Genomic DNA, 72,089 nt, shown 5'->3' with positions numbered 1-72,089 from the left:
CTTGATACATGGCTTAGTAGTTCACCATCAACATAGAAAAAATCAAGCGTATTCCGCATAAACGGACAGTAATACACATTATAGTAAAATTTCGCTATTGCAGAGCAATCACAGGATGCAGTCACATCCGTTTAATTTGTGGGATTATGCATACAGAGCATTGTGAAGTCTAACGGCCTCATAAAAGTAATCACAGGTGAGGTAGATATCAGACCGAGGTCCACTGGAAAGGACGCTCAGCAGGTGCTGTCCACCGACAAAGAACTAGCTTATAAAACCCTCTGTCGACCAATATTTGAATATAATGGTATAAATAGGTACAGAAGAAATCATGGGACTATAGATAGAGAGATGCTGAATGAAACGCGATTGGAGTCAAGAGAGCAATGCCTGAAGTCTTCAGTGACTAGCGTAGTAGATTAGTGTAGAAAAGTCTTGAACAAAATCCAAATAAAACCCAAAGAAATTCTGATCGTATGGAAAGACTGGTAATGGAGCCGTAGTTATTATCCAGTCACACATGGATAAGACAAGAACTGGAATCGAGAGCATTACAGCAAAAGCAGAAATGTTGAACTCCGATTTAAAATTTTTCCTTAGAATGAAAGACCCTGGAATATTGCTCTAATGTAATTCTCTCGTTACTGAAAGGTGAGAGGAATAGATAATAGTGTCAGTGGCGTTGAGACACAGTTGAAATCGTTAAAGCTCAACAAATCCCCTTGGTTCGACGGAATCCATATAAAATTCTAAAAATTCTATACCCAGTTTGCAGCTGAATTAGCCCCTCTCTTCAGTGCAATCAATCGTAGATCCCTCGGAGAAAAGAAAAAGAAAGAAAGAGGAGTAGCAGAAGTGACCCTCGAAATTATCGTCCAATATTTTTGATTTCCATTTCTTGTAGAATCTTAGAGCACATTCCGAGCTCAAACATAATGAGATATCTCGAACAGAACGACCTACTTCATGCCAATCAACACGGATTACAAAATCATAGCTCACGTGAAACCCAAAGCGCACTTTTCCCACAAGACATCTTAAAAGCCATGTATGAAGGCAGTTTCTGGATTTCCGGAAAGTATCTGAATCAGTACCACGCCCAAGCATATTATAAAAAAGTACGATCCTATGGAACATCATCAGACGAAATTTGTGACTGGATGAAGGAATGAGGATTTCGTGGCAGGTAGGACGCACTATGTGGTTTTGGATGAGGAGTCGTCGCCGGATGTAGAATTAACTTCGGGTGCACCCCAGGGAAATGTGTTGGATCCCTCGCTGTTCATATTGTATATTTATGACTTTGTTGATATAGTAACTCCAAACTTTTCGCAGGTGAGGCAGTTATCTACATGAAGATCAGACTGAACGAGACTGCACAAACTTTCAGTCAGATCTTGATAGGATTTCAAAGCGGTGCAAAGATTAGCAACTTGCTTTAAATGTTCCTAAATGTAAAATCGTGCACTGCGCGACACTAATTAACGTACTATAATATGAACATAATATCAGTGAGGGACATTTGGAAATGGTAAATTCGTACAAATACGAGAGTGGAACATTTAGCAGGAACACGAAGTGCAACGATCAATAGGATCAGTCGAGGCCAAAGCAGGTAGCAGAATTCGGGTTAATGGTAGAGCACTATGGAAATCGAATCTGTCTACACCGGAAACTGTTAACAAATGACACGTGCGGCCTATGCTAGAATACTGTTCATGTGTTTGGGACCCGTACCAAATAGGACTAGCTGAGGTACTGAACGTATACAGAGAAGGTCAAAGGTTTTCTTGACCAGCGGGAGGATGTCACAGGGATGTTGAAAGAACTGATCTGGCAGACTCTTGAAGATAGACGGAAACTATCCCGAGAATGTCTGCTAATAAAGTTTCAAGACACGGCTTTAACTGATAACTCTATGGATGTACTACAACCCCGTACACTCTGCTCTTATAGGGATCGTGAGGACAAGATTAGATTAATTACAGCACCAACAGTGGCTGTTAAACAATCATCCTTCCCGTGCTCTATACGTGAATGGAACGGGAAAAGGTCCTAACAACTCGCACTGTGAGACGCACCCTCTGCCATGCACTTCACAGTGGTTCGCAGAATATGAATTAGGTGTAGCTGTAAATCCCTTGTCATTCTGGGATTGGTACTAGAAAGGATTGATACAGGAAATACTGAAGATCCATAGAAGAGTCCCACGTTTCGCAACAAACTCGTTTACCAAGCGCGGAAGTGTCACGCAGACGTTCAGCCAAATCCACAGACAGACGCTACAAGAGAGGCAAAATCAGAGACATTCGGGCTCACACGGAGGCTTACTAACAATCGATCTTTCCATGGACCGTTCGTAACTGGAAGAAGGCATTAGAGATAAAGTTACTGAACTGCTTATAGATGTTGACTCTGAAATTATTGGTATATCTGAACACTTCTTAAATAAGGAGATAATTCAGAGGCCTCCTTTACCAGGATACAGGTTGGCTGGCAGCTTTTCTAGGAGCTCTTTGCGGTGTGGGGGAGTAGCCATGTATGTGAAAAACGGTACCCCATTTGAGTCAATTGATGTTTCAAAATACTGCACTGAAAAGGTGTTTGAATGTTGTGCAGGTGTGGTTAGATTTAGTGGAGCTAAACTTCTTACTGTTGTTATTTATAGATCCCCAGACTCCGATTTCACAACATTTTTGCTAAAGCTAGAGGAGCTTCTTGGTTCACTTTATAGGAAATACAAAAAGTTTGTTATATGTGGTGACTTCAATATAAATTGTATAAGTGATTGTGCAAGGAAAAGAATGCTGGTAGACCTCCTTAATTCATATAATCTTATGCAAACGGTATTCTTTCCAACGAGAGTGCAAGGGAACAGTAGAACAACCATAGACAATATTTTTGTTCATTCGTCATTACTAGAAGGGCATTCTGTTAGCAAAATGGTGAATGGCCTCTCAGATCATGATGCACAAATTTTAAGTCTAAAAGATTTTTGTGCTGCAACACACGTTAAATATAGTTACCAACGTTTTAGGAAAGCTGATCCAGTTGCCGTAGAGACTTTTGTAAACCTTATCAAGGAACAAGAGTGGCAAGATGTTTATAGTGCTGATACAGTAGACGATAAATATAATGCTTTCCTCATGACTTTTCTCGTGCTCTTTGAAAGTTGCTTTCCCTTAGAACGTTCAAAACAGGGTACTAGCACAAACAGGCAGCCTGGGTGGCTGACTAAAGGTATAAGAATATCTTGTAGAACAAAGTGGCAATTATATCAAAACGTCAGAAACAGTCACAATCTAAATGCAGTAGCCCATTACAAACAGTATTGTAAGGTGCTTAAAAAAGTTATTAGGAAGGCAAAAAGTATGTGGTATGCAGATAGAATAGCTAAGTCTCAGGATAAAATCAAAATCACATGGTCAGTCGTAAAGGAAGTGGTCTGCAGAGACAGGTCGAGAATATAGAATCAGTGCGTAGTGGGAATGTCCGTGTTACTGATAAGTCGCATATATGTACAGTACTTAATAAACACTTTCTGAATATAGCACGTGAACTAAATAGAAACCTAGTCCCAACAGGGAATCATATAGCGCTCGTAGAAAAAAGTGTTCCGAGACTGTTACCTGAAATGCTCCTCCATGATACTGACAAGAGGGAGATTGAGTTAATAATTAAATCACTAAAGACCAAGAACTCTCATGGATATGACGGGGTATCTACCAGAATACTGAAGTATTGTTCCATGTATGTTAGCCCAGTACTTAGCCATATCTGTAACTTTTCCTTTAGGAGTGGTCGGTTTCCTGACCGATTAAAGTACTCGGTAGTGAAGCCACTTTATAAAAAGGGAGACAGGGATAATGTTGATAATTATAGACCTATTTCTATGCCATCGGTGTTTGCTAAAGTTATCGAGAGGGTTGTATATACAAGGTTACTGCAGCATTTAAATTCACATAATTTGCTGTCAAATGTACAGTTTGGTTTTAGAAATGGCTTAACAACTGATAATGCTATAGTCTCTTTTCTCTGTGAGGTTTTGGACGGATTAAATAAAAGGTTGCGAACGTTAGGTAATTTCTTTGATTTAACGAAGGCTTTTGACTGTGTTGACCACAAAATATTACTGCAGAAGTTGGAACATTATGGAGTAAGGGGAGTAGCTTACAATTGGTTCGCCTCTTACTTTAAGAACAGAAAGCAGAAGGTAATTCTCCGCAATATTGAGAGTGGCAATGATGTTCAGTTCCAATGGGGCACTGTTAAATGGGGCGTTCCCCATGGATCGGTGCTGGGGCCACTGCTGTTTCTTATTTATATAAATGATATGCCTTGTAGTATTACAGGTGATTCAAAAATATTTCTGTTTGCTGATGACACCAGCTTGGTAGTGAAGGATCTTGTGTGTAATATTAAAACATTATCAAATAATGTAGTTCATGAAATAAGTTCGTAGCTTGTGGAAAATAATTTGATGCTAAATCACAGTAAGACTCAGTTTCTACAGTTTCTAACTCTCAATTCAACAAGAACTGATATTTTAATCAGACAGAATGGGCATATTATAAGCGAGACGGAATAGTTCAAGTTCCTAGGCGTACGGATAGATAGTAAGCTGTTGTGGAAAGCCCATGTTCAGGATCTTGTTCAGAAACTAAATGCCGCTTTATTTATCATTAGAACAGTATCTGAAATAAGTGACGTTTCAACACGGAAAGTAGTCTACTTCGCATATTTTCATACGCTTATGTCATATGGTATTATTTTTTGGGGTAATTCTTCTGATTCAAAAAGGGTATTTTTGGCTCAAAAACGGGCTGTTCGAGCTATGTGTGGTGTAAGTTCGAAAACCTCTTGTCGATCCCTATTCAATAGTCTGGGAATTTTGACATTGCCCTCACAGTATATATTTTCTTTAATGTCGTTTGTTGTTGGCAATATTAGCTTATTCCCAAGAGTTAGCAGCTTTCACTCAGTTAATACTAGGCAGAAATCAAATCTGCATGTAGAACGCACTTCCTTGACTCTTGTGCAGAAAGGAGTGCAGTATTCTGCTGCATCCATTTTCAGTAAGCTACCACAAGAACTCAAAAATCTTAGCAGTAGCCCAAACTCTTTTAAGTCTAAACTGAAGAGTTTCCTCGTGGCTCACTCCTTCTATTCTGTCGAGGAGCTCATGGAAGAGCTAAAAAATTAAGCAAATTCCAGTGTTACATTCTTGATTTTCTTTATTTAAACTAACGACGTGTCGCCTGAATATGTTTCTTGTATTTCATTTTATCTGTTTCTACAATCTACAACTGAATATGTTTCTTATATTTCATTTTATCTGTTTCTACAATCGTATTATAATTTCATGTATTGACTCGTTCCATGACCATGGAGACTTCTCCTTAATGTGGTCCCACGGAACAATAAATAAATAAATCAATAAATAAATAAATAAGAAGAGAGGTGGGAACTGACAGTGGTACACCATGTGCCCTCAGTTACAAGACATAAGATAGCTTTCCGGGTATAGATGTAGGTATCGATGCCCATGTAACATTCTGATAAGGATTTCACATTACTTGAGAGGCGCCCTTCTCTACCATTCCAGTTCGTTTATTATGCATCGAAATTAACCGTTAGGAAACCCCAGACATTTGTATTGGTTGAATTCGCTGAGAAAGACGACGAAGTCATTCAGCTAAGTTCAACAACATAGGGACGTAGGCATCGAAGAGATGTTTAATTTTAATAATCATAAATGTGTAAGGGTCTTTGTTTGTGTTCAATACTTTTCCTCTTATCCGTTTGTCACATTTCTGTGTAATCTTTAGTTATTGTTGAGCTCAATGAATAGACGATAGGGTAACCACGAAAACTGTTGAAACTGATCGAATGCGGATTGTTGCGACTAATTTATATGCATGTGATTGTGAGCTATCATGAACTGTGTAACATCTCTGTTAGAATTAGAATAATAGTTGAGGACAAGCTAATTACGAATGGGAAAGCACGAGGAAAGTACCTTGCATTGTGTTAAACTTTATGTACGAATTAACAACTGATGTTTAATTCGTTCGTGCTTTCAGAATGAGATTTTCACTCTGCAGTGGATTGTGCGCTGATATGAAACTTTCTGGCAGATTAAAACTGTGTGCCGGACAGAGATTCGAACTCGGGACCTTTGCAGCTCGTCCTCACAACTATAAGGACGGGGCGTGAGTCGTGCTTGGCAGAGCACTTGCCCGCGAAAGGCAAAGGTCCCCAGTTCGCGTCTCGGTCCAGCACACAGTTTTAATCTCTCAGGAAGTTTCGGTTCGTGCTTTTCTTATAAAGTATAGTGTTTCGGGAACTGTCGGACAGATATCCATTTTAGTGATTTCTGTCAGTATTTAAACAGTAAAAGTGATTCCCTGTCCGACACTTGACATATATTTCCGGAGAAGAGTGGCAGATGTAAATGCGTCCTTAGTAAACTGGAAATATTTAACAATTCTATCTCATTCTAAAAATCCACCATTTAAGCCGGCCGGAGTGGCCGTGCGGTTCTGGGCGCTGCAGTCTGGAGCCGAGCGCCCGCTACGGTCGCAGGTTCGAATCCTGCCTCGGGCATGGATGTGTGTGCTGTCCTTAGGTTAGTTAGGTTTAATCAGTTCTAAGTTCTAGGCGACTGATGACCTCAGAAGTTAAGTCGCATAGTGCTCAGAGCCATTTGAAGCATTTGAACCACCATTTAACATCGAAAGTTTAATGTTAAAACTTCTAAACTCGTGTTTGTATGTATCTGGTTCATATCCGAAGCAGATGTAAGTTTAATGTTAAAACTTCTAAAGTCGTGTTCGTATGTGTCTAGTTGGTATCTGAGAAATGTATAAAACTTAGTTTGATGTCGAAAAACGCAGATCTCAGTGCAGGGCCGCAGAACAGCGTTAAAATTAAATTTGAAACGGATGAATGTGAAGCTCACACTACATAATGCGAAATCCAGACTATAACCTGTTCATCATAAGAATAAACTTGATGTAAACAAACACAAACGCCATGATTAATCGGAAGCCGTAGCACACGTAATGTGGACTATGTCCATAGTTTTATACCACAGAGGTAGATAAGTATCGTAGAAATATGAAAGACAATCGTTTCCACAGCATCGAGCACATCATAAAAATGCTGTATTTTTACATTTGCTGCTGTACCATTGCAATGTGAACCCAACAGAGCTGATTTGGAGGCAAGCAGCGGGATTTGGCTCGAGAAGTAACATGACTGTTAAGCTGCCAGACATACTGAAACCAACGCACGCAGCTTTTTACAGGTCACTGCCGAACGCTAGTGGGATATAGAATGGCTCGTTATGAAAGAACGGAAAACTGCTCCAGGTTGGCTTCGTAGATTCTGTTGTTGATACGCTCGTTATCAACGTAGCAGGGGACGCTTCCAGAACTGAAATGTATTTCTCGGACTCGGATAAGGAAGGAGCTAAGAGATTACCGGACGACTGGCTGTAAGTTATACCTTCAGTGGCTTGAATATTTAACTAGAAGTGAAATCCTTCAGTACTCTCTTACGCCACACACAGCTTATGCAGAAAAATTACCCAGTGGTTAAGTCAGGAATTGTCATCATTCTTGTTTTTAATCACTATAGTACGTTAGCTAAAAACGATAACGTGTTTGCCGTTTTCGTCTAGTCGTCAAAGGAGCGTATTGTGGGAGATTTGCAGAATATTATTTCATTCTGCTTAAAAATTAAATCACATTCTAAACTGTATTGCTCCTCTACTCGCCTCTTTTCATGTGTGAACTGCAGCTGATCAAGTCACTGCAGGCTAGCTAGCTGTACCAGCTGACCGGCCAGTGCTGCCCATAGAGTAAACATATCTGGAGTGGGCATTCACATGCGCAGAACAGATTTTCTGTTGTCAACATACATTGCCGGCCTGGTCACGTGTTCTCGGGACGTCGTGTGTTTGTACGTATAGCGCCCTGTATATTTCGAATGTCACTACATCCCTAGTACAGACAGATTCTTTTCGTACGTGTCGTGGATTATTTATATATTTTGCGCAGACATTTTAACAGTATCCATTTGATACCGGGAATAAACCAGCTACGTAACTTTTAAGGGCAAGTGATATAGCATTCTGCTTCTTTGCGATAGGTGTCGCAGTTCAGATGCACTCGATTTTTGGTAGTTTTCGGTATGATACGGCATTTTATAGTATTACAGAGCCTGAGGTACATTTTTGCAGTGATAGTCTGGGAAAATGACTTGACAGTACGCTAGTACTTTTGCAAGTGTCCGAAAAACACCGAATTTGCCACACATTAACGATTATATCCCTGCTAATTCGTCCTTTTTTTTTGCTATTTCTGCGTATTTATTTTCTCGTTTTTGCGACCTAAAGCACAATTTTTCTTACTGGTGACACTTTGAAGTGTTTATTTAACGCATTTTACGTACTTGCTCCCAGTTTATTAAATAAATAGTAGACTGAGTAAGAAGGGGGAAAAAGGCGATCGAAGAATAAATGTACAGCAAACCAAATACAGTTGGTCATGTAACAGTCAACCCATATCACCATTAAGGGAAGTGGAAAGTGACACAAATGAAAGAGTTTTGGGACATGTTTACTAATATTTTACGCTTCTTAATCAAATGGTGAAGAAAATAAGTTGAAGGGAAAATACACCAAGAAAATTAATGTGTACTTTGATTAGCTACACTATTGTGTTTTTTATTTGATTTGTGCAGAAAATGTATTTAAGCTGAATGCAGAAATTGGTAGTAGGTGCTGTGGAAAATTAAAAATAGTTGGTATAGTATCTACCTTCAGCCACACACGTCCAAATTGTTCTCTGTCTAAACGTTCCTCTTCAAAGTGTTTTGAACATACTTTGGAATATTTTGTGGGGACAAAATTACTCCTCCTTATTTTCTGGAGCCACATCTTTTCTCGTTGTTCGTCCATCGGGAAACTAAAATATAAATCACACATAATCATTCTCCATGTCCTAGGAACACTTAACATGGTCTCCTACTGTAACTTTTTAGTAAACAAAAAGGTTTCGACACACATATTATACGAAGACAATTACAGACTCCCACTCTATTGAATTTATCTGTCTCCCGTCTTTCAAATCTATAAACATAATCGACAAGTCACTGATAAATGCATGGAGGATAGTATTTGCTGAAACAACTAACCATTCCCTTTCCCGTTCCACTAGCAAATTTACGAGAGGAAGCGATTGTTTGTAAGCTTTTGTACGAGCCATAATATCTATTATATAGCCATAAAATTGTGGGAAAAAAGTTCTACAGAATCAAGCTTTAATTATATGCGTCTCGAAATTTTTAAACATGGTACCCGTGAAAAGTTACAATCCCTCCTTCAACAAATTTGTGTTTGCATCCGTAGCAAGAACAGTAATTCACCATCGCTATTACACTATCAACAAACGGTGAAAACACAACAAAAACTCTTGATATTATAAACTTCAAACTCTGCGGAAAGCACACACGCACAGCGGTCCCGGAAACACGTGACTATCCTGGTTTAATGTTGACAACATGCGCAGAACGCAATGCTCACTCCAGAGATATTTACTCTACGTTGCTGCTCAAGTTAAATGCACCGGTAAGGCTGTTGTCCCGTATTATCGCTAAGTAGATGTGCGCGTAACACACAGCTCAAACCGTACCCTCATTATTGTACTTGACAGTTCTCGAAACAGACTGACTGTAATCCCACATAAATCGAAAATCCAATGCAATGTCAGCAAGCGCGGAAGTATACTTACGATGAACGGATTATATCCAGTACATCAAACAATTCGCGAGAAAGCAATCCGTTTTCAATGAAATTTACGTAAGCTGTATGATTGCAAACCAAGTGATACAGATTAAAATGTTGGCCCTGAATACCGTTAACCTTTATCTTAGTCTTGTATTGTTAGCCTTTATCTTAGTCTGTCTCCGCGTCAGAACTGTTATCCTAATTACACAGCAAACGAACGTACATTTTAATGCATCTGCCTTTCTCATTAAACTGCTTGAGAATTCACAAGGTAACACTTTACTGAGATCTTCTACTGCTGTTAAGCCCCTGAACTGATATTTTCACAAATACATTCCAACAACAACTGCGCCCTTACAGTGGACATGAACTTTGATGATAATTAAATTTGTCGGCCTACCTGTGCGCACGGAACGCTCATATGTTCTGTAACCTGTTACTATTAGGAATATCGATCGGACTGTCCAAAACCAAATTTTATTTGCCATACTTGTGACGTGCAATACAAGACGATATCATACCAATTTTCATAAAAATGCTGCTCATTACGTAATTCGCCATGTGAAATGCGAGTATATAAACACATTCAGAAAGGTAAAGAATAAAAGAGGAAGATCTAAACTTAACGACCTAGAAATGAGAACAAAGACTCAAAGTATAATTACGCTTCGTTAAGCCGTGACGATAATACACCTTTACATAAAGTTCTCACACCTAGTCAAATTAGCAAAATACTTCTTAATATTTTTTTGGGTGCAATTAATTGCCTTACTTGACACTTGATTCATCTACAGGACAAAGCCATACAATGCATTATAAAATCCCTACAGCATACGTCAATTATATGCAATGTCCTAACAACAAGAAATTAAACAATTACAAATATAAAAAACTGGATTACATGATTACAAAATCCCTTTTAAATAATGCTGTCTCCACTATACGGCAGGCCAGCTTCCTTCCTTTTCAAATCACATACATTGCCACACTGTCCAGCACACACTGACTCCTGTTCAGACAAAGTAAAACCAACCTCTCCGAGCGGACGGAATCTCTAGTCGTGAGTATAGTTCCAAAGTGTGTAATTACAGAGGCAATGTTAAAGTGATTTTGCAAGACTTGAGAACATTTATCAGATTTGCAAATTAACTCATATTTGTGACCCATTACATAGTCAGAATTATCATAGCAAATAAGACAGCCATCTTTCAATACGACGAGTATCCAGTCGAAGAAGGCTTTTGCCAGACACTAATCCCCGATCTTCAGGAAAAATAACTGATAGTCTTCGCAGTAATTGGAAATCAGGTTACAGCGTCGGAGAGGAGTAACGATTAAAACTAAGGATAGGATGGGAGTTAAGTTATGCGCGCCACTACAAAACAGTTGTGTCCACTCCAACGAAACAAATGTTTTACGATTCGGCCCGTAGCTGGTATTGCTTCTTAAATTTTTAACCTACGAGGATACTGAAACACTAGAGCATCACTGAAAAATTTAACAATTTTGCTATCGCTTTTTCGACAGTTTAAAGAGAGATAAGAACACTTGTCAATGATTGAACTGAAAAAGCAGCTGAAAAATGTAAGTAAGTGGCCGAAACCTGTCGACACAGCGCGACTTCGGACCCATTATGGTACGTTTCCTTGGACACTGAAGTGCTCTGTGAGTAACACTGGGCTGAAAATGGTTGATTATGAGTATTATTGTGCTTGCTAAATCCAGATTAGTTAATAATTCAGAGGCTAAAAAAATATTTACTAAGACTTTCTTAACCAAAAGACGGTACTTCACTGCCTTCCTTCTTCAGCCGATAGCCTAGAAATATACTTAACTATTGCCCAATCGATATGTTATCGGGGGACATGGTCAATATTAAGTGAAGATACCAACTTATGGAGGTGATTTCTGACACAAAAAGGGAAAGTTCACACCAACGAATATCCACAATTGGATGGTGAGTCAGAAACAAGGTCGATAATACTGATACATTCATCTCTTCTGTGTCACAAAAGATGTTCATTGTAAACCTAATGAGATACAATGCAATCCTTCTCACGCCGCGTAATGGACTCCCTAAATTTTTGGTTCTAGACTGTAGCCGAATAAGGTAACGGACTGCATAGATATGATGTTCAAGTTTCTCCACATCAGTGACCGGTTCTGCCTACACAATTTTCAGATGACTCCACGTATAAAAACAAAGGGATTCGTCCTCGAGTACAATCTGTTGTTCGAGAGCTGGTGTGAGAGAACCCCCGTGGATCCACGTTGTCTATCTTTCTGAAAGGACCCATCGTCACAAAAACGTTGAAAACTGAATGGGAAGGGCTTGTGAGTTGGATAGCGATGTCAGAGGAAATGACTCGTTAAATGTGGACAGTCTGGCTACCGTTTGCATGGGGCTGACTGTAGGGTAAATCGTCTCAGCTTGCTCCTGGCGTGAATAACGGACCACCGTGCGTCCATATGGCTGAAATTAAGCCTCCAACAAGAAAGAATATATCTATAGATTAATTGAACAATAAATTACCATTGTGTAATGTACCACTACTAATTGCCTTATTACAGGCTCACTGTCCATTTCCGGGTCTATTTTGATACGAATTCCTTTGTTCCTCTATGTGTCAGGAATAACATTCTGAGGTTTATCCTCTTAGTCAATCTTCTCCCTGTTTACAATTGGTTTCGTTGTTTTTGATTTCATTAATTTAATTAAGATGGCCATCACTTGGTGTAACGATATCTTCTCATGGTACCATCTCACTCGGGGAAATGGATAATCGTTTTACAGTCATTTTTGACGTCATGAAAAGACAAGAAATGATAAATTTCAATTTATTTTCGCTTTATTCTCTTAGATCGTTAGCGTTTCTCTTACGACACGAAGGTTTATAAGGTACTGGGACCGTCTCCGCTTACTCGTTCATGTTCATCATCCAATGTAATAACCACGACGCCATGTATATGTTATTACGAGCCAGCCGGGGCGGCCGAGCGGTTCTACGCGCAACAGTCTACAACCACGCTACCGCTACGGTCGCAGTTTCGAATCCTGCTTCGGGCACGGATGTGTGTGATGTCCTTAGGTTAGTTAGGGGACTGATGACCTCAGATGACCTCAGATGTTAAGTCCCATAGTACTCAGAGCAATTTTTTTGTTATTACAATTCAAGATTCCAAGACCTAAGGAAGAAAAAGTTTTGCGTTATTCGCGCAAATAATTAATCTCACAAAAAAGGAACGTACGGCCAGTTCACCGCAGATCTGCTAGCAGTACACACTGCATGATCAGGTAAGACGCAATGTGCTAAGAGTAGAAGCAGCCAAGTGTCCTATTTCCCGTTATAAGAACGGGTCTATCTTTATCTGAGTCAGTAGACAGTATGGGACGTCCCCCAGCTATAATGGAAAGCTCACCACACCCGGGAAACTGGAGTTGGAAAACGATGCTTATGATGATGATGATAATCGAAAGACTTTGATGAATTATAACCCAACTTCAAAGGTAAATATCTAACAAACTTAGTTGACAGAAAAGGTATAAATCATACAAAACCAGCAAATGTAATAAAATGTAATATATTTAAAGAAAATAATTTAAGAGAAAAATCAAACTTAGAAGTAAGATAACCCAAATAAGAGCTTAAAACAAGAGTAATTGTCGAAAACTTTAAATAACAGGGTAAAGGAGTTATATAAAGAAAGGGAAAAATTAATCAAGGGAACAGACTACATTCAGTGTTCTTCTCCTTTGTTACTAGATGATGGGGCAATATACAATTTTTTGATTACACGTGTTCACCGGCTCGTTTTGATGTATGTTTTATCCTTGCTTCTGTTAATGAAATCAAACGTGTCGAACAACAGTTTTGATTAGTTTGATAATTAAGTGACACTATTCTGCGCTTTCGGTGTAGCTTCACACAGCCAACATTCAGTCCTTTTTTTCTGAAACCTTGTTTTGACTGCGTACCTTGGCATCCTTGCTTACTAGTGTTGTTCCTTCCGATAATACGTTGTTTAGCTAACCGAGAATTAAGCCCATTGGTACGCAAGGAATTTGGGTGCTAGGAACTATCCATTGACTCGCAAACTGGTCGCTTTTCACATCTAACCTGTCAATAGTTCTAATCGTTTATGGAATATTAACGGCTGTCATTTTACTTCGGATACAGTACTTTAATATACACTTTCAACTTAGTCAAATACGAACTCCAGATATAATACCTGATGTGTAACGACGATTTCCAGGACTTTGAAAACAATTCTAGCCTGCTAGGATATTAGCATACCAGATAAACTAGTTACACAAGAGGATTTACAAAGTCAGCCGTTACGTGTGATTTCGGGAGATACGAAGCACAATACTACTTACAGTAGTTCGTGCTGGACATTAAGTTTTTTTATTTTTTATTTGTGTTGTGCACCCACACGCATTTCGCCTTAGTTACAAGGCCTCTTCAAGTGTGTGTCACATCAACATATCTTTCATTTTTTATTCTGCGTGGCACACAGAAAGTGGCAATTAACGCGGTTTATGTCGAAACCATTGAGCAAAAGGAGAACTGAAAATTTGCAATGAGTTTGCCACAGGAGAAAAAACTGTCTGGGTTAAAAATAATGAATAATGAATAATGAAATAATGACGCCTATTGAAGATGCCTTGTAACTAAGGCGAAGCGCGTCTTCGGGCACAAGATAAATTAAAGAAGACAGGAACTTAATGTGCAACATGCAAAAGGCGTTTTTCTTTCGAACTAGTTTACATACAGCTGCTGGGAAAATGGCCAGCACAAGAAACTTGTTATAAAAGCAGAACATTTTGGTTAATAATGTAGAGAAACATTAAACTGAGTTAATAAATATGTCTTTGGCTTTAAACTGCTTGGATGTAAACCTCAGACGATGAAGGTTCTTGAGTTGTCACGCAACAATCTTGAAGAGACCAGCACGAACGAGCTAAACGAACGAGCTAAACGTGAATCAATGTAGACAAGAGGCAACATCCCCAGTCGTCAATAACAGACAAGTTATTCGTACACAGTAATGTTCACCATCCAGACAGAGCTCTGCAATAAACACGGCGTTTCTACGAGTGGCTGTGGTTTTATTGGACGACTCTTGAAGTTCTGTACTTCTGACTCGCTTCTGAAGTCCGCCAGAGTAGTTCGCCGTTGTGCCTACTGTTAGGCGATTTCATCACGACAATAGCAAACGGTTCCTGTTACTCGAAGGCTGGCTGTAAGAGATCAGTAAGGTCAAATCGATTCGTGGCCGCAGCGGCGCGGTAAGGACAAAGCGAAATGGGACGTTGGTTCGGCACAAAAGCTGCCTCGCCAGGCCTTGTAATTACGAACACAGCTCAGACAACAACGGTCTGGCCAAATATAGGTTTCTTGCGGGAATCAATTCGAGTAATTTCGGTCAGCTGCCTTTGATCACGAGGCGGCAAGGTTACCGCAAACACTTCCACTGCAGTGCTCAGCGCATGTGCCCAATCGACATTATAGGAAACAAATTGGCCTACCTGATGATTTTGTAAAACTACGTCTCATTTCGACATTTCGTTCGCAGCACCTACCAAGTTTGTAGAAGGTCACAACAATACGAACACGCGAAAACAGTCAGCGCAAATTCTTTCGGTGAAATTAAAATGCTAGGTAGTGGGAAATGATAGAGAAACCTAAAAATTGATCATCTGCATAAAACGACAGTAGACTAATTGGATTTTCGCAGAAATTGATAAATAAAATTGTTAAAGAGAAGAAAAAGGAGTGTGATTATCACACTGCTTTATTAAAAAATGTCCTATTCGAGCTGGTATGACGTTGCCTACCGCCGACCTTCGATATGGCCTACCAAGCCAGTTGTAGGAAGCCCTATAGATTAAATTTGTTTCCAAGTCACCATGCAGCTCGGAGTTCTTGAGCTATACAAGTAACCACCGGAGGTGAATGAAGCGATAAGCGACAGAAAGCATCGTTGGACCAACTGACTGATATTGAAACATTTGCGTTACTAGTCTGACACCTACGGGACATCTTCAGCATTATAAAAACATTTTCAAAATTAATACATTCAATCGTATCACCTACGATTTACGAATGTTCGACGTGACAACTATTTCTATACTTTGTACAATCATGAGAGCGATTTCAAATCTTCTTATTCTTAATTGTAATTATGAATCTCATTTCATTTCGTGTCATTACATACACCTTATACTTCAAGTATGCCTGTAAAGCAAAATTCACCATTTCCTGGATATTCGCGTCGGAAAGTAGTCACCGAAGATAAGGTCACCGCTTCGTTTTATATCGATAGTAGCACTTACTGGATGCAAGATCCGCTTTGCTGCTCCATCTGAAATGAATACTGTACGGAAGAGCGCTTGTCTCATGCGCAGAGAGCTAATAATACTGACGCGCAACAAAAATGGCAGAAACATTTTTTAAATCGTAAGACACTTTTTTGTATCACTAGTTTTCGTAGTTCTCGCTCTGTTCCTGCTTAAAGGAAAATTGAATGTTTAAGACGTTGCTCGTAGAAAATTTAATGCACTTTCATGTAGTATAGCAGTTTCTGTTGATAACGTGTATGTTTTTCGAATTTTAGGAGTTGGCATTGAGGGGTTTGCGCGCTCTAGTTTCGATACCGCTTGTCAGAAAACCGAACGTGACAAGTTCGTTTTGTAGTAAGTTTCGTATACCTTAATTTTGTATGCAACGGTTACATTAAAAAAAGACTTAGTTTCGAAGATAAGAGCGAAAAATAGAAAATCTGCTAAAATTTTAAAGCTCTGTGCGTTTTTAGTTGTCAAGCTGATCTACAAGGCATTAAACATGAAACTCGGATTTAGCACCCCAAAAAACGTATAGAACTGCTGGGAAAAGTAAAACGTTTTTTTTTTTTTTTTTTTTTTTTTTTTTTTTTTTTTTTTTTTTACAGGAACACCACTATTATACTGGGCTAACAGGAAAAGATAGATAATATAAAATATGTACAAGAACCAAGAGGAAGCAATAAAATGGGAAGATAATAAACGGAATGCACGGATTAGAAAGAGTGTAAGGCATTTTGCCTCTACTGTTCAGTCTATGCACCGAAGAAGCAATGACGGAAATAAATGAAATGGCCAAAAGTGGGATTAAAATTCAGGCTGAAAGGATATAAATGATAAGATTTGCTGATGACATTGCCTTGGTGAAAGTGAAGAAGATTTACATTATCTGTTGCATGCAATGAACATTCCAATGAGTACAGATTGTGGTTTGAGAGTACTTCGGATACAGCCAAAAGTAATGAGCAGCAGCAGAAATGAAAACAGCGAGAAGCTTGATATCAGATTCGGTGACCAGAAGGAGAGGAACTTACGTAATCTGCTGCCTTGGAAGCAAAATTACCCATGGCGAACGAACCATGGAGGACATAAAAAGCAGACTCGCAGCACGCTAAGAGGGCAGTCTTAGCCAAGAGAAGTCTACCAACATGGGCCTTAATCTGAGGAAGAAATTTCTGACAGTGTACATTCGAAGACAGCATTTTATGGTACTGATTTACTGACCGTGAGAAAAGAGAAAAAGAAGAGTATCGAAACGTTAAAGATGTGGCGCTACAGAAGAATGTTGAATATTACCTATACTAATAAGGTAAGGAATGAGGAGGTTTTCCGAGAAACGACTTAGAAAGGAACGTAGAGAAAACGCTGACACGAAGAACCGATAGGACTGCATGATATGTGTTATCAGTGAATAATTTCCGCGGTACTAGAATCAGCTGTAGAGGGTAAAAACTGTAGAGCAAAACAGAGATTGCAACACACACACACACACACACAGCAGATAATTGAAGTCCTAAGATGCAAGTGCTAGCCGCAAGTGAAGAGAATGGCACAGGAAAGGAGCTAGTGGTGGACCGCATTAAACCAGTCAGAAGAGTAATGGATGAAAAAATAGAGAGGTAAGTAAATAAAAAGAAATGGTTTCGTCATATTTTATATCGCATTAGTGTATCTATTTCATTAATCGGTGCCTCTAAGTACCAATTTCAATGTAAGGAAGAGCAGTAACGAATAGTGAATAACTGTAATGTACACGAAAACAAATAGCAATTTGTATATGAAACGATGCCAAGATTGTGATGATAATTAAATCAAAGATACATCTAATTTTGCACGATAGCACCAGCTTCTTGTCTGAGGCTGAAAGCCTGTTTGCCTTTCATTCCATTCATATTTTCTGGGCCAGTTAATACATACTAGCACGGCTTGGTCTGTCTTTTATTTCTTTCGCCACCATTCATTCCGTTCTCAGTAAGTGGTTTCCACTTCTGTGAACCCCCATGTATTCTCCTTTGTATATAATTCTAATTCGGCTTTATTATTTTGTATTCGCTATTTGAAGGTACAACATACCGCTCTTTTGAGTTTCTTAACAAATATCTTAAGCAGGTAAAATCGAACATGTGTTCTATGAGTCGTTAGTAGACTACTATTATCGATTAAATTTCGATGGAAAATGTATATTAAAGGTAGCTAGAAACGGAACATTAGATAAATACTAAATAATTCCAGCAAGCAAGTTTCGGGAGAAAAACAGAAGACAATGTACGTGAAACACAACTTAAGTGACTAATTTGTTCAGAATTTCCAGTATGAAGCGACCAGAATTGGAAAAAACCGTAGAAACAAGAAATAAGAGAAAAGAGAAACAAAAATCTATGGAAATGAATTATTTCAAGTGACAATGTGGTGGGAACAGCAATTGGTATTTCAGTGTCTCTCGTAACGCTGAGAGGACAACAACACAAATTATCCGATAATTACATAGTTGACGATATCAAATAACGATCAATAATAGAACCGTTTGTCTATGACTCGGCCGGCTATGAAGCCTACAATTCTCGCCGAAGTCTAATAACTAGGTAGGAGATAATTCAGTCTCATGACGGGACGTGACCTATACGCGATCACGTTTCCAGCACTAATCGATAGCTTATCCAGTGGACAATTTCTCGTCGTTTATGTGAGTTATAATTGTAGAGGGAGGTACGTCACCGAAGTCGCACTATTGTCGATGCTGACGTCAGACGCGGGAGCTGCATAGCGGCAGTCGCAATACCGCTGTTATTCTACACACGCACAGCGTTTGAGTCAAAGATACCGCAATATTGTCTAAATTCCTCGCTACCTGTGTGGTATTAATGGAGTAGAAGTTTGGTACACTCTACTGCAAGTGAATAGAACAGATAATGTTCATGAGTTCTACTACTGGTGGTGTCCGTGTAGGCAGGTCGCCTGCTGCTTGTATGGACAGGGGGTATCGGTTCAGATTTAACTGAAGTACTCGTGTACCGTCTGAAGGTAGGTATCAGATGAAACACACACATGGAAAAAGTCTGAAAGCATGTAGATTCTCTACTAGAAAACGCAGGTTTGTTGTGATTATAAATGATACACGGATCAACTGCAGCGGAAGATAAGATAAAATTATTAGAAAAATGCACCAGAATACCTGCTTATAATAATTGGTCTTTAGTAACAACTTATTGTTTCGGCATTTCTCGTCATTGTCAAGTACCTGCGAATACAATTTTGGTGAGACTGTGTATAAATGTTAACCGGTCGGAGTGGCCGAGCGGTTCTAGGCGCTACAGCCTGGAACCGCGCGACCGGTACGGTCGCAGGTTCAAATCCTGCCTCGGACATGGATGTGTGTGATGTCCTTAGGTTAGTTAGGTTTAAGTAGTTCTAAGTTCTAGGGGACTGATGACCTCAGAAGTTATGTCCCATAGTGCTCAGAGCCATTTCAACCATTTTTTTAACAAATGTTAATGTGAATGTCATTTATATTAAAGTGACTGTATTGTACTCACGTCTAGAATGATGTGATGTCCACATTACGTCGTTAAGGAAAGGTGTTATAACTGTCAACGTTTTGACAAGATGGTAATAACGTAAACATATCGAAAACGATAGGTTAATTATGGTTTGACACTAGTTTGACAGTTTTGCTCTTACGATATTATACGTTTACAAAGAATATATACAGGATGTTACAAAAAGGTACGGCCAAACTTTCAGGAAACATTCCTCACACACAAATAAAGAAAAGATGTTATGTGAACATGTGTCCGGAAACGCTTACTATCCATGTTAGAGCTCATTTTAGTTTCGTCAGTATGTACTGTACTTCCTCGATTCACCGCCAGTTGGCCCAATTGAAGGAAGGTAATGTTGACTTCTGTGCTTGTGTTGACATGGGACTCATTGCTCTACAGTACTAGCATCAAGCACATCAGTACGTAGCATCAACAGGTTAGTGTTCATCCCGAACGTGGTTTTGCAGTCAGTGCAATGTTTACAAATGCGGAGTTGGCAGATCCCCATTTGATGTATGGATTAGCACGGGGCAATAGCCGTGGCGCGGTACGTTTGTATCGAGACAGATTTCCAGAACGAAGGTGTCCCGACAGGAAGACGTTCGAAGCAATTGATCGGCGTCTTAGGGAGCACGGAACATTCCATCCTATGACTCGCGACTGGGGAAGACCTAGAACGACGAGGACACCTGCAATGAACGAGGCAATTCTTCGTGCAGTTGACGATAACCCTAATGTCAGCGTCAGAGAAGTTGCTGCTGTACAAGGTAACGTTGACCACGTCACTGTATGGAGAGAGCTACGGGAGAACCAGTTGTTTCCGCACCATGTACAGCGCGTGCAGGCACTATCAGCAGCTGATTGGCCTCCACTGGTACACTTCTGCGAATGGTTCATCCAACAATGTGTCAATCCTCATTTCAGTGCAAATGTTCTCTTTACAGTTGAGGCTTCATTCCAACGTGATCAAATTGTAAATTTTCACAGTCAAGATGTGTTGGCTGACGAGAATAGGCACGCAATTGTGCAATCACGTCATCAACACAGATTTTCTGTGAACTTTAGGGCAGGCATTGTTGGTGATGTCTTGATTGGGCCCCATGTTCTTCCACCTACGCTCAATGGAGCACGTTATCATGATTTCATACGGTATACTCTACCTGTGCTGCTTGAACATGTGCCTTTACAAGTACGACACAACATGTGGTTCATGCACGATGGAGCTCCTGCACAATTCAGTCGAAGTGTTCGTACTCTTCTCAACAACAGATTCGGTGACCGATGGATTGGTAGAGGCGGACCAATTCCATGGCCTCCACGCTCTCCTGACCTCAACCCTCTTGACTTACATTTATGGGGGCATTTGAAAGCTCTTGTCTACGCAACCCCAGTACCAAACGTAGAGACTCTTCGTGCTCGTATTGTGGACGGCTGTGATACAATACGCCATTCTCCAGGGCTGCATCAGCGCATCAGGGATTCCATGTGACGGAGGGTGGATGCATGTATCCTCGCTAACGGAGGACATTTTGAACATTTCCTGTAACAAAGTGTTTGAAGTCACGCTGGTACGTTCTGTTGCTGTGTGTTTCCATTCCATGATTAATATGATTTGAAGAGAAGTAATAAAATGAGCTCTAACATGGAAAGTAAGCGTTTCCGGACACATGTCCACATAACATATTTTCTTTCTTTGTGTGTGAGGAATGTTTCCTGAAAGTTTGGCCGTACCTTTTTGTAACACCCTGTGTAGGAACAGCGATATTATTTTACTAACTAAATTTTATCACTGTTATCTTTGTTTCTTGATTATGTCATTTCCTATTTAGGCTAGTTGATGCATGTCCCCTGGCCATCACTGTAAACTGATCTCAATATTATTGAGCGTTTGTGGTCTAGTTTGGAGAGGAAGGGGCGTGATTGGTGTCCACCTACATCGCCGTTGCCTGAACGTGTCACTATTTTACACGGATAATGGTATAAGACTCCTTTGAAACCACACAGGACCTGTTATTATGCATGTCGACACGACTGGACTCTGGTTTCATTGTCAACGAGTTTCCTACACCGTATTAGTCTTGGTAATGTGTGGTAGTTTTTGGTGTTTTCATATTTTTGTCTAACCTCCAGTAGTTCCGCTTTCGGCGGCGCGACGCTAGGGGTTCTAGATAACATGGAGGATGGTCGTTGGATGTTGGCCCTCTGCAAGAAATAAATAGTCCAGCGGCTGAGACAGGTTCACATCTCGCTGATGAAGCTTTCGTTACACTTGAGTCTCAATAGCAATTGTTACTTTGCTTTTCTGCAACTCTGAATGTGTGATTTAGTTTCAGTCAATCCTCTCTTTGTTCAGTGACAATGATTTTGAGCGCAAGCAGATATAGTCTTAACGTTCACTCTCCTTTTAGCCGACGGCAGTCGTCTTATCGTCGATCCCTTTTACCTCTAGCTACGTAGTTAATGGCAGTGACCTGTCTACTAACATGTTTCTTGCCTGCAAGCTCCCCCACTGTCCCAGTATACTCACACAACAAGTCTCGGCAGAAACACCTGCAGTAACATAGAAAGTTCAACACTGCCACAATCATGGTGACTAGAGAATTTCCCTATATATAAGAAATACGTAACGTCGGAAAGGGAAAGAAGCGGCAGCTGTGGAAAGACTACAGCCTAGATTTACGAACGGACTTCTTCAGGGGAGGTTGTACGGAGTGACTGATCTCTCGCCACGCTGGCAGAGCATTTGCCGAGTTTGCTACCGAGAGCAATGGCAAGTTGCGAAATGTAGTCAAACACCTCTAGCTCACTCACTTTTAACGGTGCCCTGCTATCAATAAATGTATTCTGAAATGGCAGTTAATTTCAGTTTTGCTGTACCGTGGCTACGAATCCTTATTTTACGGTGTTTAATACTGTTCACGTCGGTAAAGTAATTTTCCGTATTTATGAATTTCGTTTATCGTCATTGTCAAGTACCGGCGAATACAATCTTGGTGACACCGCACATAAATGCGAATGTCATTTATATTAAAGTGACTATATTGCCCTCATGTTTAGAAAGATATGACGTCCGTATTACGTCCTTAGTGAATGTATTATAAGCGTCGATGTTTTGATTAGATGGTAACGACGTAAACACATCGAAAGTAATACGTTAATTATGGTTTGGCAGTAGTGTGGCAGCTCTACTCTTACGACATTATATATTTACAAAAATTATGTAGATGAACAGCGATATTACTTTACTAACTAAATTTTGCAACGATTAACTTTGGTTGTTGCATATGTTATTTCCTACTTTCCCTTTTCCGTGTTCTAAAAGTAAAGTACTTCAGGTAGAATCTGCGTCTAAATTTTGTATGTTCATTTAATATTTCTTGTGGGTATTTTCTCGTGTGTATACAGATTTCCAAATCCTGTCCCAAAAGTCTTGCAATGAACCATCTGGAAAAACTGGAAATCTTTACACATTTCTTTAAGAATTGGAAGTCTATATAAATACGAGAAATACTGAATGGAAAGCCGGCCGCTGTGGCTGAGCAGTTCTAGGCGCTTCAGTCTGGAACCGTGCTGCTGCTACGGTTCAAATGGCTCTGAGCACTATGGGACTTAACATCTGTGGCCATCAGTGCCCTAGAACTTAGAACTACTTAAACCTAACTAACCTAAGGACATCACAAACATTCATGCCCGAGGCAGGATTCGAACCTGCGACCGTAAAGGTCACGCGTTTACAGACTGGAGTGCTGCTACGGTCGCAGGATCGAGTCCTGCCTCGGGCATGGATGTGTGTGATGTCGTTAGGTTAGTTAGGTTTAAGTAGTTCTAAGTCTAGGGGACTGATGACGTCATATGTTAAGTCCCTTGCTGCTTAGACACATTTAAACTCAATGGAAATATTAGATGAGCATGCAGAATTTAGACACAAATGCTACGTCAAATACGTTATAGAACTTTTAGGACACGAAAAGGATAAATCAGAAACACAGACATACATTACTATACTGGCAGTATCAAATACAATATCACAGGTGTGACTGAAGGCAGCACATTAGGATCATAATATGGCGGCGAACCCAAAGACGTTTAAACAGCTGTTTATTTACTGATAAAACAATCGTTAGAAATGGTTATATCTAATATATAACTACGTTACATTTAGCATTTTGATATAATGCTCAGTACACGCGTCGTCTTCGGCTGTAATTTTTCGTACAGCAGACAGAAGATCAGGAAAACGAACATGTCTCAATTCAAGTATCATACTACATATTCTTGCTTTTGTACTGTATGTAAGCCTAAATATTTACATTACAGTTTCTCTTATCTGAAATACAGGACTTTGTTTCAATAGTTTACGTATATTTAAAGGAGTCTGGGAAATATAGTGTTAACATAGCTTAAAGATGTGATTTAACCAGTTTGGCTTAGCTTCAGCTTTTCTTCGAAGTATGCTCGTTATGAATGTGCTTATATATGTAGAATGTTCTTTTTATCATTATAAATAAGTGTCTTTAGTCGTTTGAGTGTTTCTACGAAAGCTACAGTCTGTTTTAAACACTTATATACCGGGTGATCAAAAAGTCAGTATAAATTTCAAAACTTAATAAAACACGGAATAATGTAGATAGAGAGGTAAAAAATTGACACACATGCTTGGAATGATATGGGGTTTTATTAGAGCCAGGCGCTCCACCCCATATTGCTAGACGTGTGAAAGATCTCTTGCGCGCGTCGTTTTGGTGATGATCGTGTGCACAGCCGCTACTTTCGTCATGCTTGGCCTCCCATATCCCCAGACCTCAGTCCGTGCGATTACTGGCTTTGGGGTTACCTGAAGTCGCAAGTGTATCGTGATCGACCGACATCTCTAGGGATGCTGAAAGACAACATCCGACGCCAATGCCTCACCATAACTCCGGACATGCTTTACAGTGCTGTTCACAACATTATTCCTTGACTGCAGCTATTGTTGAGGAACGATTGTGGACATATTCAGCATTTCCTGTAAAGAACATCATGTTTGCTTTGTCTTACTTTGTTATGCTAATTATTGCTATTCTGATCAATTGAAGCGCCATCAGTCGGACATTTTTTGAAGTTTTGTATTTTTTTGGTTCTAATAAAACCCTATCACATTTCAGCCTGTGTGTCAATTTGTACCTCTCTATCTGCATCATTCCGTGATTTATTCAGTTTTCAAATTTATGCTGACTTTTTGATGACCCGGTATGTAACTTGATGTTTTTCCCACAACACGAGTCTACGATGTACATGATAAACTCAATTAGTACACAAATATTTGCTCAACTACAGAACTCGTTTAGACCACATCGTACAGGTCACAATGTCATTTCGTTTCAAAAAATGGTTCAAATGGCTCTGAGCACTTTGGGACTTAAGAGATGAGGTCATCAGTCCCCTAGAACTTAGAACTACTTAAACCTAACTAACCTAAGGACATCACACACATCCATGCCCGAGGCACACCAACATTCTGACACTGCCACCACACGTCAGGCCTCAGTAAAAGCTTCACTTTTGGCAGTATGGTAATGTATGTCTGTGATCGGAAATACCATACGCAATACCCAAAATCTAGTCCTGAACGATGCGAGCCGCGTCAACAAGGGCTCTTTCGTCATGGAACACAGTTTCACCACTGGAGAACAAACATCGTACCATGTGATGGAACTGATCAGTCAAAATGGTCACATAATCCTTCACTATAACGCTACCTCACAGAGGATACATGAGACGCACGAAATATCAGGTATGCCAGTTAAAATCCTCAACTACTTCCTGCCGTGTTTCACTCTTATCACGTAAACCCGGTCAGAGTTGAAACAGTACGCAACAAGATTCATCCGACCAAACGATTTTCTTCCATTTACCCATAGTTCAAGCATTATGACTCCGACAATATGTTTTCATGTTATGGTATATGCATCACTATTGAGTGGTTCTGGAATTCTAGGTCGCCCTGCAATTCTCTGCTTCTGGAGACCCGTTCGTGTTGTTTTGGTGCTCACAGCGTCCGTGAGTGCGACAGTCAGACCTACAATGACTTCCGCAGCTGTCGTCATTTTATTGTTCGTCGCGATCCATTTCAGTGACCGTCTCCCGTGATCACTCAACACTCACCTTCATCTGTATGTACATCAGTACTCCGAAAGCCACCTTACTGTATGTGACGAAGGCTGCTTGTGGCACCACTGTGTGGTCAGCGTTCTGATGTTTTTTCGCTGTCCGTGTACGTGATATAGAACTTCGACACGTTGCCCCTTGAAAAGCCAAACACTTTGGTTACCTTGGTTAAGGAAACAGTCGCAATAGGAGCACCATCAATAGTCCTGGGTTCGAATTTCTTGGCTCCGACGTAGTGCACTGACAGACTGACACTCGTAAAGTATAGAGATCACTGCACAGGTGCCTTTCGCTGTCGAATACAACAGCGCAAGCTGGAGGCTTGGCTAGCCGCTGCATTTATAATCAGGCATGCTTATCTCGTGGTATATATACATTTTTGTTCAACCCATGTCCCTGCTACACGTGTGGCATAGCAACCATTGAGTGTGCCCTCAAATAATTACTGTGGTGGGGTATTAGAAAATCCTTCGTTCAATTTATAGCAAAAATCTCCGAGAAAACCTCCTGTTCACAATATGATGAGTTAGACGAGGCCACAGGCATCTGATACGAATCAGTATAAATGTAAACTAGTGTCCTTACTAAAGCGATACTACCTCTTATGGTCGTTGTTGCACCCCGTTGTGGTTCCTCTTGCTGTGCTATGATATTCTGCCACAAGCAAAAAAGAAAGAAAAAGTAGCCTAATCATGTAACTTTTCTTTTTCGACGTCCTAATTAAAACTTAACGATTACATCTCGTGCAATAATCAGTAGAATCAATCAATGTAATTGCACCTATGTCTGTAATGTGTCATAAACTTAAACTTAAGTTCGCATTTAAACTTGGATTTCGTGTCATGCAGCGACAGGATACGCAGGTTGTGCTTTTCTGAAAGCTTAGACGACAAATATGATACATAAGCGTCCGTAACGTGTTATCTTCAGTGAGAATGTAATGAGCTATGTGAACGCTACTTGTCCGTCACAGAAAATTAAGCCAAAAATATTGCTCACATTGCCCTTTTCTCACATGAACCATGGGTGAAGGGCAGCAGGCAGATTCCATAAAGACATCTGACACGGTGGTACACTGCAGACTGTTAACGACTTTAAAATGATATGGAATACGTTCTCAGATTGCCAGATATGCAGTGACGAGCCAAAATATTATGACCATCGCCCATCGCGATAGAGAAAGCTTCCTGGTGGTGTTTCGGGCACGTGGAGCGGCAAGGAAAGAATGTAAGCTCAAGACACACCAATGGACGGTCATTATACCGAAGATAGGGAGCTCAAATGCGGAAATCCACTGATATAAGTGGTTTTTACAAGGCGCTTGTCGCGCTGCGGATGGATGGTGAAGTAATGAGTAGGCCGTGTGGTATAGGACGACCACGTCCCATGACGAAACGTATACCCAGACCGCTGAAGCGTTGCACCTGTCGTACGCGTTTGAAGTTGGCAGCGTAACAGGTTAATAGCTAAAGAAAGAGAAGCGCGAGGCGCTGGGCGTGGGGCGTGAACCAATCCCAGCGTGGCAATCGCTACCGGTTGTGACGTCAAAGCCGCGTTCCCGGCTTTATTTGGTCTGAACATAAACAACGTGCATTGCGTATCGTTTCTACCGTGTGCCTGCGCTGAATTGTGCTTTGTCCCGCTGTGGTTCAGAAAATTCTGATATTCGAAAAAGACAATACTCCCAGTGACAATACTTTGCGTCTAGGTGTGCCGCTAGACAGCGATTCACTGCAGTAACTACAGAGAACTCATGAGTTTTACGAGCAGGAGAAAGAATAGGCAAATATTCATGGACAGCCATCAGTTCCTGCCGATCAAGTTCTGGAACGAACATCAAAAGCTCTTGGAATTAGTGTAAGAACAGTAGCAAGCAAGGGAGTGTTACTGAAAAAGCTGAAAAATTTAGCCATGAGCCGTAACGACTCCGAGTCGTCTGGATCAGGTAATATATTTCTAGAGACTCCTGGAAAGAAGAAAAAGCTGCCTCGCCCTGTCACTGACTTAGATTCTTTCAAGATTGTTGCAATTCGCAGGCATATTTATGCTTACTACAGCAGGAGAGAGTGTCCTACGGTAGCAAAGTTACTAATCTCATTATAAGAGAATGAACCTTTCGGATGTGGGGAATCGTCACTAGAAATTGTATTGACTACTACAGACTTCCGTTACAAAGTGCTAGACGAAAACAAAGTCCTGCAAGAAGAGGTTCACATTGTTATGGGTCGAAACATGTTCTTGCAGTGTATTGTGCACAAAGACATTCATTGGATTCGTATTTGTGAGACACGCTGAGGACGGTCTTGGCTCTGGTTCCGACTACAGTGATGATGGGAAGCTGTGTGGAATTGCGACATTGTCTTCTTAAAAAGGTAAACAAAGAGCTACGAACATCCGTTATTTATTGCATCTTTATCATCATAACATGTAGAGCGACAAAGTTACTATCTTGGTTATTACTTATTTGCATAACTATGTACCGCACTGGTTTCGAGATATCGGCCATGATCAAACTCTTATTTTCTGTATCGAAAGCGTGTACTTCATTATGATTACATATACTTTATTGTGCAGTTGTTTATTTGCTATCATAGTGCTGGGAAGTCAAAAACGAAATGTTATATGTACTGTTATTGCTCAATAGCTTACATTTATGAAATGGAACAGAAAACTGTGTTGTCTGCTATATGCAGAGAGGCTGATGTTGCAACATTGCTATTACAGTACAGCCAGTCTAACTTGACGTAAAGTGAACTGCTGAATGCAATGGTCCGCCGGCGCGAGAATCCCCCACTGTGTAATGTTGTGAGGCTTCGATCTGTGGCAGACCTGACGCAGGGCACAACGCTGGTGCAGCCTGAAGTATTTGTAGCACACACTTCAAAAACCACTGTTGAAAACCGGGCTCCACATCACACGTACCCTACGTATTCCTGTGTTGACACAACGATGTAGTCAGTTACGTGGGCACAACGTTACCGAGTTTTCACCGTAGATGAAAAGCAATGTGACGCGTGTCGAATGAATCGCATTTCTTGTTACATGAGGTTCATGGCTGGGCCTTTACACGCCGTCATCCAGGCGAATGACATTACGAAACATGCAGCACATCACAGATGCAGGTAAGTGAGGGCAGAACTATGATGCTGAGGGGTACATCGAGTTGGGCTTCCATTGGATCTGTGGTGGTAAATGAAGGAATCACGGCAGCAGTGAACTACGTGAACATTATTGTGGAACTAATGCATCGGTTCATGCGTGAGGTCAACCCTACAGCGATGATGTCTTCCAACAGGATAACTGCCGAGTTGCATGGTAAGAATCGTGCTGCAGTGGTTTGTGGGACATTATAGTGAACTCACATTGATACCTTCACCAACATATGTGTCTGATCTGTACCCGCTCGAATACGTATCGGGCGCAAGCTGCGTGCCCATAAACCACCATCCCGTAATTTGTGGGAATTGCTTGATCGGTGCGTAGACGTCTCGTGCCACATACTATTGGAATCCTATCAAGGACTTGTAGAATCTATACCTAGCAGAGTCGCTGCTGTATTGTGGTTTTATAATGGACCAACGCGCTGTTAAACGGGTGATTGTGTTATGGCTCATCGAAATTTAACCCCCAGGAAGAAGATGCTGTGATATGCAAATGATTAGCGTTTCAGAGCATTCACATAAGGTTGGCGCCGGTGGCGACACCTGCAACGTGCTGACATGAGGAAAGTTTCCAACCGATTTCTCACACACAAACAGCAGTTGACCGGCGTTGCCTGGTGAAACGTTGTTGTGATGCCTCGTGTAAGGAGCAGAAATGCGTACCATCACGTTTCCGACTCTGATAAGGGTCGGATTGTGGCCTATCGCGATTGCGTTTTATCGTATCGCGACATTGCTGCTCGCGTTGGTCGAGATCCAATGACTGTTAGCAGAATGTGGAATCGGTGGATTCAGGAGGGTAATACGGAACGCCGTGCTGGATCCCAACGGCCTCGTATCACTAGCAGTCGAGATGACAGGCATCTTATCCACATGGCTGTAACGGATCGTACAGCCACGTCTCTATCCATGAGTCAACAGATGGGGACGTTTGCAAGACAACAACCATCTGCACGAACAGTTCGACGACGTTATCAGCTCGGAGACCGTGGCTGCGGTTACCCTTGACGCTGCATCGCAGACAGGAGCGCCTGCGATGGTGTACTCAACGACGATCCTGGCTGCACGAATGGCAAAACGTCATTTTTTTCGGATGAATCCAGGTTCTGTTTACAGCATCATGATGTTCGCATCAGTGTTTGGCGACATCGCGGTGAACGCACATTGGAAGCGTGTATTCGTCATCGCTTATGTGCTTATCACCCGCCGTGATGGTATGGGGTGCCATTGGTTACACGTCTCGGTCACCTCTTGTTCGCATTGACGGCACTTTCATCATTGGACGTTACATTTCAGATGTCTTACGACCCGTGGCTCTACCCTTCATTCGATCGCTGCGAAACCCTACATTTCAGCAGGATAATGCACGACCGCATGTTGCAGGTCCTGTACGGGCCCTTCTGGATACAGAAAATGTTCGACTGCTGCCCTGGACAGCACATTCTCCAGATCTCTCACAAATTGAAAACGTCTGGTCAATGGTGGCCGAGCTACTGGCTCGTCACAATACGCCAGGCAGTACTCTTGATGTACTGTGGTATCGTGTTGAAGCTGCACGGGGAGCTGTACCTGTACACGCCACCCAAGCTCTGTTTGACTCAATGCCCAGACGTATCAAGGCCATTATTATGGCCAGAGTGGTTTGTTTTGGGTACTGATTTCTCAGGATCTATGCACCCAAACTGCGTGAAAATATAATTACATGTCAGTTCTAGTATAATATATTTGTCCAATGAATACCCGTTGATGAAATGCATTTCTTCTTGGTGTAGCAATTTTAATGGCCAGTAGTGTAATAGTTGTCCTCGACGGCGAGTCTTCATCAGCGACAAGGGTATCGTTAGTAGAGCCCGAGAGAAATGTCATACAACCGCTAGTATATTCAGTATAAATAAAGAATCTGGCGACCAGGGCGGGCAGCGATCTGTGGCTGCTTGCTAGGGATGCTCTGTGTAGGGAAAGGCGTCGTCGTTGAGTGACTGTAGGTGGTTACAAGATGAATTAGACAAAATTTCTAGTTAATGTGATCATTGGCAGGTAGCCCTGAATGAAGAAAAGTGTAAGTTAATGCACGTGACTAGGCAAAACAACTCGTAATGTTCGGATACAGCATTATCAGTGTAGAGCTTGACACAAAAAATAGCTCTGAGCACTATGGGACTTAACATCGGAGGTCATCAGTCCCCTAGAACTTAGAACTACTTAAACGTGACTAACCTAAGGACATCAAACACATCCATGCTGTAGGCAGGATTCGAACCTGCGACCGTAGCAGAAGCGCCTACAACCGCTCGGCCACCGTGGCCGGCAGCTTGATACAGTCACGACTTTTAAATATCTGGGCGTAGCGTTGCACAGCGATATCAAATGGAACGAGCGTGTAAGGATAGTAGTACGAAAGGAGAATAGCCGACTTGGGTTCATTGAGAAAATTTTAGGCAAGTGCGATTCGCCTGTAAAGGACACCGCATATAGGACGCTAGTGCGACCTATTTTTGAGTTCTGTTGGAGTGTTTCGGATCCGCACCGGACAGGATTACAGCGAGACATCGAAGCAATTCGGAGACGGGCTTTTACATTTGTGAGTTAGAACAACATGCAAATGTTACCGAGATGTTGCGTCAACTCAAATGGACATCACTGGAGGAGAGGTGACCTTCTTTTCGAGGCAGGCTATTGAGAAAATTTAGAGAACAGACATTTCAAGCTGAGGGTAGAATGATTCTACTGGTACTAACTTACATTTTGCCTAAGGACCTCGAAGATATGAGAAATCAGAGCTCATACGAAGGCATATAGACAGGCTTTTGTTCCTCGATCTATTTGCGGGTGGAACAGGAAAGGACATGAGCGGTAGTGGTGCAGGCTGCCCTCCCCCACGCAACGCACGCTGGCTTGTGGAGTATGATTATAGACTTAGATGTAGATAGCCTTACACCGAATAAATGTAACAGTCTTACAGAATGCATATCGCTGAGTTCGTACCTATCTGGAAAGGTAGTAAATGATCGAGACGCTGTTAAGACACTGAGCAAGTCGGTGTAATAAGATACAAATAGGTTGCACATAGTGGCTTTCCTGCACAATGTAACAGCTGTCTTTGGCGTCTTCCTGGCAATTTTACCGGCAAATGTTTGCAAGAAGCTGAAATTTCTATGCAAACTATGATTACTTACCTCAAAGGAAGTGTGTTTGGATGAGATTCGCAATTGACCTGTTATCCGGCAAGCAACTACGCCAGTCAGTGAGAAACAAAATCATACAGTTGTCAGAATACCGCAGGAGAAATCGTTTTCTTTGTTATTCTGTTAGGAGCGAAATTACATTTAGAAACGTGTGTTGTAAATAAAGTCAAAGACTTAAGGTTTCTCGGATTGAGTAGCGATGAAAACGTCTCATGGAACAGAGAAATTCATTATCTCTCTCAGCTCTAACATTGTCTATCACCTACACGCTTGCACTGTTTTACTGTGTATAATTTCATAGCATAGTGTCGTGTGGGATAATATTTTGCGGCATCTCAGTTCAGACAAAGGGCGTAGATTTAATCCAAACATGGGTCATACTGTCACTTGCCTTGTTAGTCATGAACTGCATGAGCGTCAAAATTAAGTCAGCCATTCTCACAATGTCACGCTCTCGTGAGGTTTTCCGCTGACGTTATCCACTTGTTGGACGGAACAGCTGCATCCATTCTGTGTACGCAAGACAGAACGATCTCAGTAGGAGCATATCCTTATCTACCGGTCATAAAATTATGTGTTTCGCTGCAGCAAACAGTTTTAACAGGTTTTGTCAGATAGGCAGTTATTGACAAACTGCATATTTTAAGATTCACAGTTTTTTCGAAAAATATCTTCTAGTCACTTTGGGAACACTGTGGATCACTGAACTGTGATGAATTTTAAATATATTATTCCATGAACAAAGGCTCAGAATTACTTATTCATCCAACTATTCTCTTTAGTGTATTTCCATCATTTTTCCAAATCACTGCAAAGAGTATGGCAGCAGAAAAAGAATGTCATCTAGTAAGAGATACTACCCATTTCAAGTATTTTAGTACAGTTACATTACTATTTGAATTACTGTTCCCTTGTATATTTACAGTGCTATAGTGGGCCCGTGGAATTAGAAGTAAAAAGATTGAAATTGAATTTTACATTTTTTCGGTATTTGTAACTGAGAAAATTGTAGCTGTACATTATAAATTGAAGCATGGCTTGTTGATTAATGCATTCAAGCTGTTCATTTTTCCGATTCATTTCATAGGAAAAGAAAGAGGAAACTGCAGCAAACGCTTCAGTCACTAAAGCTTTGTGCCAATACGCCAGCAGCTAGAATGTCACTTGTGAGATGGGAGTGGGCAGCAAGGAGAAAACTCTGCGGTAGACTGATGTGATAATCTTTCTGGAACAGCCGCTGTACTTTTCCAAAAGTACGTCTCCAATGAAAGTTACTTCCGTCAACCACCGTCTATTAATGTTCGTATTACCAGATATTAAAGTCTTCATATAGTAGCATTGTCGTAATTAGAGCATCTTTCTTATCAGATCCTGCAGTTATAAATGAATACTTATGCGCATATCTACAACTGAGATGTAGGATTAACTAAGTAAATATGACTGAACAGAAATAACACATTACGCACAGTACAGTCACGTTAATGTGACGACCCGCTACGTTCGACGTCAACATGCAAGAAAGCTTATGTCAGCATTAGCTGTGGAGAGCATGCTAAGTGTTTCGGGAGGACGCGGCGAAAGTACTGTCGTTGTCGTAATGAGAAACGGGAGCTATGTATCTGACGTTCAAAAAAAGGTTGATTGTTCTCTGGCCAAGGATGAAGACATTTTCGAAACGGCCAAATTTGTACACTTTTCGCGTGCCGCCATGTTAAAAGTATACCTTGTATGGCAAAAGGGCGCTGTCCAAAACCAGCACCGAGGCAACTGCGGTACTCCACGGTTTAGATGATAGGGTTGAAGTAAGTTGGTGGAGATTTGTGTGGGCTGTGAGCTGTGTGTACTTCCATCTTCCCACGGCTCCTTTACTGAGCGTCGTGTGGAGCCAATATTTTTGGTAATCGACAGTGTTTGGGCGCGATCGGGCTCTAGCATCTCGTTGCTGTCTTTTACTGCTTCGCTTCTATTTCGTTTTTCCGCTGTTGGTCAGGGTTGGTCTTTTATGAAGCTCTTTCGTTTGAACTCCCGCTCGTAGTGTACCCACTATCGATTGCGAGTTCTGTCTTTGGTGTACTTAGAAACCGTAGGTTGGCAACACGACCGAATCACGAGTTTACTGCAGCAGACTCTTTCGCCTGTACTATTTATAGGCGAGCGCGGTCACACTGGAGGAGGTTGTCGCGCAGTGTCCTTCGTGTCTGCTCTGGTGACGTCGACATCCTGCCTTCCGCGTACGGCTGTTATCGAAGCCGCACTTCTACAAGTGGAGGAACGCCGGCCTGGTTGAGGCCCCTCTGTCCGCTCTTCACTGGTTGTCCGCGGGAGGCGGATGGCAGCCTAATCATCGCTTGCGTCGACGACGGCAAACAGACAGTAACCATCACGGGGCGGTGGAGCCGCCGTTCGGCGAGGGCTTGAGTCCGGGAGCAGTTCGTCTGGGTCGGTGTCTGCCGGGACGACTGGGGACGGCTCAGAATTGTGCACAGCAGTCCCGGACAAACGACGAAGTGCGCCGAGGGAAAGGAGAAAAGAAGTTAAGTGTGAATGTTTCTAGTTGATCGTCCTTTGGGATTGAGTTCATCCAGTCGTCTTTCCCGACTTGTGGCCACCGCCTTGGCAATCCCTTGTTCTGTTCACTGGTGCAATTCTGGCAGTGCAGATTCCTCCACGCATCGTTGCTACCCGGTTTAGTGGTGTGTTTTGGCTGTTATTTGTGTACGTTTACACTTCTATGTTTTGGTAGTTCATCCTCCCGCCCTGTGGTTGCAGAATTTCGGGTGGAGAGTTAGTTCCTTGTCTCCCAAGATCTAGTGCTCTATTATTAAAGTTAATTCTAGTTCAGTCTAGTGTTCTGTTAATCCCTGGGTATGTGTGTCCGCCATACTATTTGCACTGTATTTATTCTAAGTGGGTTGCACTGACAGTAGTTGGGGGTTCGAGTCCTGTCACGGAGCTGATAAGGGGTCACATTGGTTTCGGCTTGTTAGTTGGAGGGTGTTGCCTTAGAGGTTTGTTAACATTGGCATATCAGCGTTGTCTAGCGCTACCGGGACCTAAAGAAGAACATTGTGCTGATTAGGGAATGTTGTTACACGTTCTTGTTTTCATTTCGATACCTGTATTTGTGAAGGCAACCACATGAAGTAAGATCTGTTCTAAAGCGATGCTGGATCTTGGGCTCTTGGTATTTTTGGTTTTGTTTTGATCCCGACTATTTGGGTGCCAGGAATTTGGAACTGTGTTATTAATGTTTGGCTTGGACAGAGCACACGCGGCTAGTTTAGTACGTGTGTAGTGGAAAGTGTAATTTCCACCTTGCTAAAAGGGAGAAAAAGAAACTTTACATATACCTTCTATTTGCATTAACTATCTTACCTGTCGCTTAAGTAAATATCTGCTCAGTGATTAAGCTAGTGGGAGCACCCGTCCTAAAAGCAACTAGCGCAATTGTGTTATGGTGGCCCTCGTGCCTATTTTGGTCCGAAAGATTGTATAAACAGGCTTACATGCTCCATATCGAACTTCTGGTGGTGTTTTTTGAGTGATTGTGGATTATTAAAATTCATTATAGTGCAAACGTTTGTGTTTTACCAACCGTGTTTATAAGTTATTAATGTGATTGGCTGGAATGTAATACGAAAGTTTTAGGACCATAGGTTGTCCAGGTTGAAATTTGAAGCCATGCTGCGTTGTGAATTCGTGTATTTATGTTTCATATTGCAATGAGAATTTAAATGTGGTAAACCCACGCTTTGTGATTAATAATTGAAGATTTAAGAGTGCGTTCACTTAGCACTTACTTATGTGTTGTATTATTATTATTTTAAACAAATTACATTAGGCATTTTAATTTTTTAAATTAAAGCCTTTCCAACTCGAAAGTGGTGGCCCTCACATTTTGGGCAATTGTAAGCATCGAAGCATGATTTACATAGTTGGTCTTATGTATTGTATGTTATGAATAAATTATTTATGTGTTAAATCACGTCTGATATGTCAATTCCTTGGCCCCGTCCACACCTTGGTCGTAGTCTTTTAATATTGAATGATCAGACCACTGTTTCAGGCTGTGCAACTGCTGAGTAGCTGACATCCCAGATGAGCTAAGGGGTTAGCAATAGTGCCTCCTCATTGACCATTCAGCGAACATTGCTGCGTAGGGGCCCCCCCGTCCATGATGCTCATTGGCGACGAAGGCTGGAACTGTCACGTATTACCGCAACTGCTTTTGGACGGTTCACGCTGTATGCTCCACCGGACAGGTGGCCACTGACTTGTACGGCTCTGCAACAATCGTCAGAAGAGTCCAAGCCCCCGGAGGGAGCGTTGTGGTATGGGGAACGTTTTCGTGGTATTCCCTGAATGATCTCGTCACTCTGTAAGGAGAAGTGGATCAGCACCAGTATGTACCAATCCTTTGGGACCATGTCCACCCCTACATGTAGTTTGTTTCTTTCGGCGACATAGTGGCATCTATCAGTAGGACAATGCAACGTCTCACACAGCTCGCAGTGAACGGACGTGGTTCGAGGAGCAGCAGGATGTTCAAATGGTTCAAATGGCTCTCAGCGCTATGGGACCTAATTTCTGAGGTCGCCAGTCCCCTAGAACTTAGAACTACTTAAACCTAACCAACCTAAGGACATCACATACATCCATGCCCGAGGTAGGATTCGAACCTGCGACCGTAGCGGTCGCGAGGTTCCGGACTGTCGCGCCTAGAACCGCTCGGCCACCCAGGCCGGCGCAGCAGGATGTGTTTACCGTACTCACCGAACACCAAACTACCACGATTTAAACCCAATCGAGAATCTGGGGGACCACCTTCATCGGGTTGCTCGGACTTCGGTTCTCAGCCGCGAAAACCTAGCGCATCTGGGCACGCCACTGGAGGCGGCATGGCTCCAGACCCCTTTCCATGCCTTCCAGAACTCCAGTGACTCTCTTCCTCTACGTCCGCATTGCAGACGGTGGTTATACAGGCGATCGACAGGAGGTCATATTAATGGGACTGGATCGTGTAATAATGAGGCGGCACTACCGGTTTTCTTGGCTAAGTACCAGTGATGCCAATTTTGTTAACGGCTTGCAGATCTAAAAGGAGAATTTCAGGGCAGTCTGGATATTTATGTGGTGTCATTAGCTCTTAGCGGAACACATTTCTCAATCGTTTGCAGTATTCCAACTTATCGATCACTGCATGTCGATGAACTCCGTTGGGAGCAGGACTTTAAGATATTACAAAACTGATACAGCAAGCAAATGGACTGCTATTCGTTTCCCGTTTCCATGACAAACATGAGGAGATGCATGGAAGAGCAGCTGAACAGCTGGAAAATGCCGTCAATGAAGTATTCATTTTTGAGAATAACAACTCCGTACTTGACCAGCTGATGTACCCTGTTCATGATGGATCAACAGAGACTGAAGTACATTCTTTGTAGAAGGCACGCTTAATTCCACATTACATCACAGTAGAGAAGTACCAAATCCTTTGTGTGTGATGCACGTGATCCCGGTATGAATGTGACATCAGTTCTGTCAAATATGTCCGAAACGAAAGACTAACATGTTTTAATAGTTAATCGAAAATGCTATGAAGATCTCTGTACTCGTGAAAACTGAAAACAGGGACAAGTTTAATGCACTGTCGTAGCCTTGCCCGACTTACGAGGAACTGTCAATCAAATGCAGAAAATTCTGACCGGCCAGTCAGCTAATGAATTTCGCTTCATATACCATGAAACGCCAAATTCCATAAACTATTTCTAGAGTTGCATCTGTCAACATTTTGCTGCTTCCTAAATGTGGGTCTTTAGGAACGTCCAAGTAGGCCAGCAGCAGATAGGAGAAATGGATAGTGTAATGCACTACCGCTCAGAAACTGATTCATAGCACGCGGAACTCCAACACAGTTCTGAAACAGTTCAGCCACACGTCGGTAAACCCCCACGACTGCTTCAACATATGCCCTCGGCACAGCAATCACAGCTGTCGCTGTCTGCATAGCGAAAAACTAACGCAACGAAAACGGCGAGAGAGGTTGTCTCGCAGATATTCGACTATGTCAATCCCTGTGGAATTTGGGAGTCAGGGAGGGCAGATTGAAGTCCGACTTTGGACGCTTCTAGCAACGAGAACGCAGAGGTATGTGTAGTTCAACTAATTTACCCAATACACACTGAGGAGACAGAATTCATGGGATAGTGATATAGACATGCATAGATGGCAGTAGTATTGAGTTCACAAGGGCAGTGCATTGGCGGAGTTCTCATTTATGCTTAAGTGATTCGTGCCAAAATGTTTCTGACGTGTTTGTGACAGCAAGATGGGAATTAACAAACTTTGAAGGCTGGATGGAAGTTGGAGCTAGACGTGTGGGATATTTCATTTCGGAATTCAATATTCCGAGATCTACAGTGTCAAGACCGTGCCCATAACACCAAATTTCAGCCATTATCTCTCACCACGGACAATCATGTTGCGCAAACCCTCTATCCGCGGAAACTATCACTGCGGGCGAGCAGCTAACCGAGTCACTAGCTAAAACCAGGAGAGAGAAATGGCTGAGGACAATAGAGGAATTGGACATGAAACGGAGCAGTCAGAAAGCCTGGACACTCCTTAAACGTCTCAACAATGACCCGACTTTCTCTCCAGGACATGCACCCGTCACAGCCGACAAAATAGCCCACCAGCTTCTCAAGAATGGGAAACCCGACACCAAAATCAGGAAGTCCAAAATAGACAGGATTGAACACCAAGAAAATTCAACTCTGGCCACCCCTCTCACAATGGCAGATCTGGACAAAGCCATAGCGAAATGCAAGCTAAGGAAGGCCTCGGGCCTGGACGGGATTTTTGTTGAGCAGATTAAACACTTTGGTCCCAACGTTAAACAATGGCTACTGAAACTGTTTAACAATTGCATGGAAACAGGTCAGATTCCCACAATCTGGAGGAAGGCTAAAGTTATTGCCATTTTAAAACCAGGCAAAAATGCTGATGACCCCAGAAGTTTCCGACCCGTATCACTTCTTTGCCATATCTTTAAAATCTTTAAAAGAATACTCCAGGATCGCCTCTCCAGTGCCATAGAACCCTACCTAATCCCCCAACAAGCAGGTTTCCGCCCAGGGAAAAGCACTACATCTCAGATAATTAACCTCACGCAGCTGATTGAAGACGGATATGAGAACCAGAAAATAACTGGTGTCGCCTTTATAGACTTGACAGCCGCAAATGACACCGTCAACTTACGTCTGCTAATGAAGAAGCTGTATGCCATTACCAGGGACTTTAAATTCACATCCACAGTTTGTTAGAGAACCGTAGGTTCACTGTGGAATTCCAAGGGATGCATAGCAGGTGGCGGGCCCAGAAAAATGGTCTGCCTCAGGGCAGCGTACTGGCACCCTTACTTTTTAACATATACACCAACGATCAACCACTGCCAGCTGGTACGGAAAACTATATCTACGCCGATGACCGTGCTATGGCCGTACAGGGTGACTCCTTTGAGAATGTTGAGACAAAGCTCACGGATGCGCTAGACATGCTCTGTCAGTACTACGCCGACAATCAACTCAAGCCGAACCCTAGCAAAACACAAGTTTGCGCCTTCCATCTCCGTAACAAGCAGGCATCCCGTAAGCTGCGTGTCTTTTGGAAGGACACACTCCTCGAACACTGCGTTAACCCCAAATACCTAGGAGTAACCCTAGACAGGGCTCTGACGTATAAACAGCACTGTATTAACACCAAAATGAAGGTGAGTGGCAGAAATAATATTCTTCGGAAAATAACGAACTCCTCCTGGGGCGCAAAGCCAGAGGTAGTGAGGACCACAGCACTAGCAGTTTTCTTCCCAGCAGGCGAATATGCAAGCAGTGTCTGGCACAACTCTACCCACGCTAAACAGGTCGACATTGCTCTGAACGAGACCTGCAGGCTCGTCACTGGATGTCTGAAACCGACGCCAACAGACAAGCTGCACCATCTTGCTGGGATTGCACCTCCTGCAGTGCGAAGAGAAGCGGCAGCCTATAGTGAAAGAGCGAGGGCTGAGATGGCAGAGAGCCACCCCCTCCACAAAAGTCAGCCAGCCACCAAACGCTTGAAATCTAGACGCAGTTTTCTCAGAGCAACCGAAGATTTTAGCGACCAACCTGGATCCAGGGTGGAGAGATGGAAGTGGTCGGGAGAAGGGCACTGGATGGAACCAAAGGAAGAATTGGCACCAGGTTACGATGAGGACTGGGTGGTCTGGAGATCACTAAACAGGCTACGCGCCAACACTGCACGGTCAAGAGATAACCTTCTGAAGTGGGGATATTCTACTACATCTAATCTCTGCGACTGTGGAGAGGTGCAGACGACCCAGCACATGCATAACTGCCCTGAATGTCCTTCACACTGCACTTTAGAGGATCTGATGTTGGCAACCCCAAATGCTGTCGACGTAGCCCGCTTATGGGCCAAATGCCTTTAACATTTTGTTTCTGTGCACACATATTTGTATATATATATATATATATATATATATATATATATATATATATATATATCTTCATATGCCTGTAATTAATTTTTTTCTGTGTGCTATTCATTTTTTTTTATATTCCTGTACCCATGGTGCTTCTGACACGAATAAAAAAAAACCACGGACAATGCAGTGGCCGACGGCCTCCACTTAACAATCGAGAGCAGCGGTGTTTGCGAAGGGTTGTCAATGCTAACAGACAGACAACACTACGGGAAATAACCGCAGGAATTAATCTGGACCGTACGACAAACTTATCCGTTAGGAGAGTGCAGCGAAATCTGGCTTCAATGGACTATGCTAGCAGACTATGATGCGAGTACCTTTGCTAAGTGTCCAACATCGCCTACAGTGCCTCTCTCCTGCGCTAGTGACCATATTGGTTGGATCTGTGCCTGGAAAACCGTGACCTGGTCAGATGAGTTCCGATTTGGGTTGGTAAGAGCTGATGGTAGAGTTCGAGTACAGCATAGACCCCACGAAGCCATTGACCCAAGTTTTCAACAAGGCACTGTGCGAGCTGGTGGTGGCTAGATAGTGGTATCGGCTGTGTTTACATGGAATGGACTGTGTCCTCTGGTGCAACTGAACCGATCATTAACGTGAAACTGTTACGTTCGGCGACTCGGAGACCATTTTCAGCTATTCATGGACCTTATGTTCCCAAACAACGGTGGAAGTTTTATGGATGACGTTGCACCATGTCATTGGCCCACAATTGTCCCGGACTGGTTTGAAGAACATTCTGGACTATTCGAGTGAATGATCTAGACACCCGTCGAACAACTATGGAACGTAATCGAGAGATCAGTTCGTGCACAAAATCCGGCAGCAAGAACACTTTCGCAATTATCGATGGCTATAGAGGCGGTATGGCTCAATACCTCTGCAGAGGGCTTCTAACGACTTGTTGAGACCATACCAAGTCGAGCTGCTGCAGTACGCCAGGCAAAAGAAGGTTCGACGCGGTATTAGGAGGCATCCCTTGACTTTTGTCACTGTAATATACGTCATGCTAAAAAGTGCAATTACTAATTAATTTGTGTGAAGATAAAGGTTGCAGCTGAAGAGCCAAATCAATAAAACTTTTAAATTTCTACCCGTGGCAGGTTACGTTAGATACTAAGCTTCTATTATGTTTACTGCATGAAGCTTCATATTAAATAAACTACGCTGTAAGTACTGTGCTGTCATGGAAAATGGAAATCAGCGTTTGGCGTTATTGGCGTTATTGGCCGCCTTGGTCCAGGTCTTATTACATTCGACGCCAAATTGGCGGATGGGGATAAAATGATGAAGAGAGCACAGCATCCACTCCCTGAGCGGAGAAAATCCCCGACCCAGCCGGGAATCGAACCCGGGCAAGCATGACGGCAATCCGACACGCTGACCACTGAGCTAGCAGTAACTGGCAAGGCTACTGCGCCTACTAATTATCACCAATTTAGTCCAAATTTATGGTTTATCCAGGGCTTGATCGGATACGAAAGTGACAGAAGGAGAAGCAGCAGACAGCCAAGCGTTACGGAAAGATAACATTCTTGGCGCGGATCGGGCGTGGCATGAGCCATTTACGTTACCCTAATATCCAGGCAGCGGTTGCTGCAGCTGATAGAGTACAGAACGAGAATCCGAGGGCCATGGCATCGAGACCTATGCGTAAACTACTTATTACTTTTGTTTATTTACATTTTTTTTTACATCACCTACACTGCAAATAAACCGAGATAATGCTTGACATATTGTATTTGATGTGACGAAACCCCATGCGCAGGAGAACAATTTTTTTCTCTTAATTTAATTGTGGGGTGAACAAATAAATCCACAGTTATAAGACGAGATTTCTCGTGTTGAATAATTACCATCATGCAGCACTGAAGTAATTCCCCCCCACATGCATTGCGCTAGTGCAACCTCGCGACAACCTTGCCTGTTTTTTTCGTCAGCTAAAGAGTTTGATCAAGAACCTTCAAAACTGCTCTTATGTCGTCGAGAGGAAATAGAAATCATCACGGAAAAACTGTATCAAAATAGATTCCATTCTACTTCACCTGCTAACCTCGCCAATATTTGGCGAAATGACGCGTTACGCGTGGTTTGCTGCCAAACTCTGCGATGAGAGACAACGTTTTGTGAGTGTAAACCAAGTTTGGTTTCGTACAGAAAATTTAAAATCGATCATGAATTTGTAGAAATGTGGAATTTATAAAGTGTGCAAGATGACTCTGGGCACTATGGGACTTAACTACTGAGGTCATCAGTCCCCTAGAACTTAGAACTACTAAAACCTAACTAACCTAAGGACATCCATGCCCGAGGCAGGGTTCGAACCTGCGACCGTAGCGGTCGCGCGGCTCCACACTGTAGCGCCTAGAACCACTCGGCCACTTCGGCCGGCGAAGTGTGCAAGATTCCGATAAAATTATTTCTCTTGCATCTACGTATATACGATGCAACCCATCGCATGGTGCGTGGTGGAGAGTAACTTGTACCAGTTTTAGACCCCTGTTTTACGATGAATATCGCCCCAGCACGTGTAAATCATCAACTGCAAAATAATAGAAGTACCTAATTTTACATGCGTAGTTCTCGTATTAGCCAAAGCTTTACAGACCCTTCCTGCAAATTTATTTGCAATTTCAAAATTTCCGTTGCCTTACCTTTACAAGGCTTTCACAGAAATGTTAATAAATACAAATATCAAATTGTGCAGCTGGAGTCACACCACATTTGTAAATGCGATTATATTTGTTAAAATCTGAAACTCTCACCGCCGAACCATCGAAAAGAAAGCTTGCAATACACAGCTACAAAAACTACCGGCCTGCCGAACAAGGGGATTAAATCCCAAGGCTTTCATCCACCCCGTCTGCATCTACGTCAACGTACTTCGACCGCTGCTAACTTCTAGTGCTCCTCCCAAATGTTGAAAGAAAATGCGTTTCGTCTCATTATCCTCATCGGACTACTTTCTTGCAATCGTACCCTGTAGGAGCTCAAGAAGATCCCACACCTCTTCACACATATAGAAAACATATCCCGTCAACTAGAAATCGAACATCCTATACTCAGAAGGCTCCCCAACTTTGAGAACTGTGGCCTGATGCGACCTCTCTATCAACGCGTTCATCTTATCACCTCTAAACCCTAAGTGCCTTTTTTGTTGTTGTTGTGGTCTTCAGTCCAGAGACTGGTTACATGCAGTTCTCCATGCTACTCTATCCTGTGCAAGCTTCTTCATCTCCCAGTACCTACTGCAACCTACATCCTTCTGAAGCTGCTTAGTGTATTCATCTCTTGGTCTCCCTCTACGATTTTTACCCTCCACGCTGCCCTCAAATACTAAATTGGTGACGCCTTGATGCCTCAGAACATGTCCTACCAACCGATTCCTTCTTATAGTCAAGGTGTGCCACAAATTTGTCTTCTCCCTAATTCTGTTCAATAACTCCTTACTAAACTTCCTGGCAGATTAAAACTGTGTGCCCGACCGAGACTTGAACTCAGGACCATTGCCTATCGCGGGCAAGTGCTCTACCATCTGAGCTACCGAAGCACGACTCACGCCCGGTACCCACAGCTTTACTTCTGCCAGGAAGTTTCATATCAGCGCACACTCCGCTGCAGAGTGAAAATCTCATTCTGGGAACTCCTTATTAGTTGTGTGATATATCCATCTAATCTTCAACATTCATCTGTAGCATTACATTTCGAAAGCTTCTATTCTCTTCTTGTCGAAACAATTTATCGTCCATGTTTCACTTCCATACATGGCTTAACTCCATACAAATACTTTCAGAAACGACTTCCTAATACTTAAATCTATACTCGATGTTAACAGATTTCTCTTCTTCAGAAACGCTCTCCTTGTCATTGCCAGTCTACATTTTATATCCTCTCTACCTCCACCATCATCAGTTACTTTGCTACCCAAATAGCAAAACTCGTTTCCTAATCTAATTCCCGTAGCACACCCGATTTAATTCGACTACCTTCCATTATCCTCGTATTGCTTTTGTTGATGTTCATCTTATATCCTCCTTTCAAGACACTGTCCATTCCGTTCAACTGCTCTTCCAGGTCCTTTTCTGTCTCAGACAGAATTACAATGTCATCGGCGAACCTCAAAGTTTGTATTTCTTCTCCATGTATTTTAATTCCTCCTCCGAATTTTTCTTTTGTTTCCTTTACTGCTTGCTCAATATACAGATTGAATAACACCGGGGATAGGCTACAACTCTGTCTCACTCCCTTCCCAACCACTGCTTCCCTTTCGTGCCCCTCGACTCTTATAACTGCCATCTGGTTTCTGTACAAATAGTAAATAGCCTTTCGCTCCCTCTATTTTACCCCTGCCACCTTCAGAATTTGAAAGAGAGTATTGAAGTCGACGTTGTCAAAAGCTTTCTCTAGGTCTACAAATGCTACAAATATAGGTTTGCCTTTCTTTAATCTATTTTCAAAGATAAGTTGTAGGGTAAGTATTGCCTCACGTGTTCCAATATTTCTCCGAAATCCAAACTGGTCTTCCCCGAGGTCGGCTTCTACCAGTTTCTCCATTTGTCTGCAATGAATTCGTGTTAGTATTTTGCAGCTGTGGCTTACTGAACTGATAGTTCTGTAATTTTTACATCTGTCAACACCTGCTTTCTTTGGGATTGGAATCATTATCTTCTTCTTGAAGTCTGAGGGTATTTCGCCTGTCCCATACATAAGTGACCTTACCTATCGTAATTTCAGTCGCCTTACCCTCCCATACAGTGTCCATCATACACCCCATAAGAAGTGTCCAATGCACCCACACACTACCGATCTGGCATTCTACTCATCTATCATGCACATCCTTTCCACATAATTCCCCATACTTCGTCGCATAATATCCTCCCCAATACTACCAATATCCCGATTCCTAGCCACCTATAATGAACGTAATAAAGAGGATGTTTATCACACCATATTTTCATAAGCATCATCATCTAATATGAAACTTCCTGGCCGTTTAAAACTGTGTTTCGGACCGAGACTCGATCTAGGGACCTTTGCCTTTCGCGAGCAAAATCTCTACCAACTGAGCTACCTAAGCACGACTCACGCCCCGTCCTCATAGCTTTACTTCTGCCAGTACCTCATCTCTTACTTTCCAAACTTTGCAGAAGCTCTGCTGCGAACCGGACGGGGCGTGAGTCGTACTTGGGTAGCTCAGTTGGTAGAGCACTTGCCCGCGAAAGGCAAAGGTCCCGAGTTCGAGTGTCGGTCCGGCACACAGTTCTAATCTGCTAGGAAGTTTCATATCAGCGCACACTCCGCTGCAGAGTGAAAATTTCATTCTGGAAGTATCATCATCTTATTCGTTATGCTAAAATTGTAAATTATACGCCGCAATGGCGAAAGAGCAACGTTTAGGACACTACCATTCCGTCCTCAGTAGGAAAAAAATAATAACTTTTGTTTGTTTCTTTTTTTTATTCTTTCAAGTCGTTACTTGACTGCAAGTGCAGACAGCGGTTGCTCGAGGCGAGCCCTGAGGGGAGTGGGGGGGGGGGGGGGCGCTGTGGGAACCCCGGCCCGCGTGTCCGGCCAGGGCGCGGTCTCGGACCTCCCCCATTGTCTGCGGCCTGCGGCGGCCACGGTTGCAGCCGCGCCGTCACGAATTTGGAGAAGGACACGCGCCGCCGGGCGCCCCGGTTGCCACACGGCGCCGTGTCCACCTCTGGTGACGCAAGTGGCCGCGTTAACGTACTGATAATTAGCACAGTAGCCACGGAAAGGCTGCACTTGTCGCTGGCGGTCATGGCGATTTCACCACCGGGCATTTCCCAAGGTATAGCACGCCGATTGTCACCAGCAGTGTTGGTCAGGCTTGTCCTGGTCGTACACTCTCTGAACGACGATAAAAGGCAAGCCCGTGAAACACGGATCCCGTTATTAGACTCGTAAACCGGCCCAGGGTGGCCGAGCGGTTCTAGGCGCTGCAGTCTGGAGCCGCGCGGCTACTACGGTCACAGGTTCGAATCCTGCCTCGGGCATGGATGTGTGTGATGTCCTTAGGTTAGTTAGGTTTAAGTAGTTCTAAGTTCTATGGGACTGATGACCTCAGAAGTTAAGTCCCATAGAGTTCAGAGCCATTTGAACCATTAGACTTGTAGTCGGATGGAGCGGAATTCATATATCCTTCGAATCATCGCTATTCGGGCTTCGTGCTCTTCCCATCCATTTCGTATAAAAACAGCGGTGGTCTCTTCCTCTACTGTTATACAGTTCGAGTTGGAGCATCGCTTCTACTGACTCCGCTGTGAACGTGCTGATAAATTTCTGCCTCTCAAGTCGTCCGTCCTACTCAGACCTCTCTCTCCGTTGCACCTTCTGTCCTTCCCCGTCTCTCTCACAATCTCTTACTCCCGTTCTCCCACTTCTCTCTCTCTTTCTCTGTCCTTCTCTCTTTCTGTATATCTGTAAGTACAATAATCGATGTAAACGGGTAAACTTACATACTTTATGAATGGTACGTCTCAAAATACCAAAAATGATATCTTTGGGAGAGGCAAGGTGACAAAACTATGGAACCTAGTGTGCAAGATATGAGAGACAGACGAAAGAACCGTATTCTTAAAGAAGACTATAATAATTCCGTTTCCAAAGATATCTGGATCTGACAACTCTGAATGTTACCGAATTACCAGTTTAATAAGTCTTTGGTCGAAAATACTAACACGAATTATTTACAGAGGAACGGAAAACATGAGAGAAACCGACCACAGGAAAGATCAGTTTGGGTTCGAGAGAAATGTTGGACGACATGAGACAACACTGACCGTGTGACGTATCTTGAAAATGGTTCAAATGGCTCTGAGCACTATGGGACTTAAAATCTGAAGTCATCAGTCCCCTAGAACTTGGAACTACTTAAACCTAACTAACCTAAGGACATAACACACATCCATGCCCGAGGCAGGTTCGAACCTGCGACTGTAGCAGTCGCGCGTTTCCGGACTGAAGTGCCTAGAACCGCTCGGCCACAGCGGCCGGCGACGTATCTTAGAAGATAAGTTAAGGAAAGGAAAATCTACGGTTGTAGCATTTGTAGACATACAGAAAGCTTTTGAAAATGCTGAGCAGTGCACACTATGCAATTCTGAAGGAAGTAGGGGTAAAATACAGAGTGCGGAAGGCTATTTACGGCTTGTAGAGAAAGAAGGCGGCACTTATAAGAGTCGAGAGGCTTGAAAGGGAAGGAGTGGTTGAGAAGGGAGTTGGAAACAGTTGTAGCCTATCTTCGAGGTTATTAACTCTGCATCCTGAGCAAGCGCTAGAGAACCGCAAATAAAAATTTGCTGAAGAAATTAAAGTTCAGGCAGAAGAACTAAAAAGAGCGAGGTTTGCTGATGACGTTGTAATTCTGTCAGAGACAGCAGAAGACTTGGAAGAGCAGCTGAACGGAATCACCAGTGTCTTGAAAGGAGGACAAAATGAGGGTAATGAAATATAGTCGAATTAAATCAGGCGAAATTGAGGTAACTAGATTTGTAAATGAGACACTAAAATTAGTTATACGACTTTTACTCTCTGGGCAGTAAAATAATTGATAATGGCCGAAGTAGAGGTGATATAAAATGTGGACTGGAAATGGAAAGAAGAGCTTTCCTGAGGAAGAGAAATTTGTTAATATCCGATATAGATCTAAGCGTTAAGAATTCTGTTATGCAGGTTGTAGCCTTGTGTGGCAACGTGGACGATAAACAGAGCAGACAACAGCAGAATAGGAACTTTTTGTGCTGCTAATCCTCAATTTAGATTTGTTGATTATGTAACTAATGAGGAGGTACTGAATAAAAAGTAGAAAAAAGAAATTTGTGGCACAATTTGACTTAAAGAAGAAATAGGTTGGTGCGACACGTTCCGAGATGTCAAGGGCTCGCCATCTTAATATTAGAGGGAAGTGGGGGATGAGGTGCGTAAAAGTTGTAGAGGTAGACCATGCGACGAATACAGTAGGCAAGATGACAAAGAGTAGGCTGCAGCAGTTATATACGGAGATGAAGAGGCTTGCACAGGATAGAGTACCGGGGAAAGGAGCGTTAAACCATACTTTGGACTGAAGAGCGTAACCGCAACACGTCTCAATACTAGTTTGGAAGCCCTAAATCCTTCATTAAAAACTACTGAATACTTTATTTTCACAAGAGGGATCGTCTATCTGGTTTGATGCAACACGCCGCTATTCCTCCCTAGTGCCAGCCTCTTCACGACATCACCTACAACCAACGCCATCAGTTATTTATTGTATACAGGGTGAGTCACGTTCACGTAATACCTAACTCCCTTTGATATCCTATATGGTTCCAGATACTGAAACGAGGTTTTCGGCATAATATAGTACGCCAATGGTCACGTGTTTTGGTGTTTAATAAAAGATCCAGATACTGAACCAAGTATGAGTTTTTAAATAGAATTGTTTAACAGCATCCAAAAGATCTTCAAAATACGAGTACAGTAATAGAACGCTTCTTAATTTTGATACTGGAATTCTTGGCAAAAGAATTCGAGAAATATCTAAAATTGAAAAGCAAATCGGCAGAAATCGGCTGTTGCCTTGCAAACACGCTCAAGCCACGCTACCTTGTCGTATGCAACAGTTCGACTGTTTACTTGTCTGCACAGCAGAACTAGCAGGACATGTGTTGTCAACTGGCAGGTCATTTCTCTTCAACATTTATTGCATGCAAACATGTACAGCAATGAGGAGAAGCTAGACATGCTACTTTTATTCGGTAAATTTCAAATAGATGCGGTCCAAATTGTAACGGAAAACTGCCTGAAGGAATTGTAGTTGCTTCCACAAAAACCTAGAAATGTGTGCGCATCTAAAATAGTTTTCCTAATATCTATCTGATACGTCAGAAACTAGCATGTGTCATAATTCCATATACTAAAACCGTAGGTGACCCTCTATCTATGTCGTATGGGAAATGAGAGTTTATCTTAATAGCGTAGGCGTATCTTGTCGCGTATCAGAACCTGACGTCGGAGCTCTGCTTGGCACAGTATCTGACTCGACCCGCACTGCTTTCCAATTTCAGCAATATCACTTTCCAAGAGGTAAAGGGCGAAATTATGAAAAATATAGCCGACCGCTGCGGTCGAGCGGTTCTAGGTGCTTTAGTCCGGAACCACGAGGCTGCTACGGTCGCAGGTTCGAATCCTGCCTCGGGCATGGATGTGTGTGATGTCCTTAGCTTAGTTAGGTTTAAGTAGTTCTAAGTCTAGGGGACTGATGACCTCAAATGTAAAGTCCCATAGTGCTTAGAGCCATTTGAAAAATATATGTTTACATTTAAAAGTACAATACTTGCCCCAATATCTAGGTTGATACCAGAATTCAGAGCATGAACGACACAAACAAGCCTCAGTGTTTCTCTAAAACTGTTGCTCTCTGCAGCACTGTGTAGTGACATGGAAGGAGGGAAAGAAGTTTAAGGTTAAACAAAAAGTCGTCTACAAGGTCGTTACAGACAATGCAGAGGCTCGGACTGCGAAAAACTGTCGGCCGTCCAATTTCAGAGGAACCATCTGGGTCTTCGCCTTGAACGATTCAGGGACGTAACGGGAAACCTAAAAGTGGTCAACCTCCCAAATACGAGCTCAGTGACTTCAGTATCTTACCGCTAAGCCACCTCTCTCTGTTTCGCAACTAGGAAGTCATTCCCTGATGTCTTAACTTATTTCCTTATTGTACAGTCCGTTCTTCTAGTTAGTGTTTTCCACGTATTAGTCTCCTCACAGACCTTTTCGGAGAACATCTTCACTTCATATCATACAAGATAAGGTATTAAATACACTAACATACGTTTTTCAAAAAAATGGCTCTGAGCACTATAGGACTTATCTTCTGAGGTCATCAGTCACCTAGAACTTAGAACTTCTTAAACCTAACTAACTTAAGGACATCACACACATCCATGCCCGAGGCAGGATCGAACCTGCGACCGTAGCGGTCGCGCGGTTCCAGACTGTAGCGCCTAGAACCGCTCGGCCACCCCGGCCAGCTACGAGGTGTCCTTAATACTCTGGATAAATTTAAGGATTGCCTTAATCGAGCACTTAGAAGCATGGAAGGAAAATGAAAGTACATTCAGAATCGGGAATCATTACATGAGAAAAAAGTAAAGACACGCTTTTTCTGCTGTAAAAATTTATGAAAATACTATCCTTTCAGAAAACCATAAATGATAAGTCGATCGTCAGCCGCAGTGTCAGCCGATGCATACTTTGTTCGTTTTCGGTAAGTATCAGCGTTACGAACATTATCATAACTGTATGGCGCTTACAAAGCTTGTTCTAAGGCAATTATTACTTGGAAACGGAAAGGAAAGACAGTGCATGTAATACAAACTTAACGAAATCCCGGCCTGAGAATGTCGGTGTTCTACGTCAAGGCTGAAAGTGGCTGTAATAGGAACTTTTCCTCAGTCGCATGTCTTGCGCAGGGTAATGACGTGAAAGGAACAGTGACGGATGGGGTGGCCGCTAGACTCGGCTGAACCCTGGTGCCGGCGCCGTGTACTCTTTTAATTAGAGCTGTGTACGCAGTGTAGCCGCCTGACCTGGCAGAGCGAGGCGCTTGTAGCGAGCACACAGCGGGCGGGCGGCCCGACCCCACCTGTTACCACAGCCGAAGCGCGGCGACTTCCCGCTGGGGGCGTGGCTGCAATGGCCGTGTAATTAGTCGGCTTAATTTAACTGTCCCGCGCGTTTATCTGCTGCCTAAACGCACCTGCCACCAGTGATTACCGTACTTAAGTAAATACAATATGTGGGGCGGCCGCGGCGATGATGCGTTTTACAAGGCTACGCCCGCCCGCCCGTTATTGTGCGCCGCCGTTCGGGAAAGTATTCCAGGACCAGTCGCGCTGGGAGCTCTCTTCGAGTAATCGAAGGCATATAGATTTATAAAAATTAAAAAAAAATGTCGTGTGACTAGGGCCTCCCGTCGGGTAGACCATTCGCCGGGTACAAGTCTTTCGATTTGACACCACTTCGGCGTCGATGGGTATGAAATGATGATGGCTAGGATAACACAACACCCAGTCTCTGAGCGGAGAAAAATCTCCGACCCAGCCGAGAATCGAACCCGGGCCATTAGGATAGACATTCTCTCGCGCTAACCACTCAGCTACCAGAGGCGGACTATAGTTGCATAAATAGTACGTGATAAATCTGAGTCCAGAGTAAACGATTTCTCTGCGTCCATGACTAAAAATACACTCTAAGACCAAAAAAAGCACCTCGAGGTTCATAGTCGTTACCGGAAATCAGTAGATGTGATGTACACGTACAGACATATAAATGATTAAAATTTCAGAAAAGTTGTACGATTTATTCAAGAGAAAGTGCTTCACAAATTGAGCGAGTAAATAATGCGTTGGTCCACCTCTGGCGGCTATGCAAGCAGTAACTCGACTGGCATTGATTGACAGAGCTGTTGGCTTTCCTCCTGAGGGATGCCTATCAAATTGGCATGTTAGATCGCCAAAATACCGAGCTCCATGGAGGGCCCTGCACATAGCATTCCGAACGTTCTCAATTCGGAAGACATCTGGCGACCCTGCTGGCCAAGGTTCGGTTTGGGGGACACGAAAAATAGAAACTCTAATTGTGTGCGACGATATTCTATGCCCGTTTCGTTGCCCTTCGTAGCAAGCGATCCTGGGCTTACGTTTCAGGAAGATAATGCTCTCCTGCATAACGATGAGAGTTTCTATTGTTTGTCTTCGTGCTTGTCACACCCTACCTTCGCCACCAAGGTCTCCGGATCTCAAACCAGTTGAGAACGTTTGGAGCAATACGCGCAGCGCCATCCAACCAGCTCGTAATTTTGACTATCTAACGCGGCAGTTGGGATGAATTACGCACGATATCCCTCAGGAGGACATCCGAAAACCCTATCAGTCACTTCCAAGCCGAATAATAGCTTGCATAAGACCTGAGGTGGACCAACACGTTACTGACTTGCTCAATTTGAGAAGATCTTTATCTTCAATAAGTCACCCAATTTTTTTCTGAAACTGTAATAATTTTTTGTCTCTAGATGTACATCGCATGTACCGATTCCCGTCCCATTCGGATAATTCCCTCGTGGGGCGTCGCTTTTTATTCTTTCCCTTAGAGTATGTATTATATTGCAGTTCACTAACTGTTACCGTCGCCATATCTCTCTTCTCTACCTGTGCCTTCCCCATGTTCCTGTAAGCTTTACTCCTAAACAAAGTGCCACGGATAAGGGTTAGAATGACAATGAAAAGATGACAATAACGCACAGTGTTTTTGACATAGACTAACACTATAACTTTTCTTTAAAAACGTTCCCAAACTTTTCAGCCAACCAATTACACTAGCGGAAAATCAAAAACTTTTGTAAACAATGAGGTACAGATTCAATAAATACGTAGGGGACTTTTGACAGAGAACCGTAAATGTAATGATTAAAAATGCCGCTGAATGAACAGAATAGGACACACGCATTACCGCGAACTCCTCCTGGTTTCTTAAGATACTCATCTGGTTCGCGTAGATCTACATCGAAATTATTGCTCGTTCAATACTCGTTTTCGTCTAACACGAATGATGGGGTTCTTCACAAATAACAACAGTGCTGCGTGATGTCTCCGTACTTTAACATCACGACACGTAGAATTTAAGACTTATCACTCATTACACAGACTCTTGCAACAATAGCTTTCTCCTCCATGACTCGCTGATCCGCTACCACTACTCCATAACTAACAAATACAGCCCTGCTACTGATGTACAAACCAACAACGGACATAGAATATCTGGCAACTCCTCGTAAATATTTGAATACACCAATCTTTAGCAACCAAAGAGTCTCTGTCCGAAGCTCTAAATTTGAAAATTGTAAAATAATTAGTTTTCTGATAATAAGTAGTGTATGAAATGTTTGTGAGTTTGTAGCTAATCAACATAAATTTTAATTGGCATAATGAATGAAGTTTCTTTGTAATGAGCTAATTACAAAAGTATGTTTTCTATCTTCATGTTCAAAAAACTGAAATTCAATTACAGAGTTTTACTGGTCGTATGCAAGAAGAAAAAATTAATTTAGAATTATCGGAATCATAGTATCTACTGAGAATCTACACACAAGCATTTTCAAAAAATTATGCATCAATTAACCTAAACGAAATTCAAGCTCTTGGAATAGATTTCATGCATCTTCAAAACTAACAGAATATTGTATCTAGCACACCACGTTAATTAGGTCAAATAGCATAACGAACAAGTTCCTGCACAAAAATTATTGCCGTGCCTACGTCACTATGAAATGAAGTAAAAAAAATTTGAATAATTAGCTGTGCATATACCACAGCTGGTAAGTGCATGAAAAATAATTCACTTTAATTAAATACACAGCATTTCATAGCAAAACTGGGTAGAAACGATCATTGACAAACACAGAAGCAAAATTTAAATTACATATAAAACCATAATTCTTCATTTCCTCATGAATGTTCGACATTTTAGGCAATTTGTCACAGTATAATATAATTTATGAGAGAAAAGCACTTTCACAGAGTTTTCATTCTCTCTGCAATATTTAAAAGTTAGTTTCATATGTCTTTTCTGAAATTTACACCTAACCCTTTTTAAAAAGTCTAAACTGTTTCAAACATTCTGGTGGTATAAATCAATAGTCAGAAACATCTCAACAGTAACGTTGATACTTTTCGCAAATAACTCTTTTACTGCTTACGTTATTACTATTACCTCTGTCCCAGAACATATTTTATCACAAAATATATTAATTGTTCTCTTCTTACTTTCCTCTGGGTTATCAGAAACATAATAGCTATATAATGAACTCTGAACGTATTTACAAACACAAACACATACTCTGGCATACGAGGTGTGCGAGAAAAGTAATGAGACTGATTTTTTATATACCAAAGTTGTTATTTTTTTCCATGAAACAAGCATATTGTCTCCTTCAAAGTAGTTTTCTTCCGAAGCTACTACCGACGGAGTCTTTTTCCCCGCTACTAAAATCGAGTCATTTCAGCCACAAACGAAAGACTATGTATTATTGGTATCCCTAATACGCTTCACTAGCAGGAAAAGCTCTTAGTTGCTTATTTCACAACTCGTTGCCAGGTAGTTATGTCTTCGCATGTAATTTCTCAGTTTCTCACAAATATGATTTTCGTATCTTCTCTCATTTTGTCAAAGAAAGGTAGAATAGGTCTTCAGAGATGTCTTTGTACTGCATGGTGGTTTCTCCACGCTTGATAGGTTTTGCTGTGCTCTGTAGCTCGGAGTGGACTGTATGTTTTGCGCCGTCTACTGCGCAACTTAAATCTGAGATGTGTTAGTACGTCATACATGTACTGCACTACCTATCTGCTATTTTACCATCAGTGTTCTATAATACCATTCCATCGGTAAGCGGAAAAAGTGTGTACGGACTGCAGGAACAATATAATTAGAAGGAAAGAAAGAAAATAAAGAAAGAAAACGTGAAAGAGTATTAAGGAGGCTTCGGACTGAGGAAGAAGACTTCCGTTCATCAGAACTAACAAATGGCAAAAACGATATTCTCGGAACAACGACGTTCATTGAGTGAGAGTAATTGATACTTTTACAACAGCTGCCACGATTTGATTATAGTGACACTTGTCTCGTTACGAGCCTTCACACAGCATCACGGTTGCTGTCACTCTCGCAGGTAACGAGGCAGACTTGCGGCAGTCTTAAGGAGGAATGTTGTCGCACGTCCTGGTGTACAAGAGGCGCAATCAGCCGCCATTATGGTGAGCCATCAGCGGCGTTAGTCGTCGACGGCAGCGACAGGGGGCTCTGCGTCCGACCCCACGCGTCTCGCCACTGCTACACACACACACACACACACACACACACAACGTCTTCCATCCTTCCGTGGATGGAACTGTTGCATCACACTCAAGGACAGACCGGCCACCGGGAGCTACTGCTCTTGTATAAAGTCGATCAACTGATCCGCAAATTCACTGCACTGTCTCGTCTTGAACCACACGATGGCAAAAAGACGGCTGAAATGTTCCATTCGGCGTGTAACCTGGCATGAACGATATTGACGACTCTTCCACGTGTGCCACACCTACTTTTATTTGCCTAGTTATTCCGTAGACAGCCAGATACACTAATGACCTTGTAAATTATAGCGGCAAGAAGGGTAGTAAATAACGAAATTTTGATTTTCTGCATATACAGTCCCATAGGAGGCATACTTGATTATCATTGGTATTATACACTCAAGTGCCAAAGAAACTGGTATAGGCATGCTTTTTTCAAATACAGAGATATGTAAACAGGCAGAACACGGCGTAGTGGTCGGGAATGCCTACATAAGTGTCTGGCCCAGTTGTTAGATCGGTTACTGCCGCTACAACGGCAAGTTATCAGAATTTAAGGAAATTTGAACGTGGTATTATAGCCGACGCACGAGCGATGGGACACAGCATTTCCCTGGTAGCGAAGAAGTGGGGATTTTCCCGTGCGATCATTTCACGAGTGTACCAGTGAATTTCAGGAATCCTGCATCGCTGCGGCTGGAAAAAGATCCTGCAAGGACGGGACGAACTGCGACTGAAGTGAATCGTTCAGCGTGACGGAAGTGCACCCCTTCCGCAAATTGCCGCAGATTTCAATGCTGGGCCATCTACTAGTGTCGGTCTGCGAATTAATCGACGAAACTTCGTCGATATGGACTTTCGGAGCCGAAGATCCACTAGTGTACCCTTGATGACTGCACGACACGAAGCTTGACGCCCCGCCTGGGCCCGTCAACATCGACCTTGGACTGTTCATGACTGGAAACATGTCGCCTGGTCGGACGAGTCTCGTTTCAAGTTGTATCGAGCGGATGGAGGAAGGATATGGAGACAACCTCATGAATCCATCGACCCTGCATGTCAGAAGGGGACTGTTTAAGCTGGTGGAAGCTCTGTAATGGTGTGTGGCGTGTACACTTGGAGTGATATTGAACCCCTGATACGTCTAGATACGACTCTGACAGGTGACACGTACGTAAGCATCCTGTCTGATCACCTGCATCCATTCATGGCCATTGTGAATTCCGACTGACTTGGGCAATTCCAGCAGGACAGTGCGACATCCTACACGCCCACAATTGCTACAGAGTGGCTCCAGGAGCACTCTTTTTGAATTTAAACTTCAGTTGGCCACCAGACTCACCAGGTATGAACATTACTGAGCGTATCTCAGATGCCCTACAACGTGCTTTTCAGAAGAGATCTCCCCTGTCTCGTAGTCTTACGGATTTGTGGATAAACCTGCAGGATTCATGGTGTCAATTCCTTCCCGGACTGCTTCAGATATTAGTCGATCCATGCCACGTCGTGTTGCGGCGGCTTCTGCGTGTTCGCGGGGACCCTACATGCTATTAGGCAGGTGTACCATTTTCTTTGGCTCTTCTGTGTAGTTTCGTATGGCTCAATGGCCCGGTGCTATTCCTCGAACTGGGTGTCCCTAACCCACCAACCGTGGAAATAGGAGCTACACCTTACCGTGGAATACGAACTATGTTTCACTTTTTACATACTACTGGAGGTGAAAGCTAGGGTGAAAGGCAGACTGAAAAAGAGTGATTCGACTTGGATTCGATACCGCGGCCTTTGGGTTTCCAGGCACAAGTTTTACCACTTTTTTCTGTCTATCTGTTTATTCGTTATTTTTCTACTCGAGGAACCCTCGCCGGCCGCGGTGGTCTAGCGGTTCTAGGCGCTCAGTCCGGAACCGCGCGACTGCTACGGTCGCAGGTTCGAATCCTGCCTTGGGCATGGATGTGTGTGATGTCCTTAGGTTAGTTAGGTTTAAGTAGTACTAAGTTATAGGGGACTGATGACCATAGATATTCAGTCCCGTAGTGCTCAGAGCCAAAGAACCTTCGACTATCGCCCGACACCTCTCACATTCCATCAACGAAAACTTCACTGAGGTTTCTTTCAGTTTTTTGTTTTACCTTTTTTTTATTATTTCAGATGGTCGCCAGACTCCGGAACGAACACTTTGAGCATCCCTGCCAACCCAGCAGACCATCACACACGACCATTAGTAGGTGATTTCAGGATTTACAGAGTTAGAAATTTAGTAATTGATGAGATGTCTTAGAAACCATAATCTCTTTTTATTATAATAAATAAACACCGCCTGAATTACAACTTTTTATTACCGACTACCAGTTTCACTCTGTCTTGCAGATCATCCTCAAGTCAAGCTGAAGTAGAGAAAGGGTAACAACTATAACAAATTACAACAGTGTAATATTACAAACGCTACGATCATAGGTTGTAGAAATAACAACAAAAAATTATGTACCCGCACATACCTGGGGCCACAAGTGCTATTTGTCGGCTGTGGTGTTAAACTAACTTGAAGTGCGGAGGATGTGGTGAAGGAAAAATAGTCATAGGCTTTTACATTAACGTAACGTAAAAGAGATTCTTACATCATAAAATAAAATCTATATCTTCTTCAGTATCTCTCAGCATTAACAATAAAACAGCAAAACAGTCGTGTCGGTCTGTTTGAACACGATAATCTTTAAAACTCCTAGACGTACTTTCATGGGGTTGACACATGTAACTTGAGAGTAGTTTGGGGCGATGCACAGGCTTTATTTTGTGAAAAATGTATCACGAAAGAAAAAGTCACCATGATTTAAAATCTGTCTGACGCATTTTCATGTGGTGTTTACAGGTAACTTTATTGTGACTTGGGGCACCATATAGGATCTACTTCATCAAAATCAGACAACGGAAGATAGATTTTGAAATTTGAAGTTTTATTCAAAATTGTCTACTTAGATTAGTGGTTCGGATGTTTAATCACCACAGTATAGTACACCGAAGTACCAGTACACGGCGCTGTCAGTTCTGTAGTACACCAAAGAAAGAATTGATAAGACTTAGTTTTTTCCAGTCAGAGACATGTATTTTCCAAGGTTTAAATCAGTGGCAGAGTTAAGCGCTGCAGTCTTATCTTTACAAATACCAACTAACAGCGAATGTACTGTGTTAGGATGTAAGGATCTACTGTTTTCATTTTGTGTGTAAAAAAGTGAACTACATTGCTTGGCTCTGATTTGTGATTTTGGTTCCTAGTCACATCATTTTCATTTCTTTTGGTTTATCAATAAAAAAACTCAATGGAGATCATGAGGTGAGACTAGCTGCAGCTTGAAGTTATCAGGCTTTAACACGCTCTTTGCAAACTGCTCTGGAAATCGATGCGCAACATAACACTGATCGAGAGTATCATGCACTATCTTGAACCTTCCATTACAGAGGCTTAAAGTTCCTTCTCTCCAAAGTAACATCACAGAAGCTGAAAGTGTGATGGTAAGTGGTGCAGGCGAGCGAGTTTCGAGCCCCAAAACCCGGTCAAGGCTACCATGGCCAACAATTTACCATGTCGTGTACAATTCCTGGTGAGCTTATGTTAAGCCAAGACCATAAACAAAGAATGAGGCCAGACTTGCGTGTTGTGTGCGTTGACCTTAGTGTCAGCTGCTTTCTTCATGGCCAGCTCTAGGTGTGTCTCTCCCATGTTAGTGAAGTAAACAACCTTTTTGTTCATATCTTCAATCAGACTACTTCAAACATTGCATACAAAGAAGCCTTATAAGTAAAAACTAAATTCCATATGCATAGAGTCCCAGACACAGGTATTAATGGGTTTCTAAGGTTTCTCAGCTACTAAGAGAATTAATAAAAATTAAGTATTAAAAACATGTAAATTTAATGCGTTTAAGTATGTTTGCCGTGATGCACAATAAAATATTAAATACAAGGGTAATAAATAAGCCTACAGTACACTACGAATCGCACATTATAGTTCTTGTTCAGGTATTTTAAAAGATAGTGCTTCAGAATCAAAAATATCTAATGAATACTCCATCTGTTAAAATAAAACTTCAAGTATTAGTCTTCATTTTGATAAACAAAAATGCGTCGAAGATTCTTGCAGTAAATTAAAAAAAGAGAAGAAAGAAATAAAGTCATCCAAAAGTAGTTATATGTTTTAGCAGACAATTACCATAAATTAAGGAAGGTTTAAAAGTTAATAGTCACTCAACCTGCTATGGTAGTCGGCGCACGCTGGCGATCTCTCTACCTTCTCAATCTACTATCATTTAAGCCTCAGTTGATTTGTAGTAATTGTTTACTGAAAGCTGTAGTTATTGCTGTTACGATATCCATTTTTTCTCTTCTTTTTTTAATTTACAGTAAGAATCCTCGGTGTATTTTTTATTTTACTTATTACAACTAAGGCATATTTTTAATATTGTGTTTTAATACAAGCTATGAAAATTAGATAACTTGATAATTACACACTTTATTTAAAAATAATCAAACAAGAACGAAAACGAAGGAAGCACAATGTACTGTGAGTTGTTCATTACATTTATATCTTTCATTGTGTAAAGCATTGCACATACTGAAATATACTCTACATTAACTTGTTTCTCAATTATTATTTTTTATAATGTTTTATTTAATTTTATAATGGACGAATTTGCTGTAATTGGTTTAATGTAATAGTCTAAAACTTACGAACATGTAATGCGCTGAAGTTGGGAAGTTACTATCACGAAAATTTAATGTTAGAAACAGGATGGAAACAAACATGCTGCTTAGCACTTACCTTCTTGACATTGTTTTTGAACGAAGCACTGAAAAACTGGAAAAGGAAGTGCCAAAACATCTGGATTATAACAGATGATGACATCCTGTTCTCCCTAAATTCGCCGACGATGACGTTATGTTTGCAGTAGAATAACAGGATATAAGCTATATGTTAAGCAAGCTTAAAGAAGACATGAACGGTGTAATATGAAGATAAACTGCACAGAGACCGAGTAGTTGGTTGTCTGAGTTATAGAAAGAGATCTTGTTACGCGTGATGGACCTATAGTAAAGCGTAGTCGATCATATAAATAGTTAGGGAGAATGATTTCTTACAAGAGTGGGAGCAATGAAGAAATAAAGCACAGAACAGGAAAGGAAAATGCGGCAATTAAGCAGCTAGACACAGCTTTTTTAGAATGAAATTCGTCAAAAATCTGAATAGAAGGGTATTTACCTGAAGTTGAAAGCTCTGCTCCATATGGCATTCATCTGTGAGGAGTCTCCAGGATCAAAAACAAGAACTTAAAGGCAATGGAAATGGAGCTCTTCAGACGAAGTTGTTAAATAACAGGAAGACAAAAGATGGGAGAGAACAGAAGGGAGTTACCAAAGATACCGTAGACATTATTGAAAACAAACGCCTAACACTGAATGGACATCTTAGAAGAATGCGGGAGGAAAATCTTTCTTCTGAAATATGCCGCAGGGGATCTACACTCACAAGAAAGAGGAAGACCAAGAGCTACATCGTGCCGATGGATTGTGGCATGTGCTGCAGGAAAGACCATGCGGGACGAGGACTGAGGAGATTAGATGGAAACTTGTATACGGAAGGTGCTGCGTAGTGGAGAAAACTCGAAGATAGAAGAGAGTTTTGTATAGTAGTTTCATGCAGACTGGAGGTGAAATTTTAGCACAAGACAGGCAAAGATGCAACATTTTTCCAAGTACAGTTTATCGTGTGCAGTAATTCCTCAAAACTGCTACCATAATTTTTTTCTTCTTAGGCATCTGGGATTGATTATGTTTTTATGACTCTTATGGGTCTGTTGTTTTCGTTCCTGTTTTTGAGAAATTCACTTTATTAACTTCTATTAGTCAATCCAGAAACCCACTGCTACAATACTTGCTATGCGTTCATGTCTCTGATATATTAAAAGACTTACTAACCCTGTATGACGGTCAAAGAGAAGGCAGTAGTGTCAACAGTTTAATACTCAATACTGTAAAGGAAATTGTTAGAGCTCCTATGTCTCTCTCTCTCTCTCTCCCCTGCTGTAGTATACAATACTCACATTAAATTTATGATTCAATTGAGTAGAAATTGTTTTTTGTTATCTAAAAACCAAAATGTTCATATTATTTCATAAACAGAACTGTTACATAAAAATACACCAAGTGTATTACCAAATTAATTTGCAGTTGTAATTATGATTTGAAGTTAGTGACATTATTTGTTTTTATATGATTTATTCCGAAAACATTCGACAGGAAGTAGTAAACTGTATGAGAGTCTTTGGTAATTAAAGTTCGATGTATTCAAATGGCTCTGACCTGCAAGCTGTTTCATATCTGTTCTTGTTTTGCGTACCAGTAGCAACACTGTATCAGTTTGTTATAGAGAGGCAACAGTGTATATATGAACCACGGAGGAGTAAGTTTTCATTGCAAAATATCTGTGAAATAAGTGACAAGTCTAATATAGTATTTGTTGTGCTCTTAAGGTATGGATACAGGAGACTAGATGAAAACGACTACTGAACTACCTGTAATTTGGGCGAAGACCTACGAAAACGAATTTTTTTATTGTTATCTCGAACTTTCTTCTCACTTAGAATGGTTACACACAATTAGCATACTTGTACCTAAAAATGTGCACTAGAACAACTGATGACTTTTATTAGAAACACATGTCTGAGGACTCAAGTCTGGAATAACTTACAAACAAAAATTTGCATTCTGCTTTGCATTTTATGTTTTTGCGGATCTAGAAAGAGGAATTATATTTCATTTTGTGTGGAGATCAGCGCCATTTCAATGATTATGGATGGACTGATACTCATCGAACAATCACAAATGACGGACAATTATTATGATGAACAACAGTCTTATCTGGATTTGATCAATTACGGCAGCAGATGGACATGAAAATTATATGTCATTTAGGTTTCGAAAATTTTAATAAGTGAGAGCAAAAAGTAATTTTGCAGTTAAAGTTTATTTAAGATGATAACATTTTGATAAACTGTGAACATGTACTGCAGTTGGTAATGAACTGAATACTGATGAACTATCGTAAAGATATTTTCTTTAATAAGATGCTATTAATTTGAAAATTGTTTTATGATATTATCTTGAAGTAGAATCTTTGAGATGGTGAGGAAATATTAATGGTAGAGGAGCTACGCTACTGATGATGCTATTAATGATGATAAAAAGATGATGTTTTTGGTAGTGTTGTGATGATTTTATTTTTGTTGATGATGTAAAGGATGAAGACAATCATGATTACAGAAACGTATCCTTAACTGTGTCATGCTCGTTTACGAGGTGTGTGAGAAAAGTAATGACACTGACAACGCTGCAAGTGATCTGGAAATGCTGTGTCGCTCTGCTGGTGTTGTCCGGTGTGTTCATTCCCTTCAGATCCTAAGTCCGAGTTTCAGCCCCACTCAGACATCACGTTGTTATTGAGAGCGCTATCAGTGAAATAGTGTTTTTGTTGTGTGTTGCGAAAATGGAACAACGGAATTTAGGACAAAGTTATGCAATCACGTTTTGCATTAAAGTTGGGGAATATCGAATCTGTCCTTTGAAAAGTCTGTGGGGAACACTCTGTATCAAGAGCACAAGTTTTTCGCTGAAACAAATCATTTTTGGAAGGCCAAAAACATGTTGAAGATGAACCTCGTTCAGGGCGAACTTCAACTTCAAAAACCGATGAAAACGTCGAACGTGTGCAAGCTATTGTGAGATCAGACCGAATTTGTTTCTCCAGGACAAACTGTCAACCAAGGAGTTTACAAAGATACCCTTGAAAGGCTCAGAGAAAACGTGAAACGACTGAAACCGGACATTGCAGAGAAGCGGATGTTGCATCACGACAAAGCCACATGTCACACAGACACTTCCATATAACGTACCCAGTGAAATAAAACAGACTTAAAAAAATGTATTTATAAAGAAGAGACATTTAAAAATTGAATAATGTACATTTTTCTCATATATCTGTATTATAATAATTTCTCTGTGTAAGTTTCTAGGGCAAAGAAATATAACAAAATGATCTAAAGAGACGACAAGATACGCTCTCTTGTTAATTTTTTTGTCTTCACTTCTTCTCTTGTCTTGGTTGCGTGTAGACGGACATCTTGCGAGTGCTGGCAAATGTAAGCATATTTGTACTAATTAAGCAGATAATATACTGATTTAATATTATTGTTCGCTTTTAATTTGTAAGAGGTGATCCGGATTTAATGTCCGCCTTTCTTTGAATTAACCTGCATTCGAGTAATTTACGGTTCAACAGTCGCAGTGGGCGATGCGGCCAACGACACCATTACGTGCCGATATTAACTTATAAAATTTAGCGGAAGCGAAAAACTCGCCCACCATTAACATAATATACATTTTTCTCCACAGCCTCCCGACGCTGCGGAAAATACGTAGCTTTAAGATTCTTATTTTCAGTACCACAGCCGAGATCCAGACTACAATGCAATGGTTAAAGGTGATAAGAAGAAATACTCTCGCGCGTGTGTGGGCCTCAATTGTAATTAATAACCAAAGATTTTTTGTTTTTAAGTGAACTGACTAGCCGAGGGAATCAATATGAAAAGTTTATTCCATTGTTCAACTTATATGCTCATGTTTTGAGATTCAGCGAGTCTAACGTACATTAACGTAACAAATAATTTATACTGAAGATTAATATTGTAAAAAAAGATAACTTCACAAAAGCATTTAATTGTAAATCAAAATTGAATGAAATATCATTTTGATTAAGACCCACCACGTAAGTCGGCAACAATACCTTTACAAAAAAATTTTTTTGGTAAATAGTATATTAAGCTACGACGGCCGACGGACGCGAGATCGATCACGAAATTTTCTACCTCAAAAGGCAGTCCTGTAGACCATAGCTCCAGTATATATCTGATGTGAGTCTTTGTGACTTTTCCTTTCCGCGAAATCGAAACACGTCTTACAAGGAGCTCGTTTTGGGACTCTGGAGAACATTCAAAAGAATGTAATCGATATGTTAAAGGCCCTAACAACGAAACCTACCCACGAGAAACTGGGGAATTACGAGCCAAGATAGAACTATCAGGCAACGAGTTCTGAAATCAGTAGCTAAGAGCTTTCGTAGGTAGTGAGAGTTATTAAGAATACCAATAATACACAGTCTTTCTTTTGTGGCTGAAATGACTTGATCTTATTACTGTTACTAGCTGAATACCTTGCATTACATTGGTATATATTTGTTCCAGTCCTTTATTAGTTCATCTCGTTTCCGCCCTCTCTGTCAGTCTCCCCTCCCCCTTCCCTCTCTCTCCATTCACTTCCTCCTCCTGTTTCCTCTCTCTGTCCATCTCCTCCTCCTCTCTCCAATTCCTTCTCCTCTATCTTTGGCCATCTCGGACACTCCCTTCTCACTGTCCATTTTCTCCACTCATCTCTTTCAATCTCCACTTCTCCCTTCCTATTCCCAACTCTTCAACCCTCCTATATGTATCTACCTCCTCCTTCCCCCTTTCTGTCTCTCCATCTATTTCCCACCATTCTCTATCCATCACCCCCTTTGCAATAATAGATTAGTGGTTGTAACCTCCCCCCCCCCAAGTATTTTATTCCAAATAGTAATTAAAATGTGCACCAAGTTTCGTTAAATCGATCCAGCGGTTTAGGGGGTGCCTTTAACCCGCAGCTTCTCCCGAATATGTAAATGTCACATACCTTTTGCATGTACTTAACGTATTTCACGCATCTTTGTACAATATCTCACCTACATCCTAGCGAATTTCGCCCTGCAGCTTCGTTTTCACGAAGCTCAATGTTTATCTTGTGAACTATGTGTTGTAAAGTGATGTAATTTTGCAGGTGTACCTGTGTGATACATAACTGGTGGTCAAAAAGTCAGTATAAATTTGAAAACTTAATAAACCACGGAAAAATGTAGAAATAGAGGTAAAAATTGACACACATGCTTGGAATGACATGGGATTTTATTAGAACAAAAAAAAAGTTTACAAAGTGTCCGACAGATGGTCAGCGACTGCGCATGACAATCGTGTATAAAAGGAGCTGTAATGAGAGAGAGAATCAGTTGCGCCAGCACTCACAACATGTTGACGTTACCTGCAAAGGCACTTTTAGTGAAGCGGTATTATCAGAATGGGGAATGTGCTAGTTCAGCACTACGATCCTATTGCCATAGGAAGGGGATTCGAACGGGTAAAGGTCCGTTGACAAATGCAGCTGTGGCGAGAGTGATTTCGAAGTTCGAAGCCACGGGTTGTTTAGACGATAGACCCCATAGTGCCCGACCGAGCACAAGGCGTGATGCTGCTGAGACAGTTCAGAAAGAAATGGAGACTGTAGCTGGTTCGTCTATGCACGGGGAAGTCAGCGCTCGTGCAGTCGTACGTCGCACCGGCATTCCATACACTACTGTTTGGTTGGCACTGAGGCGTACTCTCCGATGCTATCCGTACAAAATCCATAGGCATCGTGAACTGTTACCTGGCGATTTAGTGAAGTAGAGGGCATTTGTGGTGTGGGCGTTTCAAAATATGGCGGAAGATGACGATTGGTTGAGTAACGAGCTGTGGACCGACGAAGCTCATTTCACGCTCCGAGGGTCTGTCAACGCCCACAACTGCAGAATGTGGGCTACCGAAAATCCTAGAACTGTTATAGAAATTCCATTGCACGACGAGAAAGTCACGCTATGGGTTGAATTTACCACATCTACCGTTATGGGGCCTTTTTTCTTCGAGCAAATGCGTGATTCAAAAAAATGGCTCTGAGCACTGTGGGACTTAACTTCTGAGGTCATCAGTCCCCTAGAACTTAGAACTACTTAAACCTAACTAACCTAAGGACATCACACACATCCATGCCCGAAGGAGGATAGGAACCTGTAGCGCCTGGAACCGCTCGGCCACTCCGGCCGGCGAAGTGCGTGATTCTGGTTTTGTAACTGATATCGTGACGGGTGAGAGGTACGCCGATATGTTACAGAATCGCATCATCCCCAACCTGGCTGATAAACACCTGCTGGAACGTACGATGTTTATGCAGGATGGCGCTCCACCTCGTATTGCTAGTCGCATGAAAGATCTGTTGCGCGCATCGTTTGTTGATGATCGTGTGCTCAGCCGCCACTTTCGTCATGCTTGGCCTCCCAGGTCCCCAGACCTCAATCCGTGCGATTATTGGCTTTGGGGTTACCTAAAGTCGCAAGTGTATCGTGATCGACCGACATCTCTAGGGATGCTGAAAGACAACATCCGACGCCAATGCCTGGTCATAACTCCAGACATGCTTTACAGTGCTGTTCACAACATTATTCCTCGCCTACAGCTATTGTTGTAGAATGATGGTGGACGTAGTGAGCATTTCCTGTGAAGAACATCATCTTTGCTTTGTCTTACTTTGTTATGCTAATTATTGCTATTCTGATCATATGAAGCGCCATCTGTCGGACATTTTTTGAACTTTTGAATTTTTTTGGTTCTAATAAAACCCCATGTTATTCCAAGCACGTGTGTCAATTTGTACCTCTCTATGGACATTATTCCGTGATTTATGCAGTTTTCAAATTTATACTGACTTTTTGATCACCCAGTATATGATGCAGCCTTATGACGAAAGTTTTGTAACCACAGTACATTTGCGTGATGGTATAGCGGCTGCGAATGTGGCTTATCTGCTGTTAGCAAGAAGACTGTCGCTGACAGTGTTTCGAATTCAGATTCGTAGTATATGCGCCCCATCTGGTACGAACAGCTCGATGAACCGTTCCACATTTTATGCGGAGGAGGTGGCTTCAACTGTATGCTTGCTACAAAACATCAGTATCCAAGTTCTACAACATGCCGCTAGCTGCGGCTGCTGGTATAGAATATGAATTTTATTGATACTTGGGAATGCGTGTATCGAGGTGTTCTTGGATATATGTATGTTACAAGTCACTGCCAAGTCGTATCAATCAAGTAGTCTTGTATATGGTGTAGAGGTGAGGCTGTGGCCTTCTCAGGTCATACAGCGAAAGTAGTGGGGATAGGCAGTTGTCGCCAGATTTATCCAAGAGGACGGGCCCAGGATGGCGGTCGTGGATATTTCAACGTAACGCTGATGTCATGGAGGGAAATTCAAATTTTACTGGGAAATATGGCAGGTGTGGTACGTCCACTTGTAACCTCCCCCCTCACTTATCGACCTTAATGACAGTGAAAAATGAAACCGCGTGTACCTAATGGGAGTTTTGGAAAAGCAATCGTCACCGAAGTTAACCTGTCGGTAAAGAGGGAGGAAAGGGTTACATCTAAATGAAAGGAAATGTGCTAATGAAACTGGTGGAAATTAATTTTGAAAAGGGGTAAAGTTAATAAGGAAAGTAAATGTGCAGCCGTTACGTTAACAATTAACTATCGGTAATCAGGTATTTGAGATTTGGGGGAAATTACGGTCGCCAGTCCTAAGGACAATTACTATAGTAACTGAAAAAGAAAGGTTATTACACATATAATTAGCACTAGAAGCGTGGCAACTGAAGGTTGACACGTGTAGTGTGAAAACTGAAAGTTTGTCAGAAGTAATAAATTTCGCTACACTCTGACTTAATTTAGCAAAAGAATTAATAAAACCGGAAAATCGAAAGTTAATTTAGTGACTGAAGTTAATAGTGAGCTTTCTTTCTGAAGCACATCGAAATCCAGTAAAATACGGTTAGTCTTGGACTACCTCAACAATCATTTCAAAAGCAACTTGACTCTACGCAATTTAGAAACAAGAGATTTAACTTTGAACTTGAATTAAATGATTCTGAACTATTAACAATAGTAAAATTTAGTACGTACCAAGCTGAGCTGCAGTCACAGGTAAGCTAAAATATGCTAACAAAACTCGCACTCTAAATTTGTGCTCGTGTAACCTAAATATTGTAGCCAGCTACTGAACTTTGAAATTAAAGCAGTGAAATCTAATTATATTATTTTAATGCTGGCGTTTGAATTTCAACGACACTCGGGTTCATTTCGAAAAAGGAAGGGACCCTGCTTGGCAATGAAATTGGGACAATGAGCAACAAAGGTTCGTGCTAAGTTGCGGTAATTTAGCGAGGCAAATGGAACAATTTGAAAAGCTGAGGTCTGCCATACAGTTCTGAAACTTTACGTGCTTTTAGTCTTCCTTGTTGGTTGATTGAAGGTTTGAAGCCGTCGATCGAGGAGGTGGCGACAGTCACTCATTGTCGGCCGTCGCTGTTGCAGAAGCTGGATGTTGGCGCGCCTTCTTCTCGACACGGTCACCAGGCGAAACGGGCTCTTGATGTGCGCCAGCTAATGCTTCCCGTCCGCGACACCATGTCAGAAACTATCATCGCGAGTCGAGCGCAATTACATGCTGCCAAACCCCGAGAGCGCGGCAACTCGCGGGAGCGTCACACAACACCTGCTCCACTCGCTACCCCCGCCAGACTCTCACTCTGCTCCGCCCGCGCTCCACGCGGCAGAGTTAACCCTACCAAAGATCCTACACACTTTGATTCTTCACACGACCTATCGACGTAATCGTTCGATAGCAGTTTTCCCTAGGCAAGACCCAGCGTAAAAATACAAATAATATTTACGAAACAAACCAATTATACATCGACATAAGTGCATAAATATATATATATCCAAACAGTAAAGCAATTACAATATATAAAGAGACAGAAATGTCATATCTTGAGGTAACAAAACAAGGAAAAAAATAATAGTACAATAGATGGAAATAGGAGGATATGCATTTCCGGCGTTACACGTGCCCCACATTGTCTGAGGATGTTCGTGTAACGTAAACAGACTCAGAAAATGTCCCAAAAAAGAAACAGCGGAAATGCATATGCTCAAAACATCAAAAAAATTTAGCATTCGTCTAATTAACCATAAACCAATTTGTAGACAATAATAATTGAGTGGAGAAACTCCTAATCTTATTCCACTCTGTCATCTTGCACAAAATAAAACAGGTTGACAACATATCAAAATTCATAGAAAACATAGAAAACGGTTTAGCTATTCCAAAATCATTAAAATTCGTAACACTATAAGAAATGGAATACTATTTGCAAAATTGATCAGAGTACATGGTCATAAAAAACAGGTATATCAAAATACGCAAACTAATAATTAATTACATAGAATACACATTTTTACATAACCCTTTCATAATTAATATTCTCGTCATGGGAGTCCATTAAACGCTAAACAAGAAAATAACACACATCAGATCGAAAAAACCATAAATATTGACAGTAGAATTCTTTCAGCTGTCCAGGAAGAAAAACAATTCCGCCTTCCGTACTCGCAAGTACAAAGAATGCCGACAGCGGCCCAAGAGCCAACAGCGGCACAAGAGCCGACAGCGGCTCGCCTCGCCAGTATTGTTGCGCCCGCGTGTGCGGCACGCTTGATCTCACTCGCCCTTGTGACGGCGTTTCCAGAACGTCCGTTTCACTGAATTCTTTCGGAAAAACTCACTCCCGAGTAATCTCAAGGAGTCCATAAACACTATCACAGTGGATAACTCAACACTGTCCATCATCACACGCATGTACTAGCCTGAAACTTAAAACAGCGTCTAAGTACATCGGCAGTGACTAGTAAATCACATATTTATGAAATATTACAGCTATTTACAAAAGCATATTTACATTCCTTAATCTACTGTGACTCAGCTGAAAACTTAAACTAGCAGCTTGGATTTTTCAATTGATAAATAATCACTCTCTCTTAAATCATTTAGTCAAAATTACTTATTAATTACAACTTCTTTAATGTCCTCTTGGTCAGTCAAAAGCATGGCAATCTAGCAAATCGTTAAATCTTACACTAGTTTTCCAGAGCTTGGATACTCTAAGCAATAAGCATTTGTGTGAGGTATACCGATGACTTTATATGGTCCATTATAAACAAACTTAAATTTAGAGATTTCATTGTCTATCTCGCTCGATTTCTCATGAGCTTTTACAAGTACTAAGTCTCCGATCGCAAACTTAGCAAAACGCGCTTTAGCGTCATGACGACGTATGCGAGCATCGGCTTTAAGCTTCATTACTTCTCGCAAACGATCTTTTTTTCACACCAATACTAATGTCAATCCGTGGAGGGAATTTGATTACCTCTTCCACTAAACTTTTACTTCTGTCATCCAACAGGATTTCCTCTGGAGAAAATCCCGTAGATTCATGTCTCAAGGTGTTCATAATTCTCTCAAATACTGCTACATATTTGCCCCATGCCCTATGGTTGTGATGGCAATAGGTACGGGAAAGTCGGCCTCGTCTTTGTTCGTGTGTTACGTTTGACACACCGTCTACAATACCTTCCAATTCACTTTCTACATTATTGTCAATGCCGAGATTCTTCACATTACAGTAGTTCAGCTTCATACCTACGTCAATACCATCCGGCCAGTTAACAATGTGTATAGGCTGGTATTGCCTATGCACACCGTCTCCTGCCTCGTCAAAACTAACTACTATTGTTTTATCTTGGGACGTACATGTCAACGATTTGCTTTCGCAGTTAATCGCTGCACGGTACTTTAACAGCCAATCTAACCCGATAATTACTTCCGTAGTTAAGTCTGGCACGACGACAAACTCTTGTTCAAATCGTGCCCCACATATCTCGAAGTTGACAAAAATCTGTTTTGTGACCGGTTTACTGGCCTTCCCAGTAGCACCGATAATTTTCACTCCTGTTACTGGCATAACTACGATGCCAGGTCTGTCTTTCAGTAACTCAAATATTTTCCCAGATACAGCACTCAATTCTGCACCGGTGTCAATCAACACGTTTAGTTGTAGGTCGTGCATATTAACAGACACTACTATCTGTCTACACTTGTCCTCGACTGTTTCTTTATTTTCCCACAGTAAATCCTCGTCTATATCCAGGTCATTCCAGAAAAAACCATCCGGCTTTGATCCTAAATCCGGCTTATCTGGCGGCTTTTTCAGCCTCTGTTCACATACAGTTTTAATTTCAACACGTTTGTCCTGAGGCTTAGTCTCTAGCTTCGCCTCCAATACCGAAACCTTTTCCTGTAACTCGTCAACTAGTGAGTGTTGCTTTGCTATCAATTCACTAATTGTCACCTTCGTTGATTCCTCTTTAATCAGATTGATCTCATCTGCCAATCTACCTGGAGGAATGTGCCCAGTCGCATCTGAAATTACTTCCTCTGGATCTGCGCAACCCACACTGCTACCGTCTGACCGCATAACGTCAGCTCTAACCTCATACACGCTGAAATCTATGTGCTTTTCTACCAATTGTGTCCGGCTATCACTAAAATTTTCGTAATCTTTCCCCTTAATACTCTCGCAATGTTTAACTGGAGGTTTGCGTCGGATGGGTCGGCTACTTCTACCACTATAACTTTCGGTAAAGTCTGCCGGTTAGGGCC

This window comes from Schistocerca americana, chromosome 2 (genome assembly GCF_021461395.2).
Source record: "Schistocerca americana isolate TAMUIC-IGC-003095 chromosome 2, iqSchAmer2.1, whole genome shotgun sequence".
Taxonomy (NCBI): Eukaryota; Metazoa; Arthropoda; class Insecta; order Orthoptera; family Acrididae; genus Schistocerca; species Schistocerca americana.
Note: the sequence above shows the minus strand (reverse complement) of the source record.